The following is a 72,089-nucleotide window of genomic DNA, read 5'->3' on the forward strand; positions in this document are numbered from 1 at the left end:
AATGATGCATAAAGAAGAAAAAAAACTTCAACCCAAGAAAGCTGTCCATAAAACTATGAATTTTCGCTCAACAAATTGGCAAAAATGATGTGTGTTTTACTTAAAATGATGCATAAAGAAAAAAAAAATCAACCCAAGAAGACTGTATATAAAACAGTAAATTTTGGCTCAACAAAAATTGACTAAAAAAAAATTTCTAGAAACACAAAGAATGGCACAACATTTTCATAATACCTTTATAACTTTGTTATATTTTACTTTGACTAGTAACAAATTGACATCTTAATAGTTGTGAAAATATTGTGACAATACTGTGACAACAACAAGATATCTTAATATTTTCATAAAAAAATACTATGTTTATAACATTTTCATTACAAATCATAAGTAGTATGTTGTTACAAGTTGTTATTGGTTGACAAAAAAAAATGTCATTGGAAGGTTTAAATTAGAATAACAATTTACTACTTAAGGTTTGTTATGAAAATGTTGTAGATGCAACACTTTTTTTTCATAATACTTTTATTATACCTTTAGTTTTAGTTGTGATTAGTTCCAGTATGATTTTTTATTATTTTATTTTGACATATAAGGAATTAATACATCAACAATTATGAAAATATTGTAACAATTTATTGTATTATTATTTTGGGAGTGTTTGATACATGTATTTTATTATTTAAAAATATATGTAAAAATATATGTAGATAAAAAAAAATATAAAAATATGTATAATATTATTTAAAAATTAAAAATATGCATTTGAATGAGTGTATCAAACACCTCTTTATTATTGTTATATAGTCAAGTGCAGTGCAAGTACAGCAGCGCAAGTAGCGTAAAAAAAAAAAAAAAATAGAGGAAGGCAAAAGTAAGTGTGAGTCTGTGAGACAAACCATTCAATGAGATACCTCAGTGTGAACAGTGGAGAAAGTGGGAATTGAATAAACCAAGGAACTGTAGCGTAATTATTGTAGAGCCGTACCAATTGGCTCTTTTTATATATAGATAATTAATAAGTAAAACTTTGAGGCAGTTCAATGTGTATAAATTCAATCGGTGATCATATCATAATTGTCAACTTAAATTTGTGTTATATATCCACCAAAGTGTTTTAATTTTTTATACCAAACGAATTAATGAGTGCAAAATATTAAGAATCTAATATTAATGAACTATAAAATAAAAAACAAAAAAAAACCAATCACATACACTTAGAGCATGTTTGGTACATTGTAATGATTATTACATAGAAATAGGAATAAGTACTACAAAGAATACATTAAATTGAAGTGTAATAAGTATTACTATTCATTAATTTGGTGACCATTTAGGAATAAAATCCTAAATATGCATCCACAATTTAGTAGAGCATAAAAAGAAGGTGTAATTAAATCATTGTTAAGTCAAATTTTCGGGTTCAAAATAGAGCTAATAATTAACAATAAGGAAAATTTATTTTCTTTCCTTTTGAAGATGTGGCAACTAATGGTTTTTTAGGAAATTTTTTAGAAAAGTTATTACATAAATAAGGTGAAGGAATAGATATTCAGTATTTTTGATAAGGAATAGTTATTCCTCATTTTAAAGAATAGCTATTCATAAGAAATAACTATTCATAAGAAATAACTATTTATAAGAAATAACTATTCATTGTAATAAAAACATAATCAAACAACCATATAGTTATGCCATAAGAATATCTATTACATTACAATGTCTATTACAGTCTACCAAATGTGTTCTTAATAAAAATTATCACACAATAAAGATTATTACATGTTCTACCTTATTAAAAATTAGAAAATAATTATCATAATTAGTATTAAATTTATGTAAGAATTTTAATATGTAATTAATTATGTTTACTTAAAAAAATTTGACTAATTATTTATATTTTTATGATAAAATTTGTGTTTAATTTTAAATTTATCTATACGTATGTGTAGGGATAAAAGGCCCAAGAGTATATATTGGGTCGTGGGCTTTGTCCAAGAACGCTTAGTGGTCTAAGGACAGATAGATGATAAGGAAGACGTAAGAGTCAGAACATCACGAACAAACTATGACTGCGAAGGTTTGGGAAGGTAAGCAAAGCAGAGGTCAGAATGATTGGTCTGCTCTCAAGGGCAACACTTCAAAAGGTTCTACAAATAAGGATAAATATCAGGGAAACATAGGATAAAGGGAAGCTGAAAAATATTTAAGGGAAAGTTGCTACCACTACATTGAATGCTCTGCAGCTAACCCTCTAGCCGCATTAATGTGGAAGTGATACTTGAATAGTGGCCAGCAACCTTATAACTACTCCCAAAGATTTCAAGAAGGTGCTGATGGGATAAGGATCAAAACCGATAACTTGACCTACACGTGGATGGTGGAGATAAAGAAGAGAGGGACATATAATAGAGAAAGAAGCCCCTTAGAGGGGGTGATTTGAGAATAGAGAGAAAAATATTGTAGCACCAAGAACTAGACTTGTAACCAAATTCAAAAGAAACATATATAAAAACTAGTCTCCTCGGACTGTGCCGAAGACGATTTTCTTTAGGCAAAACCAATTTATTTTTGTTTACTTGTCATCTAGGCTCACTATAATTATTATCTAACTCATTAGAACCTAGTTTTCTAGTCCATTCTCTACAAATTCATTGTATTAGGCTCTTTGGGCCTAGATTTTTTTACCTTTTGGTTTTAGGAACCAAATTGCATCCTTACAGTATGCATGTATTACATGCTATTTTTTTAATAAATAATTTGACTAATTATTTATATTTTTATAATAAAAGTTGTGTTTAATTTTAAATGCATCCATGCGTTTGCATGGATTACATGCTAGTTTTACTTAAAACTCAATACATTATACCACACATAATAACATTAATAAAATTTTGAATTTTCAAATGTATATTAGAATTAATTGATCTTCTCAAAAAAAAATTTAATTGAATGTAATTGTGCTCGTTCTTTAATATGTAATATGATGATGTAACATGTTGACACTAGAAGGGTAAAACTTGGATTTTACAAAACATTTTTATAGAATTTAATCTCTATTTTAAAATACTTTTTGGAAATGCAATAATTTTTTTCTTATTCTTCTAAATATAATAGAAAATATATAATTTTTGGCAATTTTTATATGATAAAAAATTAAAATTTAATTTATTTAAAAAAGTAAAGAGAGCTAGTTTTATTAGTTTAGAAAAATTAAAATGAAAACTGAAATTAAAAACAAGAAGCTTTTTGTTAAACAAAAATATCATTTGCACTTAGAATTTTATTTGGACAAAACTCTGCATTTCACGTAACCAAACTTTAATTTTCGAGTACTAAAAATTCATTTGTACTTTATCACTCTAAGCAAAATCTTCTCTCTCTAAATGTAGCGTTCTCTTTCTATCCTCTTTATTCAATGAATGCTAACTTTTTTATTTTTTTGAGAGAGTTTCAACCTATGGCGTCCATTCTTGATGAACGCCTTTTGTCATCAGACCAAGACACCAATTAGTTTTTGGTGTAGGCGAGGATTGAATCCCAAATCTCTTATTCAATCATCAGAGACTTTACCAGTTGAGTTAACTGAAATCCACTAATGGATGCTAACTTAATTTATGAATAAGCCATAGGTGATTCATAGAGTTTTATCAACATTTTAATGCTTTTCTCTGCACCATTATTGCCCAAAATAACAAATAAATGATGGGATGGGCAAAAGCATCAAAACAACATACGTTCAAATCTCTTATTCCACCAATCAGTTTTTGGTGTAGGCGAGGATTAAACCCCAGATCTCTTATTCCACCATCAGAGACTTTACCAATTGAGTTAACTGGAATCCACTAATGGATGCTAACTTAATTTATGAATAAGCCATAGGTGATTCATAGAGTTTTATCAACATTTTAATGCTTTTCTCTGCACCATTATTGCCCAAAATAACAAATAAATGATGGGATGGGCAAAAGCATCAAAACAACATACGTTCAAATCTCAAAAAAACAAAAAAAAAATTCATGTCTAAGATTCAAACTTAATTAGATCACAAAATCCAAATCTCCAAGGTTTGTAAAGCTCTTTCAGACATTTGGAAGTGATAATGTACATTATTAAACTATAAGAGTCAGAGTTGAAAAATATTGGCATGAATACATTGTTGGAGCCTAAAGTTAAGCCAAGAGCAATTTTAGTCCCTTAAATTTAAAGTGATTGGTTTAAGTTCTTCAGATAACATGACCAAACTAAAAATCGATACGTCATCACTCCATAGATACTAAAAGAGATTGTTTTAAGTTTGCTAAGGACTAAAATCAATCACTTTAATTTCGTTGGAGACTAAAAAGCAATTACTTTAAATTTGTTGAGAACTAAAGATAATCACTGTGGGGAGTAAAAGGACCCCCCAAGTGGGCATATGAGCCTTTGGACTGTAGCATGGAGGGCCAACCTGCTCCAGAGTTAAGAATTTGTTAACTCTGCGAATTGGCCCATACGCCGAGGGTCCGAGGATACAGCTGAGGGCGAGCTTCTCCTCGGACAGATCCAAGAGAACTCAGAGCTTCATTATGAAGGTCAAGGCACAACTCCGGAAAGACTAATGGTTAAAGGGGGAAACTCTGAATCTTCGAGGTACACCGGTGTTAGAAAAATACCAAAAGAAAAGGCTGCCACCACCACATTGAAGACTCTGCACCTACCTCCCTGGCCGCCTTAATGGGGAAGTGACCCCTGGACAGTAGAACTGAAACTTCTGGTCACTATTCAAAGGCACTAAGAAAATAAATATCTAGGGGGAGGGGGTTGGAGTAACACGTGGATAAAGCATCAGAAAAAGAAGTATTTAAGGGGGATAAATGCCAGAGAAAGGGGGGTCGGTCGGTAACAAAGAAAGAGGGTTGGAGTAACACGTGGATAAAGCATCAGAAAAAGAAGTATTTAAGGGGGATAAATGCCAGAGAAAGGGGGGTCGGTCGGTAACAAAGAAAGAAATTAAGAATTATAACTTTTAAGAGAGAAAGAGAAATAATACAGAAGTAGTCCTCGGCTTACGTCCAAAAAAGTCTATTTGCAATTATCATTTGTTATTTACAAGTGTTTGTAACTTTTAGCCTGTTATCAAGTTCTCAGTACCTCTAACCTAGATTTCAAGCCCACACTGTACAAATTTTATTGTTTAAGGCTCATTGGGCCTGAGCCCGTAATTGTCTTTGAGTCCAGGTGCAATTGTGCACTAACAATCACTTTAAAATTTCAGGAACGAATATTGTTTACTAATTATATTGGGGACCAACAATATATTTTTTACCAAAAATATTTCCATTGCCGGGATCAAACCTAGATGGGAGAAATTCAAACTCCCAAACTTGTACCAATTACTATAGTTGGGACAAACCCATGATTTCAAGTTAGGGGGGCTGGAGTATAAGTAAACAAGAAAAAAAAGTTAAAAAATTTCAAATAAACATTCATACAGTATTAAAATGGCTTGGGTTGGATTGGGTGGGCTAATGGGGGCTAAGTTTTGGAAGAGAGGTGGCCCAACAAAGAAAAAAGACAAAATATAGTTTTTTTTTATTTTTTTATTTTTTTGGGCTAGGGGGGGTCAAGGCCCTTTCCTGGGCCCATCCTTGACTAAGCCTGACATGGTTAATGCTTAATCAATCAATCACTTTAATTTTTTTGGGGACTAAAAAAGAATTACTTTAAGTTTGTTAGGAACCAAAGATAATCACTTTAAAATTTTAGGAACTAATATTGTTGACCGGTTAAATTAGGGACCAACAATATATTTTTGACCAAAAATATTTCCATGGCCAGGATTAAACCTATATGGGAGAAATTCAAGTCCCAAGATTTGTACAAATTACTATAGTTGGGACAAACATATGATTTCAAGTTAGGGGGCTGGAGTATAAGTAAAAAAATAAAAATAAAAAAAGTTAAAAAATTTCAAATAAACATTTTTATAGTATTAAAATGGCTTGGGTTGGACTGGGCGGGCTAATGGGGGCTAAGTTTTGGAAGAGTGGTGGCCCAACAAGAAAAAAGACAAAATATAGTTAATTTTTTGGGGGCTAAGGTGGTCGGGACCCTCTCTCAGGGTGGTCGATACCGTACCGGTACCGGCCGTACCGGCCGGTACGTACCGTACCGGTCAGTGCACCGGTACCGGTACACTTCTATTTTGTACCGGAAAAAATACCGGCCGTACCGGTCGCGTACCGGCCATACCGGCCAATTTCGGGCAATACCGGCCAATACCGGGCGTACCGGCCGGTACAGAAAAAAACCCTTTTTTTTTTTTTTTAGTTTTGTAATTTTTGAATTTTTGTAAGGACATAATAATAACTTATTTACACTAACTTATTAGTATTATTTGTTTTCTTAGTATGCAATAAACAACTAAGCTTTCTATTTTTTATATTGTGTTTTTTTTTTCCTTTTAATTAATACTAAAGTTCAAAACTATGAATAATTTGTTCTGAATTGAGGTCATATTTTATGATAAACTTTTATATTTACTATAATATAAGTGAAATATTATATGCTTATAACCATGGTTTTAGAGATTTTAGTGTGTGTATAATATATATATATATATATATATATATATATATAAAATAGCGGTAAACCCGAAACGGTACACCGGTATTGACCGGTATCCGAAATATATCGTACCGGTGGCCAAACCGGTACAGCCTCCGGTACGGTATTGACTTCCTTGCCCTCTCTTGGGTCCATCCTTGACTATAATTGACATTGTTAATGCTTAATCATTATTAAAGTTGAAACATTGAGGTATATTCTTAAAATCCAATTATCTTAAACTCTGCTAGAAGGTAAACTCATGTGAACTCTAAACTTGGATGGGAAATTCTCTTGCAAGTATGTATACAGTGCAAATCAGAAAAATAGATTCGATGAGAATGGACTTCTGACCAAGGCAGAGTAAGGAAAGTTATGGAGGCTTAAGATTCATAAGAGGCTCAAGACCCTTTTGTAGAAAATCACATGGGAATTCATTCCAACAAAGATAACTCTAAATTTTGAGATTTCTCATTCAAGACCTTAACTACATAGTTTGTAATGCATTCAACGAATCAATGGAGCATATATTCATTGAGTCCCCTATAGAGTAAATTATATGGGCTATGATGGGCACAATAATCATGACATGTCACTTTAGGAAGAGCAATCTTGGTCATGTTAACATGGCAGCTCACCACCAAAGACTTGGCAGCTTGGTAGAGACGTAAGGAGCTCGTTTCAATCGAGCTCTCTTAATTGGGAAACAACAAAGCCAACTAGCTCTCCACGTGGAAAGGTATTCAAATCCACTTATAACTATTGGGATCCAAAGGCATAGGAAGCAAAGGTTTTAGCACACAGCCTATTTCCACTAGTCCCTTCTTTTGATAAAATAAACTTTGATACAGCTCTAAAAACAATAGTCTAGCAGTGTTTAGTTGAGATTAATAGACTGAAATCATATCCATATGAAATGATCTAGTGTGGATAGATAATCCCGTCATGGCAAAAATCAGCGCAATTTTTCTTGTGAGCTCATAGGAGATTGAGCTTGGCTTCAACCGTTTTTTGTTAAAAGGAGAGCCTCAAATGCATGCCTTCCTATCTAAACATCCACTCGTCCAAACAGAGCTTTGGGAGACTCACAAAAGTAGGACACACTATACAAGTAACACAAAATTTTAGAACTTGTTTGGATAGTTCAAAAACTGAGTGATATCATTCAATTTTCATGATCTATCATTCAAAATTTGTGGGTCTTACAAATGATGTAGTGTTTAGCTTGATTTTGGATATTTGTTTCCATCACTCAAAAACTCGAAAGTTTGAGTTTGGATGATGGAAATCGAAAACACAATTTTGATGTTTTCAGATTATGGATGATGAGTGATAGTGGCAAAATGGTAAAAAAATTAAATTTGTCGGACCTATTCTCCTAACTTGTTACTGTCAAGTAATAGTGCCATACATCTTTCCCTTTTTCTTTCTTTCTTTCTTTCTTCTTCTACTAAGTTCCACCGGCTTCCTCTTTTTTTTTTTTTTTTTTATTATTTTTTTTTTAGCTTTTTCTCTATTTCTTTCTTTCTTCTTCATACCCATTCCACCACCAACAACATTTTTTTTCTTCATTCTTTCTTTCTTCTTCTACTGAGTTCCACCGACTTCCTCTTTGTTAGTGGAGCAAATATCATTAGCCCCTTTAGCAAAGCAGGACACACTATACATAGTGGAGCAAATATAATTATCCCCTTTAGCAAATATCACATGGAAATTCATTCCAACAAAGATAACTCTAACTTTTAGTATAAACTTCTCCAATACTTAAATTAGAATTACTAAACCTAATAACCAAAAAATGATAAAATATTTTAGGGTTTTTCTATCAGTATACCTCAAAGTAGTTATGATTCCTTGTTTATATAGGAGGTGTCTGATCATTATCCCCTTGGTTTACTCCATTTTCCATGGTAGTGGCATGATGGGTGCAGTGGCACATTGAAGGAAGACGAAAATCTCAGGATCTATGCCCACAATAAAAGATTGTTAGTTAGAGCATCCACAACAGTGGAGCTATAATTTTAGCAATTTAACTCCACAAAAAGTTACTTTATCTATTTTACCTACTCACTTTACAAAACATATTGCAGCAGTGGATCTATTTTAGCTTTTAACACAATAAAATAATATAAACATCACAATAAAATAATATTTCTATTACAATAAAATAATATTTCTACTACAATAAAATAATATTTCTACTACAATAAAATAATACATCCCACATAACAAAAAAACACCACAAACCGATCCACCACCACTGCCAACCAACCAAGATCAACCGCCTACAACCATCCAACAACAACTAGCAAGCCAACAACCACCCACAACCACTGCCAAAAATCCAAATTAGCCAAAAACCACCACACAAATCACAGAGAAACCCACACCAACAACCCACACAAATCACAGAGAAAAACCACCATAAACCACCACACCAACACGGCCACAAAGAAACCCACGAAATCCAGCCACGGCCACGCCACGAAATCCGCGGCGCTCTTGAGTTCGATGAAGGCGGTGCCGGTGGAGCTTGGATCGGCAATGAAGCTTGGATTGGCGGTGAGATGGAGGACTGGGCGAGATGGGTTGGCGGCAGGGGACGGTGACGTGGGTGATGAAGATGAGGATCGGCGGTGAAATGGAGGATTGGGTGAGATGGATTGGCGATGAAGATCGACGATCCAGAACAGGTTGGCAGTGAAGATCGACGATCTAGAACAGATCGGCGATGAAGATCGACGATCCAAAACAGATCGGCGGCGAAGCAGAGAGTAGATGAGGGAGAGAAAAAAAAATGAGAAGGAAAAATGAAGAAAGAAGAAAAGCCGGAGAGAGCGAAAAAGAAAGGAAGAGAAAATATTTTTAAATGATAGAAGAGAGAGAAATTTAATAAAATAATATATTTTCTTTTACCTTTGAGCTACAGTGCACATCTAAAGATAGATGTGTACTGTAGCTGGAAGCAAATTTTTTTTTGCTATAGCTCCACTGCTAGAGCATACTTTTTGGTGGTTGAAAAGCTAAAATATACCAATATACCAATATAGCACCACTGCTGTGAGTGCTCTTAGTGGAGCAAATATCATGCACTTTAATTTTAGAAACCATGTCTTTCCATATATAGGTTTTGCATTTGTACCCCTTAAACCTAAGAACCAGAAAGCGATAAAATGTTTTAGGGTTCTTCTATTATACCTTAAAGTGGCTATGGCTCTTGTGTTTCTAATCATTATCCCCTTTATTTACTCCAATTTTCATAGTAGTGACATGACGAGTGCAATGGTATTGAAGGAAGGTGAAAATCTCAGAATTTGTGCCCATAATTAAAGATCGTGGTTTGGTAGAGCGAATGTCATGCACTTCAATTTTAGAAGCCATGTCTTTCCATATATGGGTTTTGCACTTGTACCCTTAAACCCAATAACCAAAAAGCGATAAGATATTTAGGGTTTTACTATCAAATCTTAGAGTGGTTGTGGTTCCCTGTCTATATAAGAGAAGTGTCTAATTATTATACCTTTGATTTAGTCCATTGTCCATAGTAGTGGTATGATGGGTGTAGTGGCATTGAAGGAAGGCAAAAATCTTGGCATATATGCCCACAATAAGAGATTGTTAGTTGGTAAAGCGAATATCATGCACTTCAATTTTAGAAACCATGTATTTCCATGCATGGGGTCTCGCACTTGTACCCTTATTCACTTTACAATGTAAAATGATATCTCCACAAGCTTAAGTTTTCTTTAAACAAGAATGTTTGGACTTTGGACTCATTATTATGACACTATTTTTCACAACTTTGATATAATACGTTACGATTAGAGTACCCACACTTTCATTTAGATTCATCGTTGACATTATTTATTATGTATTAATCATAGATTCTTAATAGGTCATTTTAATAACTATTTAATGATACGACGCTAGCCTTATTGCTATTTTATAAAGTTGTATTGGTTTAATCATCTATACCTTGTGCGTGCCGAGCAAGCTAATCAAGTATTAATCATAGATTCATAATAGGTCATTTATAACTATTTAATGATACGACGCTAGTCTTATTCCTATTTTATAGAGTTGTATTGGTTTAATTATCTATACTCTGTGCGTGCCGAGCAAGCTAATCATGTTCTTAGAAGCTCTAAGAATGTATTAGCCCACTTAAGCCTTACTTTTTTATTCAAATAATAATAATAATAATCGCCCACTTAAGCCTTGGTCTTCGTCCTCCCTCGTTTTAATCTGTAACATGTGTTTGAGACTTGCACGCCAATCCATCCATTGGTCTTCCTCTCCTCTCATTTTCAAATCACCCCTGCTTCCTTGGTCTTATAAATACCCTAATAACCACTCTCTGTCTCTGCCATTGTCACAACACACAACAATGGGTAAGCGAAGTGCAATCCATTCTCAGTCAAACCCAAAGCTTCCTCCTGAAGAACCCACTCCTCAACCTGAAAACCCATCTTCCTCCTCCAAAATCCCCACTCCACCCCGAAAAATCAGAAAACTATCCCCCAAAAACAACAATTCTCAACAGCCAGAGCCAGAGCCAGAGCCACAGGTCCCTAATTCAGAAGACTCTTCCATTACCAAACCTAGCGACCCAACCCCATCTGAGGCTCCTAATACCCTTTTGCCCATTACATCTGTAAACCCATTAACACTCGATGGCGAAATCGATCTTGCCCTGAACCATTTGCGCAGCTCCGACCCACTCCTCACCTCCCTAATCGATTCGTATCGTCGTCCTTCTTTCGAATCTGACCCCTCACCACCATTCTTATCCCTCACCAAAAGCATTCTCTACCAGCAACTCGCTCCCAATGCTGCTAAAGCAATCTACAAACGCTTCGTCTCTCTCTGCGGCAGCGAGTCCGAGGTTGTCCCCGACACTGTGCTGGCACTCGACGCCGCCGAGCTCCGAAAACTCGGAATCTCCGGTCGGAAAGCGACTTACCTTCATGACTTAGCGAACAAGTACAAAGATGGGGTTTTGTCGGACTCTTCGATTCTCGAAATGGACGATGAATCGCTGGTTACAAAGCTAACGTTGGTGAAGGGAATTGGGGTTTGGTCGGTGCACATGTTTATGATTTTCTCGTTGCATAAACCGGATGTTTTACCGGTTGGAGATCTTGGAGTGAGGAAAGGCGTGCAGCGTTTGTATGGGCTAAAAGAGTTGCCATTGCCTTTGCAGATGGAGGAGATTTGTGAGAAGTGGAAGCCTTATAGGTCTGTTGGGTCTTGGTATATGTGGAGGCTTATGGAAGCCAAAGGGGTTGTTGATTCTGCGTAATGTACCTTTCTTCTTGTACTATCTTAGTTTCTTTTGTTCTTGTACCATCTGATCAGTTTCTTTTTACTCTTTCTTGTTTATGAAAAAACCAAAAAGAAGTTAGTTTTTCTTGTTTTTTTGGTTGTACATATTGGGCGCTTCACATGTTTGTACAAGGCATACTCTTTGCTAGTTGCTAATAACATAGGTAAGGCTTGGTAGTTAGTAGTATTGTTGTTGGGTTTCTATCGTGTAGTTAGATTGTTAGAAACTGTCTTGCTTTTACCAAATACGTGCTAGAAGGGTTGGTGGCATGTGGATTGTGGAATGCCTAATGGATTCACATAATTGGTATCTCTATCTCTTATAACGTGGCTAGGAGTTGTAAAATTTGGGTTTGAACATGTAGTTCTGTAATTAAACAAATTGATTGTTAGTACTTGGTCAATCTTCGGCCAAAGCATGAATAAGGACTCTAGAGCTTTAACAATAGCAATAATTACTTATGCAACAGATATTTGCGTCCTCCATTTCATAGCGTGAGTCCTGTAACTATGGCTGTCTGGAACCTATGTTCTGTGAAAGGGAGGATAGCCATATCTGCATGATGAGATACCTTCTCGATTGAAAGTAAGATTCCAAGCTGAAACAAACAACGTAGTTAACTAAGTCAGTCTCTGTGTGCAGTATTTGGGCTTAATCCTTCTACAGTTCTACCGCATTATTACACTGATGATCCAATATATATATAGATGGAGGGCATCATTAACCTTTACCTATAGCTATCGTTCAATTTAGCGATCGGGGGGGTTTGGTGGAGGTGGTGTTCTTGTTCCGGTATATTGAGCTCTGTTTGGAGTTGATTTTGAGCCCTTCGTGAAAACCATCTAACATAAAATTATGGGAAAATATTCTTTTACATTCTAATGGTAGACACAAAAAGTGGCAAATGTTGTATATATTTGCAAAAAGTGTACAATATAATCATATAAAGGTCCTAAAATTATATCAAATTATGACAACTAATTTTTGAATATCTAATTGTGCATCTACCTATCAAAAAAAAAAAAATCTAATTGTGCATCAATCAGAAGCCACATCCTGTAAACGCTGCATAAGCAAGAGAAAGTAACTGACATGCATTCAGTTCAGTGGGCAGAGCAAGCATACAATTGACATCAAAGTGATCCCATTGTGCGTTCTATAATGCAAGAGAAAATAGATTAGCATTGTATCTCATTGAAAGAATGGCACTCATAATTATACTAAACAATTTCACCACACTGTAATGTGTTCTGCTATTACTTACCGAGGGGGAAAATAAACAAAAGGTTTTAACAACAAATTAGTTTCTGTTTTCTATTTAGAAAGTGAATGATGCTTGATATCACTTGGGGGTAATCTTTTCCTTACCTCTCTCTCTCTCTCTCTCTCTCTCTCTCTCTCTCTCTCTTTTGAGTTAATCGAAGAAACTGAAACATGTAAATTGTTGGCTTACTTCCTCCATTTCTTATTTTTGTTGGTCCTCTTTTCAACCATAGTAGTACTCCTTAAAAAGTTAATGGACATAATCTTAAAGTTTTTAAGATTGTGGGATTTGCTAGATCATTGGGCATAATTTCTGGAGTCTTGGCAAAGTTTTGGGCTCTAAAGGATGGTCTCATCCTAGCTTGTCAACTTCGGATTTCCTCCATATGTGTAGAGCTTGATGCCAAGTTTATTGTTTTACTTCTTACTAATTACTCGATAAATAATCTTATGTTGAAGCCTCTACCTGATTATTGCAGGACCCTATTGAAGAAATTCCATAGATCATTTATCCAACACATTTTCAAGGAGGCGAACCAATGTGTTGATCCATTAGCTAAGTTTGGAGCCACCCTATCTTCTGACTATATTAATTTTGTTAACCCACTGCTTGTGGTGGAGGACTTGTTGGCTTTTAACAAAGCCGAATGCTTTTTTTTTTGTAATAGACTTATGGGTCTGGTTAATGTGTGCCCTAAGGGCACATATTAAGCTATTCATTTTTAGAAAAATTTTATGGGTAAAACTTTTTCAATTCCTGATAAAACATTTTTCAAAAATAGTATACTATTGTGTGCCCTTAAAACACACGTTAGTAAAATTCTAGACTTATTAGTAGTTAATTTATATCAGCGTCGGTTTACCCAAAAAATAAAAAAAAATACATTAGGTTCATTTGATCAATGTTAAAAACTTTTTTTAAATGGGAAAATTATTTTATTTAAAAAGGTGAAGTATCCCCTTTTATTTCCTTCGGTTCATATGATCAATATTAAAACCTCAGGAAGGCTGGACCCAGCCGTAGTTAATTTGGTCCCAGCCCATTCCCCAGATGTAGGTCACTCAAGCCCAGTACACAGCCTATTGCCTCGGCCCAAGTCACACAATCTGCAAATGTTCGTACAGAAAACAAAGGCAACCTGTTTATCCTGCACATTCTTCTTCTTCCCCTCCTTTTAAAAAAAAAAAAAAAAAATCTTGGAAGATTTTCACCTGATAATCATTACCCATGTGTGAAGAATTGTGAAGCTTTTGGTATATTTTTCATTAATCATGTGATTTGAATATATATATATATACACACAAGGAGGTGGTACAATCGAAGTCTCATGATTACTGGGGGGTTAGGAATGATATACAGGTCAAACAATTACCAGGAAAGGAATTGTGTTGGAGATATGGTGAAGTAATTTGCCAGTTTGGAAAGCCTTAATACCCGGGTCAACCAACAAAGAAGGAAATAAGGAAGTGCACTAGTGACTTACAATTATGGAAGGCAGCTAGCCCTATCTGTATTGTAAGGTAAAGCTAGCTAGCCTAATTCACTGTTCAGCTATGTAAGTGATAATGAGAATATATATATATATAGCTTGTGTGAATGTGAGTATTTAAATTCTTGTTTTCTGCGTTTCATTTGTAACATGCACATGCTAATACAGTAAGTAATGCATGCATCGAATACAGGGACTTTGTACCCATTTTATGATTTGTCATCAAAAGTAAAGAACCCTAACATGTAGGCTTGGAACCCCAGTGGTGGTAAATGAAAAATAAAAGACTGAAGCTAGGGAAATGTCTCGTACGTCCCAATTGATGCATTTTTTCCCACGTGAGTTTTCTGTGTCCCTGGTGAGATATTTCAGATTTTTTTTTTTTGGTAATTTGAATAAACTTATTTTTATTTATTTTTTTAGAGAAAATATTTTTATTAATTTTCATTTTTTTATTATAAAAACTATTAAAATAAAAACTATGTCATTTCGGTATAACTAACAATACAATTTTAACGAAGCCTAATATGAGGACTAAACTAAATAAGGTTTAAGCTTACATGACTAAATTGCACGAAAGTGAAGTTGCATAAGTAAATTTGAATTTTAAAAAAAAGTTGAAAGAGTAAAAAGTGAACGAAAGTTTTGGGGTCACTAACAACACAATTTTGATATAGGCTAATAAGAGTATCCACATTGGTGGAAGCAAAAATTTGGCTATTTAGCACCTACAAAAGTCACTTTACTATTTTACCTCTTCACTTTATAATTCACCCAATGTCAATGAATCTATATTTTTAGCTATTTAATTAAAATAATACAAAAAACTCATTAGAATAATAATAAAAACATTAACCACAAACTTCACAAACCAACCACAACCACCTCCACTACCAACTACAACCACACCCACACCTAGACATGGCAACACGGGTCAGAATTTTCTGACCCGACCCAAAAAATACCTGACTCGAACTCGATTTTTTTTTACCCGAAGCAAAAATGAGTTTACCCGTGACCCGATCCAATTTTTTTGTAGGTCAACCCGACCCGACCTAGATAACCCGTGACCTGACCCGTTAAAAAAAATTCACTAAAAAAATATTTAGACTATGTCCTGATACTAGGTGCATAAAGCACAAAACACTAGAACCAAACCAATAGTCAATAAATTATAGATATAGACTAAGACAACAGCTTCACATTCAATTTGACTATTTGAGCTTCACAACCAATAAAGCTTCAAGAACATAAGAGAATGAGACAAGACAACCATTAAAAAAAGAAAAAGAAAAAAATCTCATTCAATTGACTAACTGGCTAGCTTAGCTGTAGTCCAAAGTCAAAGGCACAAACGTGAAAGTGTGAAACGTGACAACCACAAGGGCCAAAGCAGCAAAGCTTCCTCAATGAGTCAGTTCCTCTACTCTAGAGACTAAGCGCACGAATTGTGCTTTTGATGAGTTCACATTAGCACCGTAGTGTCCTTTGGTAAGGAGCAAGGGAAATCCCAATTCTTTAATATTAGTGTACAATGCATGTGGATGTTATACGTGTTGGTAAATTATTAAATTGGATGTATACATCAGCTGGTTGTACTCCATTATAGTTAGTCATTCTTTACTTGCCACCTTCATTTTCTCTTCCTAATTTGAACAGATCCAAGATTATACCAAGATTAGCTTCTAGAAAGCTGGAACAAGAGTTGCACCAAATTTGAGTATCAAGTGTTTAGTGGTAATTGGTAACAATATCACCAGTGAGAATTTAATCACAGTTGAGGAACTCATAAACGATTAACAGATTGCATCTATTTCAAAAAAAAAAGCTTGTTTGAAAAATATGGATCGACCTGACTCGACCTGAGACCTAACCCGACTCGTGACCCGTAAACCCGAATGACCCGACCCGCCCTGCCCCGCCCCGCCTATTTTTCGACGTCTACCCACGCCCACACCCACAACCACCATCACCATTGTAGTAACCATAGCCCACAGGAGGAAAAAAAAAAAAATTATCAACGAACCATCCCGATCTATCCACGCAACAACCATCACCACCACCACAGCCCACAGTAGGGGAAAAAAAATCAACCAAGCAGACAAACCAATGCCACCACGACCACACCCACAACTACCCCCATGAATTGACGCTGAAGAACCCACCGACACCGATCAACCCACAAACCCACCCTCACAGACGAACCCAGCCACCCATGACTGAAACAAATCCAGCCACCCACCAACTCATTGACGACAACGAACCCAACCACCCACCCTCAAGCTTGATCTACTCACCACCACAATCCCACCCATGAGAGGGAGATGTGGGAGGCACTGGAAAGGAAAAAAAAAAAGGAGAGAGAGAGAGAGAGAACATTTTTTTTAATGAGAGAAGAGAGAGAAAAGAATAAACAATCAATTTTTTTAATATCTTCTTGCTATAGTAAACAACTACTCTTGGCTATTTACTGTAGAAAGAAGGCAAAAAATTTTACCTTTGGCTCCCCCAACGTTGGGCATTAATTGGAGTTAGTGGTGATAAAAATAGCAATTTAGCTTTTTAGCACCACCAATACTAATGCTCTAAGAAGGCTAAATTTAGTAAAGTTGAACTTGAAACTTAGAGGATGAATTGAATTTTAGGAAAAGGTTAAAATAAGCAATTTGTACTTTAGCCTATAAGTTATATTTTTATACATATATTATTATTATTTCCTGAAACAGGTCTCTCTCTCTCTCTCTCTCTCTCTCTCTCTCTCTCTCTCTCTCTCTCTCTCACACACACACACACACACACACACACACACACACACACACACACACACACACACACACACACACACACACCAGTGCTAGAGCAGTGAAAATATTTTTAACTTGCCTTGCCCTTAACCTACACGACTTCCGTCCCATGCAAGTTTCCTCCTCCTTGAAGAGGGACAAGACAACAATAAAGCACCCATAATTTGAATTTTGAACCCACATCTAACACCACCTCATCATCATCCTTAATTGAAGCTATAGGTTCTCTCTCTCCATGGGGAAGGGGGGGGGGGTGTAAAATAAGGACTTCCATAATAGGTTCCTCACTTAGCAAGCATCTCAACACATTTAACTTCACAGAAATCATGCTTTACTCAAGCTTGATTAAATTTGCTCAACAATACCCTATGATATAATCATTCAAAAAACTTGGATTGATTTGTTAGAGGAGGGTTATAACTTATAAGGTAATAAGATCGGCTTTAACTTTGAGCTTTTCCCATTTCATTATCACTAAGAACATGTGCATGCATAAGAAGCTTACTTTGTAGAAACATATTAAGTTGTTACTTATATAAGTCCTGTTTCTACCTTTTAGATCGTATAATTTATATTCTTTTAATAAATATAACAATAAAATTTTAATATATAGTGTCTATATCATGATAATTATTTTTTATTATTAATTTAGTCAATACATCAATAAATTTTATTTATTGTAAACAAAGTTAAAATATAGATCCCTTTGAAGATGCTGATGCTACTCTTATCAGTCATGATAAATAATGTCCATATATATGTATCCAAACCTAGCAAAGAAAGAAAAGTAACTACTATACGTAAAATTTATGACCTTATTCGAGTTGTCATTTCAACTATTTTCCATTCTTCTTCTTCCACTCGATTTTCCATTCTCTTGAGATCTTTTCTCATCCAACGAAAATGTTTACAAAGAATTGGCTGCACACTCACGAAATGTTAGCCACAGAGAAAACGTGCTATGATTTTAGTCCCACATGGGGATATAGGACAAACGAATGAAGAATATGACAACGCAAATAGACAGTAATCAATCATGTATTCGGTTTGAATTAAAGTTCATTCTTTTGGTAAATAGTATATAAACGCAATGATGCTTTACTCCCTTGTCGTCATTCTAATAGGCAGTCCATAAAGTTACTTATTTGGGAACAAGAAAATCAGGAATTCCATGGAATAATCGCAATTGAAATCATGAGTATGATACTATATTAATGCTATACTTGTGGTGAGGTGAAATACATTTTTTTTATAAAAGAGCTTGAAAGTTGAAATCATGTAATTAAACCCAAAAGGGAAAAATAGGGGTTAAAGCTCGGAGTTTATTTTACAAATGATATGATTTTTAAATTCTGAGATATAAATACAACGTCATATGGAAGTAGAAAACTTTAAAGATTTAGCAAAACTTTAAAATGAGAAACAAATAATAGAAAATGAAGATCTGTTTAGTAATATTGTTTTACTAATATTGTTTATATTTGATAAAAATACATGTGTATAAAAAATATATAATATTATTCAAAAAAAGGAACCCAAAACATTTGGGCAGTTTGCACATGTTGACCTTAAAGGCTAAATTGTTTCAAATGTGTAGCCAACAGGCGTAAAAAGAAATAGCAATAATTGTACGAAGCCGTTAAAAAATTGGGGGCATGTGGCACTGTGGCAGCTACATTTTTTGGATGTGAAAGTTCATGAATAATATCTTAGGATAGGGACAGTGGGGCCCATCTCTTCTCCAGCATTTTTTTTCCTCCAATAATGTCCAGTCAAAAGCTTAAAAACGAGTCTAGCTCCAATCACGTCTTATCCACGTTTAAGCACTATTGTCACTCGGAGAAAATACTTCACAGCAAAGCCATTCTTAATTTCGCAATTTATTGAGTTGTCATTTTTTATGGGTAAATTATAAATTACATCCATAAAGTTAGAGAGTGATTAAATTTTACACCTTAAAATTTTAAAATTTAAATTTTACTTCTTAAAATTTGAAGTGTTTGGATTTTACATTCTGACGTTTCAAAATTTGAATTTTACCCCCTAAAGTTTTGAGTTGTTTGGATTTTATACCCACAAATTCTGAAACTTTAGAGTATAAAATTCAAACACTAACAAATTTTAGACAATAAAATTCAAACACTTCTAAAATATAAGTGGTAAAATTCAAATTTTAAAATGTTAGGATATAAAATCCAAGCATCACCAAACTTTAAAGGGTAAAATCTAAATTCTGAAAGTTCAAGGTGTAAAATCCAATCACCCTCAAATTTTAAGAATGTAATTTACAATTTATCCTATTTTATAATGAAACTAATGTTACTTTTATATGGATTTATTACAAACACTAAAAATAAAAATATTTATTATGCATTAATTATAACTTAACGCATCAATTAGGTATAAACTTAAGTGTGATCCCACAAAGAGATTGCTCAATTTTAGTACTTGTAAGTGCACAATTGCACCTGGACCCAAAGACAATTACGGGCTCAGGCCCAATGAGCCTTAAACAATAAAATTTGTAGAGTGTGGGCTTAAAATTTAGGTTAGAGGTACTGAGAACTTGATAACAGGCTAAAAGTTACAAATACTTGTAGATAACAAATGATAATTGCAAATAGACCTCCTCGGACGTAAGCCGAGGACTACTTCTGTATTATTTCTCTTTCTTTCTTAAAAGTTACAATTCTTAATTTCTTTCTTTGTTACCGACCGACCTCTTTTTCTCTGGCATTCATCCCCCTTAAATACTTCTTTTTCTGATACTTTATCCACGTGTTGCTCCAACCCCCTCCCCTAGATATTTCTTTTCTTAGTGCCTTTGAATAGTGACCAGAAGTTTCAGTTCTATTGTTCAGGGGTCATTTCCCTATTAAGGCGGCCAGGGAGATAGGTGCAAAGTCTTTAATGTGGTGGTGGCAGCCTTTTCTTTTGGTATTTTTCTAACACCGGTGTATCTCGAAGATTCAGGGTTTCCCCCTTTAACCATTAGTCTTTCCAGAGTTGTGCCTTGACCTTCATAATGAAGCTCTGAGTTCTCTTGGATCTGTCCGAGGAGAAGCTCGCCCTCGGCTGTATCCTCGGACCCTCGGCGTATGGGCCAATTCGCAAAGTTAACAAATTCTTAACTCTGGAGCAGGTCGGCCCTCCATACTACAGTCCAAAGGCCCATATGCCCACTTGGGTCCTTTTACTCCCCACAGTACTTGAAGGACCGAGAGAAAGATTTTCTCAAAAAAAGAAAAAGGGACCAAGAAAAAGAAGAAAAATGACAAATTTGATGTTTAAAATAGGGAACAATGGAGTGCGTTTGAAATAAAAAAGAGATCCAATTCTCAAAAAAAAAAAAAAAGAGATCCCTTATTTATTAATAAAAGCCATACAATACAATCACACAACCGAAAATTAGAAAATTTAGATGTTATGTATTTATCTCATAAATTATATGAGTAAAGTGCAAACTACATTTCTAAAATTTGAGGGTCTTTATTTTTTATGTCCTAAAATTTCAGAATTTAAATTTTATTATTTGAAATCATATTTCTTTAAAATTAGCATCCATTAAATCTATATTTTTCATTAAATGTCATACAAGCTTACTTAGCGTATTTAGTTCGTCAAATAAAAAAAATACTATGTTATTTTCATTATATCATGTCATTTTTATAGTTTCAATTTGAAAATAATGTAACATTGTTTTATTAAAAAAATTAAATACATAAAAAAATTAGGCAAAATTTTATAAAAATTATAAAAAGTGAAATATAAATTCTGAAATTTTATAATTAAAAAATTTTAAGATTCCAAAACTTTTTAATCGTTATTAATTGAAACTTTGACCCAGATCATAATAGGTGGTGTAGGTGTAGCTGCGACGAGTGCATTAGCTTTGTCTTAGATTTACTCATGTTCCTCAAAAACGAAAAAAAAGCTTTGTCTTAGATTCCCAGTTGCATTGATAATAATAATGGGGACTCCACCCATCCATTCCATCACACGTACCGCGTGCAGTTTGTGATGTGACTGACGACTGACGGGGCCCATAATCGAAATAAGATTTGCTTGTCTTGATTCTAATGACAAAGCCCATCTCTCCTTGGTAATCCGTACAACTAATCGCATGTTAATTGTGGCATGCTTTCTATGTTTTAATTGTAACTTTGTATCACACCCTAAAAACAAATTTGTAAATTTGTAGGGACCCACATCAAGCACTCTAGTTTTATTTTATTTTTATTTTGTTTTTCTAAATCTATGCAAGGTAAATTAAATTTTTTTAAAGAAAAACTAAACACCAATAACAAATGCTATGCAATTAATTTTTATTATTTGAATATCTCTCTCTCTCTCTCTCTCATAATGTTAATGCTCTGGCCATTAGCAATCCAACCACTAATCTCTCACCACATACCACCACCAACCACCGCACAAAAATAAATTCATGTGGTGACAACCCCAAACAACTCTCTGAAGACCCTCTGCATGCTGGCGAACCCATTATAGCCTTAAAGAATAGTAATCAGACCTTGGATTCAGATCCTCTAGAGTTCTTAGGGTACTCTACCAGTAGAGTTCATTAAATCCTAACCACTCTTTAATGATTTAATGGTTTAGATTCTGCTATGTCAGCATTTCATTAATAATATTCTTAAAATAATAAAATAATGTTGTAAACAAAACAATTAAGATGATTGTTAATGAAATGCTGACATGGCAGAATCTAGACCATTAAATCATTAAAGAGTGGTTAAGATTTAATAAACTCTACTTGGTAGAGTACCCTAGGAACTCTAGAGGATCTGAATCCGTCAGACCCTTGGGTATACTAATGCGGTTTTCTTTTTTTGTGCTGTCTTTCTTGATGTTTCTTGGTTCATTCTCTTCACTAATGAGATTTGGTCACTCTTTTTTTTTGTTTGGGAAAAGTTAACGAGTTTTCTAAGAGCATTGATTAGTAAATTATTTTAGTAATATTTTTATAAGGAAAAAAAAATTAATATTTTGATAGTTTTTTCAATTTTCTCATGAAAGTGGTATAAAAATTTTCTAAAATAGTTTATTACCAATTATTTTAAGGGCACCTATTAATATAACTCTTTTTATTTAATTCAATCATATATATTTATTTACATATATAGCATGCCAACAATCCTAGTTGATTCTCTTAAGACCAAAGACCCATTTTGCTTCGCTAGGTTTGATACAGGTTGAATGAGTTATGCTAGGTGGGGATGAAAGATTTTAACTCTAATTCTCTTTACAAAATAAGCCATGTAATGCCACTGTGTTAAAAGATTTTTATACAAACTCTCTTATCTAAACTTGTAGCATCTCTTCATTTGGACCCACCGTAACACAAACACAAGAAAGAATTTGGGAGATTTTATATAAATTTTATGTAAAAATTTTCCCACTAATATTTTAGGCAAATGTTTGGTGAACGAAAACAATAACCGTCAAACTTGTCGTTGGTGTTCAAATTTCTAAACCTAAAAAGCCTAACTTTGGAGCTACAATGATAAGCTTTTATTTATTTATTTTCTGATTCCATTCCATTGATACTATTGTTAAGCTATTGCGTAGATATTTAGTAAGCCGCATGATAGGCTTAAGGATATATAGGTTTTATGCAATTTACCCTTTAAATGTTTGAGCTTTCTCTATCTTTGGTTTTCAAAGATGTGACACCCGACGTGGTACCCATATATTGATTTTGATCCTTAACTTTGTTTGATATTACGCATTCCTTGCAGTTCATCGAGTAGTGTGAATTTTAAAAGATCCCTTGTCATAGAAAAGAGAAGTCGCAAAATCAAAAAAGATTAGCTCTTTTTGCTGATAATAATAGTGAAAATACCCAACGGGGCATCTCTCTTTTAACTTGAAGTGGTTAAAGTGGGAAAAATGCTTCTGTATAAAGATTTAAATGTGCGGTCCTACACTCCTACAGTCACATGAGATGAGAGCACCAATTCGGATTTTTGTTACTTCCTTGTCGATTTGTTCAGAGGAAAAATATTCAGAAAAAAAATTATTGTGTATATAACTTTAAGACCTTCACATGTTCACACTGGTCTAGCTAAAGGTTAAATTCTTGGTCAATATCAAAATATAAAAATGGTCAAAATTCAACAACTCTCTTAAGTGCAAAGTCCAAAGTCCAGATTGGCCATTGGCCAAAGCGTATCATAATTTTATAATCCATTTAGCTGTATCAACGATAATACAAAATTCTTTAAAAAAAAAAAAACGATAATACAAAATTTAATAAAGTAATAATTAAGTACATCTTAATTTATTTTGAGCATTTAATACCATATATCAAATAATATTTTTGAACATTCCTCTGACAAAATAAGTCAAATTATGTACACGCATAATGAAGAACACAACCATAGTTTTGATTTGAAAGAAAAAATTTGCATCACAACTCATAATAAATCATTTATTACTTATTCACTTGTTCGTTAATATGACTAAAACAATCGTTAACAAAAAAAAATAAGATTATAAATTTATAATCAAATGAGGATGAGACTCCAAGATAGTTTCTTTAAACCCTTCTTGTGAGCATGTAAATGATTTTCCATCATAATAAATTATGCTCACCAATTAGAAGAGGGCATAACTTAGATCTAGTGCTTTTGTACATTAGAGCAACCACATCAGCTTGTTCATTTTACACATTCACTTTTACAAAATACCCACATTAGTTCATCTATTTTATCAGTTCTTTTAATTAAATAATCAATTTTCTCACATTTTTTTATTATTTCTCTCAACTACCCCTTAGCCTACCTGCACTATCTCTCTCTCTACCTTTTTTTTTTTTTTCCTGATTTATTGCTCTCTCTCTACCCATCACTCCTTTATTTATTTTATCACCGCTTTTTCTAATTTATTGCTCTCTGATTTTTTTTTTTTTCTGAAACTCCTCATCCTCATCCTCCTCTTTCCTCTTTCCTCTTTCCTCACCTGCTTCGACCACCGCTTCCCTTTCCCTCTCCCCACACTTTCACTCCCCAACAAACCCTTCTTCTTATCCACCTCCAGCTCCTTTATTCCCATCGGAGTCGCAAACTTCTTCGCCTTCCTGAAATCATTATACCCATCTCCCTCTTGGTCTAATCCACAGCATCTCAATCACAAGCACTGATCCACAACTCCGATCAGGCAAGACCCGATCAAGCACCGACCCACAAGCACTGATCTCCCTAGCTTCGACCCACAAGCACCGATCAAATCCGACCAGATTTGACCGAGATCTCCCTAGCTCCGATTCACAAGCACCGATCAAATTTGAGATCTCCAGCTCTGATCAGGCAAGACCCATCTTGGTCAGATCTCCCGAGCTCCGATCAAGCAAGCCATAAACACCGATCGTTCCAAAGACCCACAAACACTGATCGTTCCAGTCAGGCACCAATTGTGTATCTCTGTGTGTGTGCGTTTTTTTTTGAGTAAGTGTATTTTTGTTGTTTTGTCTATGTGTGGATGTGTTTGTGTGGGGGGTGTTTGTGCGCATCTGAGAAAAAGAAGAAGATGAGGAGAGGAGAAGTAGTTTGTGAGCATGGAGAAGAGAGAGAAAAAAACTAGCGAACGTGAAATAATAAAATAAGGGATAAACGAGCTACAGTAACTGTGTAAATATACACGGTTACTGTAGCTCGTTTAAGAATTTGCACATCTTTACCTAACTTTGCACCCACTAATGTGAGTGTTTTTTTTGCCAAAATGTGTAAAATGAATGAATTTTTGTATTATATAAGATTATCTACCAACTAATGTGGATGTTATTAGACTCAATAAAATATGGACATGTATAATCATTGTATCCGGTCCAATTAAAAAAAAAAATTGCACAAAGCCTCAACGGCTATATTTAATTTATTTTTTAAAATCCCCAACGGCACTAGGTTGGGTTTTCGCCACGTCTCTAGAATCCCAGCAATTACTTGTGCATGCATTTATTACAATATGAGGCAGTATCCAAATAATTTAATCATTAATCTTTGTCCCCAACTCCTATAATTTAATGATTTAATTACTTGGAAATTGTTCGGTCAAAACACAGAAAAGACGGTACGGTTTTGGCTTAGATAACATTAAAAATTCCTAGGGAAAGATTAAGTAGCTCGCGAGATATTCTTCTAGTCTCAAATATAGTAATTAAACAAAATAATGCCTGCCTTTTGTAGACAAATTGTTTCCTAATGTCATACAAATAAAAAGTCTTGTCAGAACTCGGAAGAAAGAGGCCAAGGTGCATGCAACTGGCTACACATGCATACTTAAAAAAGACATGGTTGAATTTTTTTAAGTATAATTTAGATACTTGAAGAATAATTTCTTTAAATTAGATGTTTATTTTATAAGGTGCACTTAAGTGATAGCTATTGCACCACATATTATTCTAATGATCAACATTATACTATATATCATATTATTGCTTGGAAATCTATTCTTTTTAATGATGTTCTTAATAACTAATATATATAGGTTGAATATGAATATAGGTGTGAATTTGATACAGGAAAAATTGAAGAATTTATCTGTATGTGTTAATTGTGGTGGGCTTAGGGTTAGGAAAACTTGTAAATCAAGGTTTATAATTGTTTAAGAAGAGTTATGGGATTGTGATAAGAATTAAAAGATGATATGGTGAGTTTTTTTAATTTTATTTTATTTATAACTATTTGGTAAAAGAAAGTATGGAAAAATTTAGGGCTTTGATAGGTAAAAGAAATTGCTTGATTTTGGGTTGTAAAGAAGAAGAATAACTGAGAAATTTAGAGTGTTTAGAGATTGTATGAATAGTACTCATGAACAAGAACTAAGAGAAAGAACGGAAGAATAAGAAGAGGAGAAAGAAAGAAGAGAAAATGAGGAAGAAAGAACCCACAAAGGCCAAAGTGCATCCATACTCAAAGCATTCAATAACTTTATTAATCAACTCTCATCTTCGTTGAATACATTAGTATAATTTATATGAAGACATTTTCTTACTAGTACTATATATAGGACTCCTACTAGTATTGAAACTCCTAATTTGATATCACCGCGCACCCTTGGTGCAGTGGTCACTCCACAAGTATAAATGCTTGTGGAGTGTAGAGGGCAAGGGTCAAGGTTCAAGTCTTTGGGAGGAAGATTCACACATATATACACTTAGATTAAGTTAGAGTAGAAATTCTATCTTGTATAAAAAAAATAAAAAAACTCCTAATTTGATTAATAAATTAAAACATAATAAATACTAACTTGGACACAAAGAAAATAAAACCTAAGATACTTATGATATGCTAGGAGATCCAAGACTCAAGCAAAGTACCAAAATACCCTTAATTCAAAAGAATTGTAGAAATTATAGATTTGTCTTAAATATAAAATTAAGGATAACTACTAAAATAAAATTTCAAATAAAAAATAATTTTGATCTTAAAGGACTCATATATTGATGGCCAAAATGCATGACTTTTACTTTAATTGGACTTCATATGAGGACCTCATAAAATAATTCTTGAATAAATGAATTTGCAAAGTAATGACAAATTAATCTTCCATGGTTGCATTAGGATTGGACTCAGTTCTTATACAAACATTTAAATTCAATATTTTTTTTTGATAGATCAATATTATTATTACTTATAAATTAATAAAAACTCTATTGATGTTGGAGTGTTTTTTTTTTTAATATTTATTTTAACAAAGAACTCATTAATCTATGAAAACTTTCATTTTTTTCCCATTCAATCAACCAAATTAAAATTATGATAAATATTTTATTAATTCATTTATTAGTTTTAATATTTAAATAGACTAACAAGATGACCTTAATGTATTCAAAATAATCCCTAAAAAGTGTATTAACAAAAAAAAAAAACCTAATTTGACTAAAGATTAACGATTTTGATAATGGTCAAGCTTTAAATAAGTGAACGAAATGGTTGTATAATTGCGAGATATTGTAAAAAGAATTAAAGATTGTGTACCTAAAGCAATAATCCCTAAAAAATTCCAATTAGTAAACCCAAGCAAGTGTGCAACCTGCCGGACTTGATCTAATAAGAAGATATGGGTGGACTAAAAAAAATGGCAATTTATTTTTGGTTGATATTTACAACAAAAAAATGAGGGCGATTTGAATCCTAGATGTCTCTCTTAGAAACACTAGGACATGCTAGTAGATAAAGGCTCTTGGTATAAAATTGGCAATTTCAAATTCTTTAGTTACTAAAAAAATGGAAAATGCTAGAGTTGCAATTTTTTTTTTTACAACTGCTGATGTGGAAATTGGTAATCAATGAGTGAAAAAGTGATGGCAGTAGTGGGTCCAAATGATAAACAAAAAACAATTACCACAACGATAGTCTACAAAAATATTGTAAAATAGTTTGTAATTGTAGCATTACTAAAAAAAATACAGATTGTAGCATTACTCCAACTAAACTTGATACATTATCTTGCTAATATTATCTTGATGAGAAATCTTACGTCAACAACTTAAATTACTTTTTTGTTCACTTGTAACAGTAAAAAAAAATCTCACTTAAAATTTGTTATAAACGTATTGTGAAAATATTATAAACATCACATTTCTCTTATCTTGATAATAATAAATATTAAATTTCATAAATCTTTCTTTTTTTTTCAAATATTACAAAATCTTTACTTAATTATAAAACCTCTTATCTCCATACTCAAATATTTTTCAAGATTGTCTAGCAGGATCTAGTTTTTTTTTTTTTTTTTAAATAATTAATTTCATAGAAGAAATGCAAAGCGTATTATTGAGGAAAACTATTTAAATCAGCCTAAAGTTCATGTTTAACGTCTAGTGATATATCATCCATCCAGACTAAGAAATGTGGACTAAGAACTACTCTTCTCACAAGCGAGTTACAGAATTACAATACCTACGAACATGAGAGAAACATATATAGTTTTGAAAAAGAGAAGGCAAGACACTGTATGTCCTGTGCAATGTGGCCATAATGAGACAGAGAGCTGCTGCTTGACTTGAGAACTTTGATGAGAATTTCAGAATCACCTTCTATAATGACTTGGTCCACCCATATTTCTTTTGCAAACTTCAGAGCTCATCTTGCCGCCAAAGCCTCAACTTCAATGGTCTAGCCCGATCTAGTGGTTCCTCGAATTCATGATTTTTTTAAAAATCCAAATTGGTTGATCTAGCATACAATATTTCTTTAATATTTCATGCAATTTTAATAGTTTTAGATTTTAGGTTATTATTTCCTTAATTTAAGGAGTTTTAATCCTTTCCTCATCAAATAAAGGTCCAAATGTAGTAAGTATCCATTAGGATCTCTTCTACAATACTTTTTACTAGGCAATCACGTTTCTGGTGCCTCCCTTTATACAGGCCTAAAATTTGTAAAACAAAAATGAAATACTTTGTTGGATTTTAAAAGTTTGAGGGGATACTCTCTTTTTCCTTGTTCACCTCCCTGTTATGTTCTTTTAGAACTAGGTTCGTAAAAGAATTATGAGTTCCTACATGCCTACGCTACAACAATTGGTATTAGAGTGAGACTAGGTTCCAACATGACGCAAAGAGGAAAACATGGGGGGAAGACATGCTGCCGTAGATTATGTGTATGAGTGTGATGTGCAACTAGAGGTGCATTATCAAAGCATCTCACTGCCTTAGCCATTGGGATTTGGATTACTTGGAGGGGAAGAAGGATTTCAAGGTTGAAGAGAAGGATGAACACATAAACAGAGTCATCCATTGATTCTGAATTGCCATTAATCTATGATGAGTACTCGGATGATGATGAAGATATGTTGGAGGTAATATCTTTGTGTAATCTAGGAACCATACAATTGGGATATGTATACCAAGTGTTCAACGAAAGTCCTAACAATGTTCATTTAGACATGAACAATTCACAAACATATATTGACTTAAATAACCTCATATTGTTCGTTGAAGTTTCAAAGAGAACAATTGTGGTGAAGGTGGATGATTTCACTTGGAAAGATGTGATTTTTAATAGTTCATCAATCGACATAACATTTGTTGGAGCATTTTAATATTAAATAATTAAAATGAATAAATGTTATAACATAAATGTGAAGATGTGAGAGTGAATGTGGAAGATGAGGAGTTAGTGAAAATGTTTAATCCCACATTAAAAAGGAGAGAAACTATTTTGTTTTTTTTAATTGTGGTAATTAATGGGCTAACATGAATTGTTTCAAATATTGGGTCAGATACACGCGCAAGGGGGAGGTGAAGGGTGCAGGTTTCAAATTTGGAAATGAATTAACACCTTGGATCCTCCTTCTTGACAGTCCATTCAGAGTAATTACCATATCCGTTGGTGCGTAAATGACCCGAATTAATATTCTATTTTTATTATGGAAAATAATGAGTCATTAACCCACTTAATGGACTATCCGTTTGAGCCTTTTCATTATTCAGAAACTCCTTATTTCATCATTAATTGTGTAACTCCAGTTCATCATGATAATATCCAACAATTAATCTAGTAACACCCACTATATCAGAATAATGGACCTAATTAAATCAAATTAATTTGGGTAGTAATTTCGTGAGGCCCATTGAGCTTATAAATAGACCCATTCAGTCACAATCCAAGTTACTGCAATATACACTAAAAAAAAAATAGAGATTCTTGGCAAGGAAAGGTGTTCATTCTGGTGGAGTTTTGGGCTTAAACACTTTGTGCAAAGGTTATTCTAGTCATATGACACTTGTTGGACTGTTGTATCCTAGGGAAGACAAGTTAGAGACGGTTTGCACCGGTTACAAAGTTTAGCCAACCAAGAGCTTGAATCTCCTTAAAGAGAGCGAGTGCCGCGCATCAGTCCAAATAGTGTTGTGTAATCTCTTTCTATAAATTAATAAAAAATTCAGAAGTATTATTCAGTTTCTCTTCGTGTTATTTCCATTATCATTGTGTTTGCACCAACAACATTGAATCATGCTGGTTTATATTTTTGTGAGAATGGTAGTCAAGATTTGAATGCGTTTGTGATTATGGAGCTAACATTGAATCATGCTGGTTTAATGAATTGAGTCTTGCTCCATAATCATGCTGGTTTATGAGTCTTGCTCCATAATTCGCAAGGCAACATCCGCTACAGCAATGGGGGAAAAGGCCTCTACACATTAAAGGAAGGTCAAGGTCACTCCTTATAAGGACATCTCCATGTGCTTTCCTAGGCAATATGAGATTGGGGGTCACTACAATACACCCCCTTACTGGCACATGCATCGTCGCGTGTGGGACCCACACTTCCGGCTAGGGCATGACTCTGATACCATCTGTAATGGCCCTACCCTAATTGTGTAGATATTGTCCGCTTTGGGGCCCATGCCCCCTCACGGTTTTGTTCTCCCTCAAGGTAACCCCCAATCCCACATTGCCTAGGAAAGCACATGGAGATGTCCTTATAAGGAGTGACCTTGATCTTCCTTTAATATGTAGAGGCCTTTTCCCCCACTGCTGTGTGCCTTGAGGGAGAACAAAACCGTGAGGGGCATGGGCCCCAAAACGGACAATAGAGGCGAGGCCATTACATATGGTATCAAAGTCAGCCCGATAACTCCGTGTGGGTTCAGAGACACTACCTCACAAAGTGGGCCCTAACAAAACGTAAGAGATTTAAGTGGAGAAGATTATGATATCCCAATTTGATTGATTATGTGATGTGTGTAGATATGTGATGAGTCCTACATCGGGTATTTACTGGGTAGATCTAGGATTTATTAACAACTACAATGAGTCTCAATTGTGACTAGTCCTTTTGAGTATAGCGTAGATGTGGCTAGCACTTTTTCTTGGGTCGTTACACCCAAGCCCTTCTAGTCCGACTTTGCTGACCTCCCGACTTGGAACCTTTCTCCAAATGGCCAATTCAACTCTAGCTCAGCCTACGCCCTCTCCAAGAACTCCTAGACCGATCCCCTTGCCCCAACCTAGAGATGGATTTGGAGAAACCCCACCATCCCTAGAATCCAAACCTCCCTTTGGCTGGCATGCGAAGAAAAAATTCCCACCAAAGTTCTCGTCAACACAAGACAGGTAATTAAGGACGATACCTGCCCCCTTTGCCACTTCGAAGCTGAAACAACTCTTCACATCCTCAGATTGTCCTCACATACAGCCCATCTGGACCAACCTCACCAACCCCGCCTTACCCAATAGCTTTTTCTGCAGCCACACCTTCGGCTGGTTAAAGAAGATGGTCACCCACAATCACCCTGCACCCCTTTCCAACATTACCTGGTGTGTCATCTTCCTTGTGGCTGTCTGGTCCGCGAGAAATAAATTGGTCATGGACGGCACTTGCATTGACAGCAATAGCATCTTCAAAAAGATTGCCTCCACCTCCACCGATCTCTTTTACACCCTTCCCACCAATATGCGTAGGGGTGTCAATTTGGGTTAGCGTGTCGGGTTCGTGTCGTGTCGAGGTAGGGGTATTCGATTAAATGGCTCAACCTTAAGCTGACCTATTTAATAATCATATCATGATCCTTCAACCCTAACCCGACCTGTTAATAAAGCGGGTTGACCTAACTTAATCCATTTGACACGCTTAATAAACGAGTCATGTTGGGTTGACACGAATGTAACACAACCCATTTCAACATGCATAATATTAAATATAACATCCATCTAGAAAGAATTTTTTTTTACATCCCAAAAAGTAGTGCATACACTTCAAGTCTTCAACCCACATTTAAAATAATATAGATCAACAAAAATATAACATTCATCTAGAAATAAGTTCTTTACACTCCAAAAGAAGTGCATACACTTCGACCCAAATTCAAAATAACAAAGTTTAACAAAAATAAAATAACATAGTTCAACAAAAATATAATATCTTTGGAACTCGCCAAATGCTAAGTATCAATATTGAAATGATTTGAGCAAATAATAAACTAATCTTGACTATGACCACGATTATCATCCCTAAATTCTTTGTTTATGTCCAAATTCATAACATCTTTCATAAGCTCATCTAATTTCATTTGTGCAAGTTCTATGCCCAAATATATATATATATATATATATATATATATATATATATATATATATATATATATATATTAGTAGTTCTAGGGCTTCTAAAGTTTCAATTTCCAATCATATCCCTTGTAAATTTTTGTAATTACTCACTTTTCTTTTAAAATTTAAAATACATGTTGGATATAAAAGGTATTTGAAAAATCTAAAATAAAATAAATATTTTTTGTTATACGAATTAAACAGGTTGTGTTAAGTGGGTCATTTCGGGTTGACACAAATAAATTGGCGTGTCAAACGTGTCTATTGTGGATTACTCAGGTTGATCCGCTTATGACACGTTTCTTATCGTGTCGTTTTCAGGTTGACCTGTTTATGACCCAAACCCATTAAGGCCCAACCCTAACTCGAAAAAACCTGTGTTGGGTTCGTGTTTTATTCGGGGGTTGGGTCGAACATTGACACCCCTAAACATGCGTAACTCTCCCAAAACCACGCATCTCCTTGGCTAGAAACCTCCACCCATAGGTTTCTTCAAATTAAACACAGATGGTTCGGCTCGAGGTAACTCGGGTGGTGCTAGTGCAGCTGGTATTATTAGAGACGCAAGTGGTTCCTGGATTAGTAGCTGTTGAGGTCCAAAATATATCTATATAGGAAAAAGGATAAAAGGCCCAAGGGAACGATATATTAGGCCTAATCCATGGGAAATAAAAGAATTGGAAAGGAAGAGAAAGATTGAAGCCACGAAGAAAGGGAGAACTATGGACCTGAGGCCCAATAGAGGGTAAAGAGTCCATATAAAAAAAGAGAGAAGAACAGAGAAGCATTCAGCCCACTAAGACCTGAGGACACCGGGGATTTCCTGGGACCTCTGGATATACGACACGGCTAAAGAAGGACTAAGACAGCTCAGAAGGTCCCGAGAAACAAGAAACGGATGGGCCTTCTTCTCGAAGCAGTAATATGACGCGAAGCCTGAAGATTTGTACAGCAATAGCTCAGAAATAAAGAGTCTGTGTCTTGGAAACCTAAAAAAAAAAAAAAAAGAGGAAAACCCACAAAAGGAAATGGCTGGGAAAACCTTCGGTTTCCCCAGAAAAAGACCTCACTTACTAGGAAAAATGACAAAATGAAGGAGCGTCAAAGAGGGGTTGAGCTCGAAAAAGGAAGACAGACAAAAAAGGGACTTGAAAGGCAAAAAGATCTCAGAGTAGAAGGTCAGTGAGGCACTTTCAAAGAAAGGAACATCAAAAGGAGGAAGCTATGAAAAATGAGGAAGGTAGTAGTCAGAGGAGCTGAGAAGAATAGAGGTGGACGAGGGCTCTGGTACCTAGGGGGGCCAAGGGGAAAGAATCAACGGTACCCCGAAACCCTAATATGATACTATAAAAAGGGAGAAAGCAGCCAACGTTAAGGGCATCTTGGAAAAACTAGAGAACAGATAGAATCAGCAACAAGCTCTGTAAAACTCAAAGAAAATAGGGGAATACCTCCCGGTATCCCAGAAACAACCACTATAGCATATGCTCGGATTCAAAATGATTCAAACTTTGTAAGTCTTGGAGACTTAAAAAGGGTCATCTAAATCTGCAATTTTTGAGCTTATTTGAACCTTGCATTAATCCTTGGTGAGCTCGTTGTAATCCATAACCAAAAAAGAAATTTATTAATGAAACATTTTCCACGGATTTAAGGATCCTGAGCAAATACTTTGTTATTTCCTTCATTATATTTGTCTACCCTGTTGTTTTCTTATTGATTAATTCATATATTCTCGATTGTGAGTGTGTGTGATTTGCAGGAGTCTCGCCCTGTGTATAACTTGGTCTTTAAACAGCTCACTTAGCTGCGGTAGACCAAACCCAATCACCTTAAACAATACTCAGGGAGTCCGGGATCCTCTTCTAATACTTGGGCCCGGGTATTGTTCAAATTTGAACCCCCACAGTAGCTGCTCACGCATGCTATGGCAGTGGAATTGTAGGGCCTCTAGGATGGCCTCATGCTTGCAAAAAATCAAAACATCAAAAAGCTCATTGTCGAAGTGGATGCCCTTACAGTAGCGAACCTCTTTTTCCCTCTGAAAATGTTGAGTTTGACTCTACCCATCCTTACAATGCTATTATTATTGATTGCAGGTCCCTTCTCCGTCATTTTAAGGAAGCTCAAGTCAAGCACGTCCATCGCAAGGCAAACCATTGTGCGGACCTTTTGGCAAAAGAGGGTTTTACCGCCCCCGGGGTCTTTTTGTTCACCACCCCCCCCCCTCCCCCCTCTTGCATTATGTACCAGCTATTAGTTGATCCTTGGGGTGTAGTTTATCCCAGACTTTGTAATTTGCCTTAATTTTAATGAAATTTCCGGTTTACCAAAAAAAAAAAAATCACACGTTAAATAATATTTTCAGAAGTGGAGTTAATATAATTGAGTCCAAACCATAAGCTTAAACATTTGGGTAAGGTGGGGCTCTATATGTGTGATATTTTCTCACTTGGGAGTCTTTCCAAATTGTTCTCTCCAACAGGCGTGTGCTATCTTTTTATTGGAACAAGACGTCGTGTGAACTGATCACATATAAAAACAAATTTCTCTTGTTAGTCTCATTGATTCATGATCAGATTAGGTTTTGCTCCTCAAGATGGAGGAAGAAAATAATAGAGCAATTAAAATTGGAGACAAAAGTTGAATATTCTCTTTTATTGTTTCCAATGACTTCGTTGACCACTTGATGCAAGGAGAATTATTATTATTATTATTATTATTTTTTTCTATACTCTCCGAGGTTCAATCAAGTTTGACAAAGGTAATAGCTAATAAGATTGGCCTGGAATGGCCTGTGGACCATATATGGAACATAGAATTGCTCCACGGAGAAATTAGTGGAAAGACGAAAAAGATAAAGAGTGTCAATATCATCAGGCTCTCTCTCTTTCCTTAGTGGCTAAAGTAACAATGTCATTGTAGCACAGCAAGAGATAAAAGGTTGAGAGAAAAGAAGATGCAATTCTTGGTAAAGTCATTAGCTAAGGAAAGAGTGGAATTGCAGAAATTGCAGAGGCGCATAAACAAACAACAAATAGCCTCGAGGTGAGAGAGAGAAAGAGAATGTGACACACACTAAGAAGACAAGCACTGTGCTGTGGACCAGCATTCTCTTAACTTTAATTGCCTCAACCTTCCAAGCTAAAAAAAAACAAACAAATAAGAAACCCAAAAAAAAAAAAGAAGAAGAAGAGGGTCTTCCTCTCATTGTCTTAGTCTGACACAGGCATGAACAAACTCTCTCTATGATTACTTTCCCTAAACCCTTCTAAGAGACTCTCTAATTGGCTTAATCTAGGAATTAGAGAGGTTGCAGGAAGATTCCAGACAAGCAACAACTCAGACACACACACAAAACAGAAAACACTCTCTCTTGCTGTCCTATACTACACATAAAAAACAACATTCATTTTGGGGTTTGATTTTAGGGTTTCAACTTTCAAGAGAGAGTGCACAGGACTGAAGGGCAAGAGCAATTATTAGAAACTGGACCAGTGTGCAGGCTGTGGGAGAGGACTAACATGACCTTGTCGGTTGTTCTGCCAGGACACACTAGGCTCCAAGTGTAGTCATCACTCGTTTTGAGTACAAACCAACCTACCTGTTCATTTTGATTTTATTGGGTCGGATGGGTGGTAGGAAGCACAATCTTCTTCTCACTTTTAACGTTGTATACATCCCTCCTTCTAAACTTTTCGGATGATTTATGATTAAAAAGGTTGGAGGTTTATAATATTTCATCAAATTAATGTTAAAAGCTTTAAAACCAGTTTTCATATATTTGCTTTCAGGGTACACTGATGGTGCAATTACAGCTTTCTTTCTACGATTCTTCTACATTTGATTTTAAGGGTAACTGTAGTGTTATTATTATTATTATTTTTAGCTCTTGTTGGGGCCCCATCTGAGTTTCATCTGGATAAAAAAAAAATTTCCCTCTCTTTTATTTTTATTTTTTACTTCCTTCTTTTATTTCTTGGTTAATCTGAGATTCTCTCTTTTTTGAATCATCTATTCCATCAGTCAATTTACTGCTCAATCACTTTGCTTACGTCTTTGGAAATAGGATTGAAATTAGTGAAATGGGTTGGTGGGTTTGGCACCCAAAACGTCAAGATCAGAACAAGAAAGAAAAGGAATAATTTTGGGTTTGCTAGTGATTATCTCTCTGATTAAGTTTTGTTCTTGGATTAAATGGGATGATTTAGGGTTAGAGAAGAATACAAGAAGATCCCATAAACTAACAGAAAATCAACATGGTTTAAGAAGTCATTTATTTATTATTTTTATTTTTAAAAAATAAAAAGGGAGGCTGAGATCAAGGCAAAACATAGATCAAGGCTTGACATCAGAAATCAGATTTGATGGAACTGAGAGGCCAAGAAAAGGAAATAAGGATGCCACTGCCAAGCACCTTGGGCTATAATCCTACCCATAAAGGCTCTTCAACCAAGCTGTCTTCTCCAACTGTAGCTTCAACTGTGGGAGAAAGAAGAAGAGATCAAACTGTTCAGGGTAACACAATCTTCAACCCAGCTCAAACCCTAGAGCTCCAACACCACCACCATCCTCTTCCACAGCAACCAAATCCAAATTCACACAACAACACACACAAACCAGGAAGAGATCCAGACGCAAACCCAGATCAAATCTCAGCTCCAATTGCAACCCCATCAGGTGCAACAACCACACCAATCACTAGTGCATCAAAAAAATCACCGACCCCACGACCACAACCACAACCGCAACAAAACAGTTCTACTATTAGGGCTGCACCACCAAAGGTTATTAGATATAAAGAATGTTTGAAGAATCACGCTGCCAGTATGGGCGGCCATGTTGTAGATGGCTGCGGAGAATTCATGCCAAGTGGAGATGAAGGCACCCTAGAGGCCTTAAAGTGTGCAGCTTGTGAGTGCCACCGCAATTTTCATAGAAAAGAAACTGAGGGTGAGTCACAATATGTCTCCGACTCTTACTACATCTACAATCCCAATACAAACAATGATAGAAGAGAAATAGTACTACCTCAACATCATCGTCCTCCTCCACTTACTCCACCGCCTCATCATCATCTTCTTCATCATCATCATCGGCCTCATCCGGTGCCTATTGCTCCGATGATGATGGCCTTTGGAGCCGGTGGTGGAACGCCAGCTGAGTCCTCAAGTGAAGATCTTGGAATGTTTAGGTCTGATCATCATGTCGGTGTGCAAGGTTTGTCACAAGCACGGCAATCCAAGAAGAGGTTTCGGACCAAATTTAGTCAAGAGCAGAAAGATAAGATGATGGAATTTGCTGAGAAGTTGGGGTGGAAGATTCAGAAGCATGATGAGCAAGATGTCCAGAACTTCTGTTTAGAAGTGGGTATAAAGAGGCAGGTTTTCAAGGTATGGATGCACAACAATAAACAAGCTATGAAGAAGAAGCAAATGTAAGGCAAATCAAATTCTTCAAACCCTTGAGATTACTATTAATTGTGAAAAAGAAATGCCTATATTCAATGAATGATTTTAGATTAGATGTGCACAGTGATATAGAATGGAGAAGATCATAGATTTGTCACTCACTTTAGTCTTTTTTTTTTGGGGTAATTTTTAAGTGGCTTTGTAAACCTAAATCTGTAATCTTCTTCTTTGGTGGTTCTGAGTAACCATAATTAATCTCTCAGAAAACTATGTATGGTCATTCTACTGAAACCATATTGGATTCTCAGTCTCACCTTTTCTGATTTTTCAAAATTAGCTCATTTTTTACAAGGGAAAATAAGGCAAATAGAGAAAAGAAAACGAAAGATGATCCAGCTTTGGTGGACTTAATAAACATGAAAGGTGAGTTTATGGTCCAAATTTTCTGTTTCATTCAAAGAAATGGTTTTGTTTCAGTGTTTGTGTCTCTTCTTGTAAAATACAATTTTTTTCCCTACTTTTTATATGCAACCTCTTTCAATTTCACTTCCTTATCTAACCCTTTAGTTAATTACGAAAACTTTGGCTCCATGAAACCCTATAGTGGTGTTTTTCTATTTTCTCATGAATCAAACGGGACTGAAGAAGTCTCATTCTTGTAAAAGCTATTCGGACATTCATAAATTACGGCATTTTCCTCTCTTTACCTTGTATGAGTTTACATCTATCATCCAACTCTTGTGGGTTATAATTCAGAATGAAACCCGACAGATTTTCTTTTGTCAGTATTCCTACTGTAGCAGTGTAGCACATGGAGACAAAGAGATAACGTCTGCCATAAATACCAAGGTCCATATATACGGCAAATAATTTTGCGTGCTGGCCAGGCCGGAGAATACATTAAAGGAGTCATATGAGGAATTTTGCTAGAACATAGTCCAAGGTAGATTCTAGGTAAAATTACTAATTCACATTTTTATATATATATATATATATATATTAGAAAGTTTTAATTTATAATGTTCACTCTTGATGATAACTTTTTATCATCAAATTAAGATACTAATCTATTTTTGGTGTAGACAGGAATTGAACTTTATATCTCTTGTGCAATCATCAAAAATTTTACTAGTTGAGTTAATTAAAACCCACACATAGGGGTGTCAAAATTTGATACGACTCGTGAACCTAACACGACACGACACGACATGACACGAAATTAACAGGTTATGGGTTGAAGCATAATGGGTTAGTGTCATATTCGAGTTGACATGATTGACCCGTTTAATAAATGGGTTGAGTTAGTGTCCAATACATGGAATCCGTTTGACTTTCTGGCCTATTTAATTAAATGAAAATTTACCAATATACCCTTCAAATCCTAGGTATATATAAACTTATTAGTTGTTGTGGTTTATTTTCTTTAGCATATTATGATTGATTATTTGTGATATTTGAGATATACTTTAATTTTGAATGATTATTTGTAATGCACTTACTCGTTAGTTCTGAATTTTATGCTAAAAATATTTATTTTTTTGGTTTTTTCATAACTCAGTTTGGTTAATACTATTTTTTTTTCATTTTGATAAAATCTGATAAATATGTTGACATGATTGACCCGTTTAATAAATGATTCATGTTAAGGTTAAAGATCCTTAACCCGTTTAATAAACATGTTGGGTTAGTGTTGACCTATATAGTCAGATACTCATGAATCGACACGACATGAACCCAACATGTGAACACGAATTGTCACCCCTACCCATACACATTTAAATTGGTTGATCACAACAAGTAATTTGTAATAAATTTATTCCAAAGTTTAGATTAAATATTACATATTTACATTTTTAGTTCAATGTTACACTATTTATAATTTTTATGTCATGTCATTGTGTATAGACTCTAGATATAATAAACTCTATAATTAATAAAAAGAGTAGAGTTTAATTTTTATATAAATATGTGAATAGGCTAGATGCCCCTTGAGAAAGATACAAGAAATTTTTTCTGAGTTAAGCTCATGATTTATCTTTCCCATTTAGGGTCTGTTTGGGTGGAATTGTGAAAAAATGGGAAGATAGAAAATTGTGGGAGATAAAATAGTGAGATGATAGAAAAGATTTTAATTTCTCTCATTTTTGTTTGGTTGAGAGTGAAAAAGTGGAGAGATGGAAAAAGTGAGTTTATATAAATTTATACATATACCCTTGTTAAAAAATGATGTCCAATTTAAACAAAAAAAAAAGTCACAAGCAACCAAAAAAAAATCACCCAATTTATTAAAAAATAAAAATCATGTCCCAAAAAAATCATGTCTAGTTAAAAAAAAAAAAAACAACTATCACACCCACAGTCCAAAAGAAAAAGAAAAAGAAAAAAAAGAGGCAACATCCAAGAAAGAAAAGAAAAGGAAAAAAAAAGAAAAAAAAAGAGAGGCAACATGCCACCCGTTGCCCCCAAAAAGAAAAGCAACGTGCAGAGGGAAAAAAAAAAAAAAGAAAAAAAAAAAAAAAAGAGGAGGCTACGTGCCCAGCACAAGAAAAAAGAAAAAAGAAAAAAAAAAAAAAAAAGGTATAAAAGGGATAGGGACTGAAGATAGGCATTTTCTATACTATTATTTAAAGAGTTTTTTCTATTTAGATTTTTCATTTTTTAGTTCAAAAATACCATTATACCCCTATGTTTAAATAGAGATAAAACTAAAAAAAAAATCTGGTAAAAATGAAACTCTAACTCCCACTAAATATATTGCCTAAAAAATAGAACAATTTTCCTGTAAATTTTCCAATTACTTTATCCGCTAATAAATTATATTTTCAAAATAAAGATTATATATATAAAATAAAATAAAAACACAGTTTTTTTTTCCCTACAAAATAGGACCACTAAAAAAAAAAAAACCCTCATTACACGCACTTTGTGCATGTGATGAAGCTAGTTGTCTAGTAAGCAGTTTTATTTTCTCCTTTCAATTTTCACTCCATTTTAGAGAGAATTATTTGGTGTGCCCGAGAAGAAAACACCTGGACCCCACCATTTATTTTTCTTCCTCCCCACCCAACTAAACATACTCTCCAAAGTTTTCCTTCCTATTTTCTCTTTAAATTTTTCCATCTATCCTATTTCACCTCCAAACAAACACACCGGTGTAAAAAAATAGATAGCATTCTTGTGAGATACTGGGACAATGTTTCTCACCCACATATAGAGTTATGGAATTGAGTTATTTATGCATGCAAGTACAAGACTTGAGCAATGCACCACTATAGTGTGTTCCTGCTTTAAACACACAGACATAGCCACAAAGGGAGAGAGCGTATTAGATGAAATTGGAAAGGGTCCAAAATGTGCACTGTACAATAAATACACAGCAGCAGAACCTTGTGTGAAACATCAATGAGGTGAGGAACTATGCTCGAAACAATACAAAGAGATTTGAAAATTTATCTTTTAAAAAGGTAAACTTGTATGAAAGACAATGTCTAATAAGTTCACGCTAGATGAAGTTCCTCAAAAGATGGAAGGTCACACTTTATGTAAATTAAGAAGACGATCTTAGCTGCAACAAACTGAAGAATCATGTACTGTACACACAACTCATAACCAAGGATAGAGGACTTCACTTGCATATGGATCAAAGGGCGTAATTATTTTGGTTATTTCTAATGAAACACTTGATATGTAATAAAAACAAAAGATAACAAAGAGATAAAGTTTGGATTTGACTAAGGAAATCCTTACCTTTGTGAACCTTTTGAATTTGATTGAGAAAATTCTGACCTCTAGAAACCAATTAGGATTCAATTTGATTAAACTTATCTGATATCTTTATTCAATCATACTTGGCTGGTTTTATACCAGTTGCTACAACTTAACAATTGAAAAATAAGAACTCCACTACGTTTACAATCTAAAAACAAGGAACTGCCCACAATGTGAGCTACAATGACTCAAATACCTAAACTATTAGGACTCTGACAACTGAAAACAAACTCCAACATTACAATAAATAAAAGATAACAACAATACCAAATACCAAATTCTATCGTTAATAAAAAAATAGTAAATAAACTAAATTACTAATGGCAGCTCTTATTTCTCACATCACTTAGTTGTTGGCTCCTACTATTTCTCAACATCCCAACTCTTCCAGTGTTACCCGTATAGACACCGAGTACACAAACACACATCTCCTTCATAGAAAACCACACTCCTACAATTACTCTAATGGACCCATAATTCCAAATACATGTACTCATCATAAACATTACAGTTATATAGCAAAAATGCAAAGAACCAAAGGACAATAACATATTGAGAAGGAAGAGTCATAGACAAACGGTGGAGAACCATGGACATAAAAGATAAATGAACTTTATGATTGAGAGGGAACCAGTTCACCAATCTATATATTAATAGCATTTTAATTTCTAAAGAAAATTGAGACAAGTGATATGTCAAACCTTGTTGAAAACCTAGCTTGATGTCTTTGATTTGATGTATATCTTTAATGAGGTACCCAATGTCCACCTAAATTTATAAGAATTTACAAGCTATTGTCCTTTTCAGTAATTTTCTCCTTAAATACATTCAAAACCCCTGAGTTGGCACGATGATCTATCACTTCATCAACGTCCAGGCAGAAATAAATGATTAATTAGGGCATCTCCTACAACTATTAAATCTTCATTAATGTCCATGCAGAACTATATGATTAATTATGGCAACGCCTACAACATTTAATCTCTATCGATTTTAACTACACTTAATAGCACCATGGACAACAAAATAAGGTTCTACTTGTACCCTTCAAAAATTATGATTAAATTCTCTAGTTAGATTCCAGTTTTGCCTTTATTTCTAAAATTACATCATAAAAGTCGCACAGCAATAAAATTTCTATGCTGGATTTGTAACATTTTCATATAGTAGAATCTACTCATAACTTAAATTCATATTCCTGAAATGTAACCTAGCCCAAGTTATTTAGTACTTTGGACGCAATGTACATAATAGTGGATTCCGTTAATTCCACACCCAAATTAAGAACAACCAAGAGCATGCCCAAAATGAGAACCACAAAGTATCTCCGAACAGTTTTGGCATTTGAATTCGTAATTCATACCAAAAATAAAAAGAAGAAACAGGAAGAACAATTAATTCCTTGGATACAAATTTCATTATCCTAAATATGTTTCAAAGAACATATTATCAGAAAAGAAGAAAATATAGCAATAAACGTAAACTCACAGTCACAGATGGCTTCAGCAAGATAACATTGCTAAAAGCAGTTTGTCCACTTCATAGCTCTGCTTTATTCTTCCTCATCTTATCCCCAAGATTGCCTGTGGCTTCCGAAGTCTTCTCCTTAGCAGCCTCATATTTAGGCTTGGCTTGTTCAGTCATGGTGTCCTTGGATGACATGTAAGTATCCTCCACTTGTTGCTTAGTTTTGTCATAGGCATTAGCTGCTTTATCTTGTCCATATCCCACTGCTCCTGCCACGGTCTCTTTGGCATCATAGGCCTTATCTGAGGCCACATTTGAAGCCACATTTATTTTCTCCTTAGCTTCATCATATGCATTGCCTACTTTATCTGCCATTGTATCTTTGGCATCAGCAGCCTTCTCTGAAGCCATGTTCATTTTATGCTTAGCTTCATCATAGGCATCACTTGCTTTCTCTTTTCCATACTCAACTGCCCCAGACATCATCTCTTTAGCATCATTGGCTCTATCATAGGCCACATCTGTAGCCATGTTTGAGACCGTGTTAATTTTCTCTTTAGCTCCATCATACATATTGCCTGCTTCATGTTTTCCATACCTCATTGCTCCTTCCATCATCTCTTCAGCATCACCAGCCTTATCATAGGCGGTTTCTGTAGCCATGTTTACTGTCTCACTAGCATCATTGTAAGCATCACCTCCTTTGTCTTTTCCGTGTGACACTGCTTCTGCCATTGTGTCCTTGGCATCACCAGCCTTATCTGAAACCATTCTTATAGTTTGACCCACTTTCTCAGATGTAAAGTCCTTCATACCACCCGCCTTTTCATAAGCGGTGTTAGCTGCATCCCCAACCTTCTGAGAAGCATAATTTGATGAATCTGGAAAACTCAAAGAAAAAAAATATACAATAAAAGATTTTTTTTATAAAAAATTACTTGTTAATGCAAAAAGTCATTATTAGCACAAACGAATACCAGATGCGGCAGAATTCATTGTATCTGTGGCCTTCCACGCAGCATCCCCAGCTTTATCCATCATGTCTTGGGCTCCTTCTCTTGCATTTTCTTGTCTAAATCCAAATCCCCTAATAAAACATTGCAGCATAATGATCAATTACCTTCCAAAGCATAAAAGATAATCATAGTTGCCAAAAAGACATTCGGCTTATATCTTTCGTACGGACAAAAAAGTATCTTATGTAACGAATATAAGCAATACTCATTTTATCTAGATGTCTCACATACATATCCAAATGATGTTACATATATAACGGATATAAGCGATACTCATTTTACCTAAATGTCTCACATACATATCAAAGTGATATTACATATATTCGTTACTTAAATATCACCCCTTTCTGACAATAAAGTTTCATATGCAACTAGTACATGTAACGCTTCTTTCGCATGTGAATGTGACGCACAACCCACGCATAAAAATCTCACCTACATGTAAAAGTGATATATATTTATGCTCACCTACATGTGAAAGTGATACATATATTTGTCACATAAGATTCCACCTTATCAAGGAAACCTAAATATATTAAAGTTTGTCATGATGCAAGAAAAATATGAATTTAGAGCATTAAGTCATAATATCAAGGGCTAGAGCAATGGGTTGCCTTGGATCAAGCTTGAGATAAAAGGTGATTCATTCTCATCCCAAACAGTTCATTGACTCATTACAGTATGCAATTAGGGCACCAATATGTTCCTATCCCCACTTAATGTCTCTTGTGGGACTCACTTAACCTTTATCTCTCTCTCCTAGAAGAACAGTTATGAAAGTTTGCTAATCATGTCATTTTGTTTTATATCACACTGTATATGTAATTTCAATACCCTAAAAAAAGAACTGAAAGCATGACATATTGGGACACATAAAAGATTTAAATATTGATCTTATCAGGGTTAGAAATTAGCCGCAGGAGAGGTCAAAAATAAGTTAGATATCATGATCAATGCTAAAAAAAAATTTCACTTAAAAAAAAAAAGTGTGAAGAGAGTAATGGGTGAATACTCAGCAAACTTTTCATAAGCCCAATCGGCCCAGGAATCAGTTGTGTCCTTGGCATCTTGCGTTGCTTCGGCAGTGCTTTGTTTGATCTCCTCTGCTTTCTCCTTGGCATTCCCTGCTGCTTCATTCATCGTTTCCTTCGTGTCCATGTCCAAACACCAACACATACCCACCCACATGATCACTACCCATAACACCAATATCAAAGTCTTTCTCTTTGCCATATCTCCGTCTCAGTCTCAATAAATAGTATGTTCAAATATTAAGTGGTAACCAAAATTAGAGATTGATTCAAGTGAGTTTTCAAGATAGTCATATTAGTGGGGTAGTGCCTTTTTGTTTATAAATATCAGTGAGAGATGGTTGGTGTTCATGTCGGCCCTCACGTGGCAACACTTGGGGATAACGTGGCGGCTACTTAGGATGGTTATGAGAAAGAACAATGCTATTGCGCCACTTGTTGCTTAACCAAGCCTAGTTTGCCCGTGTCCCGTCTACTTTTGTCTCTTTCTCTCTCGCGTCAGCGAGTCTTGCTCCACAGAAAAAGCAGGGCTCAAAGTGCTCATTTCATTGGCCATTACAAAAAGAAAAAGTCTCCTGGTCCAGACGGAGACACGAGGCCCACAGAAGCTGGGGCCTGTAAAAAGAGGAGTAAAAATTTGAGTTTCCAAGAAATGAAAAATCGCTATAAATTTAAAATCAAGTCTTTTTTTCTTGTCTTTTTTTGAAAAAATCAAGTCTTAACTATTTTTGACTGGTTGCATAGTAAATGATACATTCTTTCTTCTATTTTTTGGACAAGGCGCGTTTGATCACTATTCATTAAAAAGTAAAAGAAAACAGACAAAAAATTACAGGGTCCAAGAAAAGAAAAGGAAAGGGTCTGCTTCCGGATTATTTGCTAAAAGCTTCCACCACTGTCTGATGTTCTTGATTGTAAAGCTCTAAAAATCCTAGGTAGACTGGACCACAGTTACCAGGTGAGTGCACAGTTTGGACCTTAGCAATTGCAGCCCATTCCCTCACACACTCAAAGAATCTAATCTGATTTCAAATCAAGAATTATCTGAAGTGCAGCGGCCAGCGGGTGTCTCACAGTGTATGATCCAAATTGATATCTTCTCATTCCAATACACTGAGCAGACAGAGAGTGGGAGAGAGAGGAAGGAAAGGAAGATCAATTTATCAAACACCCCCCCCCCCCACCCCCCCCCCTCTTAAAAAAGAATGACAATCACTCCAATAAATATAAGGTAAAACATGATTAAAACACAGCAAAATTTTCCAATATTTGGGCTTTATAAAAAAGAAGCCTGCTTTTCTACTCTCCAAATGTAGTCTCAGATGCATGTTCCCTAGCTAAAAGCTGGTAGACCACCCTCAGTAGCTAGTTTTATTCGTTGGTGATGCTCCACAACCTTGTAATCTACAACTTCCTTAAACAGCTGGGTATCCAACACACAATCTGGGCGTGCATAAACAGCTGCTTGGACACTGGCAATTAGTTTTGCTATCTCACGGCCGGAGAACCCTTCAGTCTGTCGCGCAGCCTCTCGGATCACATCATCAGATACATCTTTGATAGTTATCTTTTGCGTCTTTTTCTTAAACAAAACACCCCACTTAGCTGTGCTGTCACCCTCATCAGAAAGGTACTTGTGCAAGTAGAGTTTCAGCAGTTTAAAACGTTCCTCCTCCCCTGGAATTGGAAACTCAATCACTTCATCAATACGGTCAGTAACAGCACTGTCAAGATCACCAGGCCTGTTTGTGGCAAGAACAAGCACTATGTCTCGAGACTGATCTCCAGTTCGGAAAAGCAATGCATTTAGAGCACTTCGTTGTGCTTCACTCATATGTGTACTGTTGCGCCTGCATTGGATCAATAGTACAATTACGAAACTGATTGCCAGAAGAAACTCCTTAGTCATAATCATGATTCACCAAAGAACTCTGGCAATATAAACATGACATGAGCACATAAATTGTTCTAAACTATTTAACTTATTGCCACTAAACATTAGGTGGGGGGTGGGGGGACAAAAAAAGCAGTAACAGTTTTGGTTTTCAGTTTTATATTGAGGAATGAGGGTAAAGTCTTAAACAGAGTGCATTTCACACTATTCTTACAGGAGAACTTTTTGAAACAAATACCATGAAAATAGAAGCCAACAAAAGATCTTTATGAAGAAAAAATTAGAGTAAACTGGAATTTTTAATTAAATGCATAAATGAGAGAATGTGTAATCGAGGTACTGAGCTTTGTTACATATGAAGCCACATACAAGTCAATGAGGATATATTTAGGTGCTGCTATGTATGCAAAGTTTACAACAGTGAGACTCTTGGGATACCACCAACTTATCCAGAGTGCATTATAAGCAATGGTAACTTCATGAGAAGTAATTAAGATTTCAAAACCATATCAGCATCATATAAATGATAAAATAATGGACCAAGAAACTTGATAAAATAATAACAGGCAGAGAGAAGTTTAACCTTCAAAAAATGAAAAAGAAAGAAAGAAAATCTTACTCGCATAAGAAAGCATCTGCCTCATCAATAAAAAGCAGTAAACCTTTATTTGATTTTTTAGCCCAATCAAATATCTGGTGAATTTTGGTAACGGCCTGTGCACCCAGTGGCACAACATCTCCTCCTGTCATCATGGCATAATCCAAACCCTGTATGAGAAGACTCAAGGGTCAACGATAGCAAGCCATTGAAGCCATTCCCCTCATAAAAAGTAAAAGGGCTGTAAACACCACAAATATATTGGATAGGTCTTGAAAGTTAAATTGTATCAAATATTTACCATATCAATGCCTCTTATCTGAGAAGATGTCACCAAATCTATTTAATTTTAATGTCATTGTGAACTATAACATATCTATATCACAAATATATCTGGAATTCGTTTGTAAATCACTAATTGTTTTGACCAAGTATTTCCTTCTTCTTTTTTTCCTTTTTTTCTTTTTTATCACAAGTTTTTCAATTTCTAAATCAGTACAAAAGAAGGAAAAAAGAGAGAATAATAATCAATGAAATTAACACCTTCATTTATACAATGGTAACTTTTTTTTAAGGCTCCTATTTGTTAATCCAGGTTCTTCTGTTCATATCCTCTTTATATATCTTACACTTTGAGACATACTTCTATTAAGTAAAAGACCAATAAAAGCCAACAAGGAACATACAAGTTAGGCAGCAGGTATCAAATATTAGTACAATGAAGTCGTAAGTTAACAGCATACCGATTTCCGAGCTATCTCCCTCGCAACCATAGTTTTGCCAGTGCCAGGAGGTCCATAAAACATCATATTACGAAAGGGTGCCTGATGAGTTTTAGTGTTTGCTGTAGCACGAGAAAGTTGGTCTATTCTCCTTTGCAACGAAGGATGCAGAACAATATTTCCAAGACCTTTTTTACTTCCCACAGGCCCTGCTGCTCCAGCTGTTGTACTAGATTTCAAAATTTTATTTTTTGCTTGAGAAATTAGTTCTGACCCTGGAAATCTTGCAATGGATGATTCCCGAATAAGTGATGGCTGCCCCAGAATCCGATTAACATAACCCCACATAACCCTCGCTCCTTCTCTGTAAACATGGGGGAAGATCATCAGAGAAAATCAAACGACTTATCCAATTTCAAGTATAAACATCATGATCATATCATCTACAAGTACTTGACAACAATTAAGTTATTCAGTTTGATTTTCTGGATAATTGTAATTTTAATGCACTGTAATCTGTTGTTCTGCTGTCTCCTTACACTGCTTGTGTGCTTTGGTTTCTTGTAAAGTTCAGTTTTCTTTCAATAAAGCATTACTTACTTATCAAAAAAAAAAAACAATTAAGTTATTCAGTTTTCTTGTAAAGTTCTTTCTTTTTTTTTTGCACATGCCTTCTCAATGTTCTCATAAACATATGTTGTTGTGGTAAGTCCAAGTTGTATCCCCATCCAACATCTCTTCAAGTCAAATTATGCCACTTGTCCATGCATCATGATTAGAATTATTGCAAGATCTATTTATTTATTTAATTTGATAACTAGGATTCTTGCATGATTTCTAACCAGGTCTCTGATCATGGATGGACCAAGCAACAGCCACAAATCCCATTTTCACACTTGTTAAGTTGATATTTGCTGAGAAAAAGATAAAAATGAGCAAAATATGGCCTGCATGAAAAAAACTGCAACCAAAAAAGTATGTTTTTTACTGAAGTGACCGAAAAAGAATACACTGAGAAGACCAGCAAACAAACCTAGTTGTATAAACTCCTGCAGCTAATGCAGTGGCTCCTCCAACAGTCATAATCAACTTATTCCTATCAGTCAGTAAGACCCTAAAACCCCCTGCAGATTAGAGTTCAGCAATGGTCAAGTCATTAGTTACTGCATACCACCTTAACGGCAATTATTAATATCAATAACAATTTGAAGTCCAATCAATAATTAGATAAACCATACAGGAGTGTAGAAGCTTAGATCAAAATCTTTTATAAAATGGAATAAACAGCTTCCAATGTTTCAATTCATGCAACATTATGTGAGTATTAATTTCTGTAATTTTGCTATCACGTTCTACAATGCATCTCATGTCCTAAATGTAATATTTTTTTTAAGAATAAAGAGAGAATTAGAAATATACGGAGAAAAGGTTCCAATAGTTAATAAATATAAAAGGGTAAATTTCACTAACCCTGAGGTTTGGACTAATACCAACCAGGTCCAACACATTTTAAAATTGACCCATTTGGTCCCTAAAACCAATTTGGTCCTAATTAAACACCGTTAGGCCCATCTCAATCCATTAGTCACTTAAGCTCAGATCTATTCTCTTACTCCTCTCTCTGATTCTCTCGTCTACCCATCTTCTCTCTTCTTTCCCTAACCCTAAACTCAGATACTCCAAAACCTCATGGCGACCACATCAAGCCACAGTCACTGCTAGCCTTTACCGCAGTGGCTCTCTCTCTCTCTCTCTCAGCCATGGCCGAACACCACGAAGCCCACGCCACCACAAATGGCAGCTGAGCTCAACAGCACACCACAACTGCCGGCCACTGCCTCTAACTCTTTATTTCTCTCTTATTCTCTTCTCTCTTCTTCTTTTTTTCTCATAAACAAACCCCCTTTTGTGTTTGGTTTTGCGATTGGTTTTTGGTTTGGTTAATTTAGGGATTGAGTTTTCTGTTGGCTGTAGGGAATTAGTGATTTCGATTTGGATTTGCAAAATGGAGTACTAGGTGTTTTGAGCTTTGGCTATTAGGGTTTCGAAAATGGGATTTGGGGGTTGATTTCAAAATGGGTTTGAATGTACTGTGTATATGTGCCTGAATCAGTAATGGGTAAGATGGGGAGGCAGTGATTTTGTTGGTTTTGTACAGGAGAACAATTTGATGGATTCATTAGTCAACGTTTGTCTATATGTTTTCTGTGTATATGTCTCACCAATTTGGTATTGGTTTGGCTGGGTTTGGCGTACAAACTGAGAGAAAAGAGAGGGGTAAGGGTTTGGCTTGGATTGGTGTACAAACAAGGAGAGAAGAGAGGGACAAAAGAGAAAATAGAGGGACGAGTTAGAATCAAAGAGAGGAGAGAGGGACTAATGTCATTAACGGTGTTTAGGGACTAGTGGACTACATTGGTTTAAGGGACCAAATTGGTCAATTTTAAAATGTCTTGGACCTAGTTAGCATTAGCCCAAACCTCAAGGTAGGTTAGTGAAATTTACCCAATATAAAATAATCACAAAATTTCCAAGACAAATTAAGTGTTTTGTGTAAAAACTTAATTTATTAAGTTCAGGTTAAAAAACATCTTCAAATTTGGCATTTCAGTGCATTGACTCTGTAATCTCATAAAGTTACAACGCTTTGTTGTATTGAGAGGAGAAAAATATAGCTGCACAAGTTACACTATATAGTTGCAAGATATATAAGACATAAGACAGCAATAAGGTTCTAACTCTAAAATTGCACATTCCAAGTTTATGAAACTTCCCTTTAAATAGAAAATTATCTACGAGAAGACAAATAACATCATATTGGAAAAGCTTAAAGATGTTCTTTATCTCCATCTTATTGCATCATGTGTGTAACTTTGTAAGGAAATAAATCCTCAAGCTGTATACGGTACAGTTACACAGTTAACTTAAAAAGCATGACACAAAATGGCCAGGAGAGCCAATCCAGTGAGAAGTAAAGGACAAAGGAAAAAGATGCAAACCAGCCAGAGCACATGGCTGAACAAAGATCCAAGAAACCACTTATTTTTGGATCAAATTGTCACCCTTGCAACTTAGCAACATGAATACATATACAAGCTTGTCAGTTGTGTATACCTTCAATGTGACTAAAAGTTGTATTGATTGCAGCAAGCCATTTCTCTCTTTCACCATTAATCCGTTCTATAAGCATTCTCCTGTTATGTTCCTCAGTTAGTTTTGCTTCATGGGCTCGACCCTCAGCCTCCGCCATGGCCTTAACTCTTATGGTTTCCCTTTCTATTTCAGCTCTCTCTTTCTCAGTTTGGCGCCGCTGAGCTTGAACCTGTTCCTCAGTAGCTCGTTTTGCTTGTTCTTTCCGTATTGAGGACTCCTCTTGCATCCTAACCAACTCAACATTATTTTTCCTCTGAACTTCATGATCTGTCTGCAAAAAATGAGGGAAAAAAATTGTAACTTGACTGTTTAAAAGTAAAAGTCTTACCATTTGATTTTTTTAACATAAATAGGTTAGGTCCAGAGAGAGAGCAGCAAAGAACATTCCTTTCTCCTCACTTGCAATACATAAGGATTGTGAACATAAGTTTCAAGCAGAAAATAACATTCTGCTCCCAAAAGGGGAAGGGCAAAAAGGAAGGCATAAGGTATAATGGCCAATGACAGACTCAATATTGCACCTATATAAATAGAAAGTGGTTCCACCACTGCCACAGCTATTACTGATTCCTTTTAGCGGGAGGAAACTTTTTTCAAATACCAATTAACTGGTTAGAATGCTATAGTTTACCCAGTTTATGTCCTATAGATTAAAAAAGATACATAAAGAAAAATTTATTTCGCTGTTTGCACCTGCATTCTTTTCTTAGCCAGGTCATTCTCATATCGCATCACTTGTGCCTTTGCCTGCGCTTGTTGCTGTATTAGCTCTCTTTGCTCTTCATGCATTTTCCTCTGCTTATCCTGCCAGTGCAAAAAAATATAGTGTATACAGTGAATTGGAAGAATACCACAATGATTCCCTAACAAAATTGATCAGACTGCTTTTTACAATTCAACTAAACATTACAACTGAAAAATTCAAAGCTAAAAAGGTACAAGTTCGATGACATCTACTTCTGCATGTATAAAAAACTTAGCTTAGACACAAAGTGTAATGTGTACAAGCCCGTATAATGAAAAACAACTGTGCCTATTACCACCCGGAACCACTAAAGCACAATTGATCAAGGAGAGAGAATATACACAAAAGAACCCGTATAAGCAGAAACGGGCTATGAATTGATTGCCAGACACGGAAACTATAAACTTAGAAGAGAAATTTTAACATAGATTCCGAGCAAATTTTGGAGGCTCATGTTAGCACTTTAAAACAATAAGTATTATTGCATTCAGTTTAAGAAAAACATAAACAAACACTACCATTTGGCCTACTTCAAACATATATATACCCAAACAAATTTCCATGTATGCATTATATAATTCAGTGAGAACAACATCCTATTATATAACTAAAGCTAGTGGATAGTGTGAACGAAATGGAGAATCGCTCACGATAGCACGTTGAGCTTCAATTGCTTCGTGATGAAGCTTCTCTGCGGCCAACTCCTCAAGGCGAACCTCTTCTTGCTTTCTCATCAGTTGAAAAACCTGCCCAAAGCCATATTAATAAGAAAAATTCTCTTAGTCCATATTAACTTTAAATAAGCCATTTTGATAGATCGAATTGTGAAAAAAAAAAAAATCGAAGCGAAAAAAGAAATGATTAATATCTTATTGCTACATTTCGTTGGGCATATACATATACACATGGTCTCTCAATTGATCAAAATTTCGTTTCATTTTCCCATGTTTTCTCGGCAACCAAACAAAGCATAAAAAATTAAAAAAAAAAAAAAAAACCTGTTTAGAGTAGGGGGAGCTGTTGATTTCACGAAGAGCTTTGGCGCCTCGTTCCAGTGATTCGGGATCGAAACCGGCGCTTCTGGAGGAGTCTTCGGCCTGGGCTTTCTTATCTGACTTGGATTTCGAGGTTTGGTCTCCCTCGGGAGACGGAGACGGAGACGAAGACGAAGACGAAGACGAAGAGAAAGGATAGAAATTGAAGGGACCGTCGGCGTAGGCGCGGTTGGAGAGGGTGGACACGGACGCCGCCGCCGCAGCCATTGCTATACACGACGATACTCTCGAAGCAGCCATAGCTTCTTTTTTTTAGAGATTTTCGAGCTCTGAATCTGATCTGGTTTTTAATTTTATTAATTATTAAAATAAATTGAATGGAATTTTAGGCCATTGGGGAAAAGGGTCTAGTCATTAGTGTACTCTGGCTCGAGCATAACCCCATAAACCCTCTTTCTGCTAAGTTTTAGGGTTTAAACGGAACTAAAGGAAAAAAAAAATTGAATATTTGGGGGGTTTTTTTTGTGTTGCGCTTCTCTAGAAACTAGAAAGGGCTTGCGTGGAGAGCAATCTAACTGGGCCCCAAGGGTTGGACCGTGATAAAACTCTCTAGATTTTTGTGGGATAATTTTATTGCAGAATTCTTGAAACGTATTAAAATCTACTTATTTTTTAAATGGATATTTAATATTTTTTTAAAGCCACCTCTGTGATAAATCAAGTTTTAAGATTTTAATAATTTTATTTAGAGTGAATTAAAAATAATAATAGTAATAAAATGGTATTATTTTAAATATGGGTTTGACCAATATTAAAAACTTAAAATCACTTTTTATTTCATTTTCAAAAAAATAAGTTGATGTCAAATAAATTAGTTAAATGGACGCTAAGGGCTCTAAAATGTGCAACAGTGCACGTCATTACATGGATCAACACCCGACATTCTCAAGAGTGATGGCTAAATTCAATATCAATATGCCAATCTTTAAAGAATAGCATCTGAGGACACAAAACCAAAGTGTTATAACATGACAGAATATGAGTATGAGCAAAGCTTGAGTCCTTGTTGCAATAAGGATGCACAGCCAAAAGTTGACTCATGGCACCATTACAATAAGTTCAGTGCATTAGAGCATTGGATGCAAGCTAAGTCCTAAGAATATTATTAATTAGTGAAGGATCAATCTCGAACATGAATTATTATAAAACCCATGAGCCATGTATTGGAAACACGTAATTGTGATCTCATTTGAGACAACATGTGTGGAGGCAGTGGAGCTAGCATGCCTTTTTTGTACACAAAACAGAACTGGAATAGTCAAACAAAAATGAGGTCCGTTGTTTGCGAGGTGCCGACATTCCCTTATTCTTCATTTTCAATCTCCTTAAATTAGTCCTTCTCAAAAAAAAAAATCTCCTTAAATTAGTCTTATTCTTCCAAATCTTTTTTGGTTCATATTCTCTCCTTACTAGACATCCATTTCAACCTTTTTTTAGTTTGCCTCTGTTTTTTTAGATACTTATATTCGTTCCTCATCTGCTCAACTTGCTCTACTGCAATATTATTATTACCAAATTCAGATTCTCAACCTATCTATCTCAAATGCTTTGAGAGAATCTAGAGGCTATGAGGTCAGCCATTAGATCTCAACGCCACTTTTTTACATTACACTCACTCACTAAGCTTTTTTTTTTTTTTTTCTAATAAGACCATCAATAGTAATTCTCATCTTCAATTATAAAAGTCATTTTACCAGCATTAAGGTGTATAAATTCTCCACTTTTGTTAAAGATAATGGCTCATATTCTGAATGGAAAAGTAAAATTGGTTTCTAGCTAATATGCTGCACCATGCATGTGGAACGTATCGGATTGGAGTTTCTTGGGTGGTATAAATTCATTGATTATCCTTATTTTGACGTACTGTCGAATCACGTAAATCAATTTTGCTGTTCTCTATATATTCTCTTTTTTATCTTGCATTGCTAATATTGGAAATCTTCAACAATTTTATTTCGAGGATGAATTTGCACATGAACAGTTATGGTAATTAGTTTCAAAAGAAACAATTAACATTTTACACCGAACAGTGGAAACTTACTCACATGCTTAATAATACTTGCTTCATACAGAGAATTCTTAACACCAGACTACTAACACAATTAAACAAGACAAGCGCACGCGCACGCGCACACATGCGTGTATATATGGAAAGGAACACAACAAAAGAAGAACTTGATCTAGTTCGATACTTTTTGCAGTATGCTATTGTTTAGAGTCTGCTTATGATAGTATGATAACCACTGAGATCGTCTTGAACTTCATTGGAACTTTGGAACCTTAGTTACTTCAAGACCTGCCAGGCAAGAAGTAATGAAAATAGTTTTAGTCCAAAGAATAAACAATATTATTTGAAATGGTTACGGATCAACATGACAAGGTTGAAAAGGTCCAAATTATAGAAAAGCTATCATTTAAATCATTAAAAAACTAGTTCTGAATGAAGACAAAGGGAAATTTTTTTAAAAAAGTAATAATAAAAATCGGTTGCTTAGGAGTGAAAAGAGAGAATAAATATTGAGTAGGGTCTAAAAGAGGATCATTTTAGAAATAAGAAAACAGAAGCTAAAGTAGTGTATCTCACATGGCAATTGTTTAAACTAATAAGCATAGGACCATTGACGAGAGTTATCCAGAAGTGGTAGGATTAGATCTCATGTGGGCTTTGTTTGGCTTAGGGACAGGATAAGAAATTGCATGTGTGGTCAGGCATTGGCTTTTTTCATTAAATAAAAGTGATAATAAGCAGTCAGGTAAAAAAGATGTTGGCCTTATGATGAATTGGAGAAATTGATGGACCACGTAGAACTATCACATCAGAGTTCACAACCTTCACTTTCAAGAATAATTGCCTGGCCCACAGCAGGAATCACTTCTAAGGTGATGATGGTGCAGAAATTAACTGGGATTTCCTATGGTTTGTAACTTATATAAGGACCTGGAAGGAACTAAAAGTGCATTGCAGATATACCATTTGGAACAGTGTTGCCATCACTTTCTGTTTATATATTGAACAACTAATTAGCATTCTGTCATTGATTTAGATGGGTCATGGCACCATAATTCAAAGTGAGGAATTAGGTGAAATAGCATTATCCTTTCATTACAGCCACCAATATGCAGTGTATATGTATTAATTGTGCAGGTACTGACTGAATGGAAAAATGGATGCATGTGGAAAGTTGTATGCAAAGCAATTATTTGGCTCTCCTACTTAGTAGAAGGCTAAATGCTGTTACACACTATTTTACACATCCGTGCACACGCACAAAATGAAATCACTATTTCAGTGCATTTTGTGTGCGTGTGTACGAATATGTAAAACAGTGTGTATAACAAACACTGCTCTTAGTAGAAAGTAACTAGTTATTAGTTATTACCTCTACTGGTCATACACAATGTCTTAACCATTGTTACCACTTGACCTGTAATTAGGGAATGGGACTCTGCCAGACTCAATGTGCCTGACATCCTCTATAAGGATCTCATAGTGCCTCTTCACCTCCTCAGCAGATTTTCCTCCTACAGCTTTGGCAACCTTCTGCCAGCGGTCAGGGGTGTCCTTATCATACACAGCCAGGGCCTTTTCAAATTGTTTGTTCTCCTTAGTAGTCCAAGAGGAGCTAGAGCTACGTGAAGAACTGAGAGAGTTGGATGCCATTGGTGGATATTTATTTAAATGCACTACGAGAACAACTGGCAAGAGGTACTTTGACAGGCTTTGGAGGATGAAAATTCAGGAAGTAGGTTGGAATCTAAATGTGAATGAAAGAGTGTGACAAAAGTGAATCGCACAAAAGGGAAGGGAGAACAAAAAAGAATGGTTGTTGCAGTCAAGGAAGATGACTCAAAGTCAAGGGATGGTATGGGAAAGAGATGACCAAGGAGCTCCTTATATGCAGGAGGAAAAGCAATGGTGGGGTTAAGCCAGTTGGGCGAATATATCTTAGGAAAGGGTGGAAATTAAAGTGACTCGTCCCCTTAGGAACCACAAGATGGAGCACCAGAAGGACAAGGAAGGAACAGCAAGTGCAAGAGGAGAATCAGTAATAAAGGATGGGCCCTATAAATTTTACCAGCAATATTCCTTGATTATATAGCACAATATCACAAGCAAGTTGGAGTGCTTTATTAGTAACTTGTCAGTGGACAAAGGATCAGATGTATCATGCTAATGGCTGGAGTAGTCTGTGCAATCAAAGACTAAGCAGGATCAATTGTACCATGATAATTACTGTTTATTGCACTTCTTAGTTAATTGAAAGCAACTCATAACCTAACCATCTACCTTTTCTAGCGTTCAACGAGTTATTCATCTAAGGCAACTCAAATCAAAAGATATTTCTAGCTTGTGAGTTGTGACAGAATTTGTCCTTATTATCTCTCACATGTCAATTGGACAGATATGCCTTGGCTATCTTTTAGCTTTATATTTTACCCACCCTTGCATTCAATTTCTGAAATTGTAAAGTAGTTGTAGGCCTTGTTTGCTACCTCCATGATTTTAACTAGCTCAATGGAATATTGGGCCTATGTAACATCGTTTGATTGCATAATCAGCATTTGCAAACAAACAAATTTTGCTCTTTTTGTAGGGCACTGCATGCATATGCGGGTGTGGGGAAGACTTTACTTCCTCAAGTTACATGGCACCAAGGCCTCTTATGCATTTCCTCTCTTACTTTGCGGTGCTAAAATTGTTTACGTATGATGATAAGTGATAGCTTTCTTGGATAAAAGGCCTAGTGGTCTTACCTCCTTATCATTGATTCTCCTCTCTCTCTCTCTCTCTCTCTCTCTCACGTTGAGGGGGAGGGGTAACTCTATTAAAGGGAAATAATGTTTCAAGTTTCAACTCCTTTTTAAGAGGGGTGGAGTTGAAGAACAAATTCTGCAGTTAATAGGCTCTCCTTTGTTAAATATCATGTCTTCTTGATCGAAAGTTCAAATTTTGGTACAAGAACAAGCTATAATTGATTAGTGATTTGGAAAGACAATAATTTTTACGTGGCTTAATCAGACTAGTATGTGTGTGTCAATGAAATCAATATGGTACCATCTTGGGGAATCTCTTTGTGAAGGGCTTGCTACAATATGTTAGGACATCACCTTAACCTGTAAAACTAAGAGTCTTGTAATTCAATACCCACCTACTTATGTTTTTAACGGAAATATCTCGGATTCAAATCCCCCTCCTTCCCAACTATCGAATTATCCACACCAAACCAAAATAAAACTATGTTAAATTACAATTTACCCGCTTGTGGTTTGACCAAAATTTAAATTGCCTACTTGTGTTTTGAAATTTAATAATTTATTCACCTGAGGTTAGCTTAATTAAATTTCTATAACTCACCTCTATTAAAAACAAAGCTAAATATGTAATTTTACTCCATTTTTTTCTCTTTCCTCCAAAAACACAAAAAACGTAAAAATACAAGATCAAAAACTATCAATCAAAATGCTTGCATCATGGAATTTCAAACCATAGGTAGACAACTTAAATTTTGGTCAAACTTCACATGGGTAAAGTGTCAAATTTTAAATCACACGCAAACAGCTTAAATTTCAGTCAAACCAAAAGTGAGTAAATTGTAATTTGTCCATAAAACTATGTTATCAACCAGTCCGCTCGCTCTTGCCACTGCAATTCAGTGCAGGACCAATCTCTTAGCCAACCGTACATTGTTACTTGTCAAAATTCCAACAATTCTACTAATCATTGAAAACCTAGGCAAGGTTGGTGAGGGCTCCCTCTAGTCTATGAGTAGTAGGTTAAGAAGTGACTTCTTTGATGCATGGTGAATGTAATTATTGATCATCCTCGTGCAACTTACATCTACTTTTCTTAACTTCATGCTCTTTGAACCATCACATTACTTGGCAAGATCACGAGAGTCTGACAGCAATCAGACAGTAGGATAACATAGTGGCTCTCGATTATAGTCAAAATTAGAAACCTGGAACTGGAATACTGTGTGGATCTTCTGAGAGAGGGGAGGAAGATGAATGACAATGTGTTGGGCGATTCAATCAATGATCTTTCCTAGTTCAGAGTTATTCCTGGGCCACCTGAGGGTACCTACAACTTGAGAACTGGTAACCTTACCCGGCAGATAAATCCAGGAGAACAGCCATTTTAATTGGTACTTTTTCTTGTACTCTCAAAGTCCATATAGCAGAGTACCAGCTTAAAGTTAAAAACCAGCAGAAGTTCTTGGTCTGGATCTCCCCTGTAAAAGAGTATTGTATGTTAGAATAATGGTTAAATGATAATTAAATTCACTCTTTCCTAACAACTTAAGCACTCAAGAAAAGCGATAAATTATATGATATTAGAGCAAAAATTCCTTAGTTTGCACCATATTTCTACTCCACCTCCCATTTGAAAAGGTTAGGAGATGTTTGGTACATGTGTTTTGTTGTTTGAAAACATATGTGAAAATTCGTGTGAATAAAAAAGTGTATGAAAATGCGTATAATAATGTTTAAAAACTAAAAATGTGTATTTAAGTAGGTGTACCAAACACCCCATAAATATCCCACATGTTAAGGCCCCTTATTAAGAATGAATTTGGATTAAATTCACTATTTTTTAACAGTTTAAAATTTTGGAATAATCAGTGCATTGGTATCAAAAATAATACTCCCCTTCTTTGGCTGCTGATCAAATGACAGTGACTATATAATTGATCTGGTACATTTCATGTACAAGTTAAGGGTATGTTTGGTTGAGTGGATTTTAGGGAAGATGAAAAAAAAAATAGTGGAAAATAGGAAAAAAAAATGAGTGAAAAGGGTGTTTGGTTGAGAGGAGGAGGGAGAGAGAAAAGTGGTGAGGCTTAGCTATTTTCTCTCTGGACCCACCAAAATTCAATCTCTCCAAAATAGAGAGAAAACGAAGAAGATGTGTGTTGGACAAAATTGCCCTTCTCCATCCAATAGCCAACTTTTTGTCTTTCCTTTTTTTTGTTTTTTTGCCTAAATAAATTTTCTTCTGGTTTGCACAATACGTTCACGTTGGTTTGGTTTTGGTTTTGGTTTTTTTTTTTGGATAAAATTTTGCACAATACACGTTGGTTCTTTTTGTTTGTTTTTATCTATTTTTGTTTTTTTTAACATCCTTTTAACATTTGCTTATTTTATAAATAAATAAATAAAATTAAAGTGTCCATACAATTTTTTTTTAATAATAAATGTGTTACTTTTTGTTTATATATTTAGTAAGGACAATATGGCAAAATTTATTTCAGCTTTATTTTCCATTCTCTCATTTTTTATCTTGACCAAATAAAAACTTTTTCATCCCTCTACTTTTTCATCCCTCCAACCAAACACAAATGAAGAAAAACTAAATATTTTTTATCCTCCCACTTTTCCATCTTTCACAACCCACCCTAAATGGCAATAACGTTCAAGGTAAAACTCAGCATCCAACTTTAACCTTCTAAATCTTGGCTCTAATTTTTAATATGAATTTTCTTTGTTACTCACATTGTGGCTTTTGATTCCTCCACTTGCTATTATTCCAACCAAGATATGGACCAAATTTTCTTGCTGAAGTATAGCTTCCGTGAGGTATATTCTCAACCAGAGATAAATTAGATAATATCTCGGTAGATACCCAAAACTTCATTCGCCGACAAAGCAATCAATTGGTTGCTGGGGCTGACCTTCAGCAATGTTAGACTGCTAGAATCAAGAAATTGCTTTCTGGAGTAAAGGAAGAATGCAGGTCCGGGAAAAGGAAAACCCCTTTAAGCCTAGTTGCTGAGTGCTGCATTAGCTTTGGATTATTCGGTTGGTTTTGGCTTGACACAATTTAAGTCTAGCCTAATCTAACTTACAAAGTTAAAATCTTTTTATTATATTGCACAAAGCTGGATGCTAAGTTAATCCACTATGAAGCACGGACACTTCATTCAAGGTGTTGTACCTGTGTCATATTTGTATTGTAACATTTTATACCGATGTCATACTGACTGTTTAATTTTTCAAAAATTACTCGTGTCACCTTGTTGTACTCGTGTCGTGTCCGTACTTCCTAGTTAATCAATTCTTTCTACTATAACAGCATCATTGAACAATTATAACATTTTCTAAATCCTCCCACTCTCATACTTTGAGGAGTATAGAAAATTATAGTTGACTCTATTAATTGTGAAATGAGTTGTTTAATCTGGCTGAGGAGCAAAGGTATAATATTGAAAATACTCACTGAATGGGAAAATATATATATATATATATATATATATATATATATATATATATATATATATATATATAAAAGAGGTGACTGTTGGCATTCCAAACTTTCTTTTTTTCGGGACCTATCAGAAAGAAAGAGAATCTAATACTTCCTAGTCGTGAATATCTGCTTAGGATAGTTGGGTGGGGAAGGCTCATATTGTTGGTTGAGAGGGACATTTGGAAAAAGAGCTGGAATCTGTAGTAGTGGTCCTTGCTGTACATAATCTTGCTGATCTTTGGAATCCTTATCACCTCATATGATCATATCCATCCTTTTTGAAAGGATTCCAATTCTTTCCTCCTCTTCGAGGTATCACCCAAATAAACACCAGAAGTTTCTAAGTGAGGCCTTACTGCAACATCAATTAACTCATAAACTTAAACCTATTGGTTTAGGTCTAATTAATAATTATATTATATCATAGGACAAATTACAATTTACCCACACATGATTTGGCTGAAATTTAAGTTGCCTATATGTAGTTTGGAATTTAACACTTTACCAACTTGAGATTAACTCAGTCAGAATTATGTAACCCAAATATGTTAATAACAGGGTTAAATATGTAATTTGGCTCCACTTTTATGTCTCTCTCCTCCAAAAACATAAAAATACAAGTTTAAATAAAATAAAAAAGAATCTAACGAAATACTTGCATCATGGGATTTCAAACCACTGGTAGGTAATTTAAATTTCGGTCAAACTTCAGGTGGGTAAAGTGTCAAATTTCAAAGCCGTAATTTGCCCAATATCATATTAATCACTCACTTGATCTCTTCACTTTCACCCATAGTGAGACATAATACTCATAATTACACATATATACTCAACAATAGAAACTATTTTACTTCTATCTTCTTTACTTCATATAATTTTACGGAGATTGTGTTGGTGTTTGTCAATGGAAGATGCCTAGGTAGATCCTATTTTTGAATTCCAAACTCTAAATATTTTTTTTTTCATGTATCTTCTATTTGTTTAAGGGTAAGCACTAAGCAGACCAGGGAACTTCAACGTATTCAGGATTTGCAAAAAGCCCACTACTTTAATCAGGTCCACTTCTACCGGCATAAGCATGAGAATCACTTTTTGTGGGCACCTTTGAAAACACAATTGATGATGCTGAAGAAATCACCAGTAAGCTGCGAGCACTCTCCAGATCGAAGCAACACCTGCGAAGAAAAAATAGAAGATCGAACAGAGAGCACCGGTGTGGTGCCGGCCAAAAACCCTCCAACGATCAAGTTAGAGTTTTTTTAAACAACCCTAGAGTGCCAGAGCTGAGATAACTGTGTGTACCTTTTTGTCATGAGGGTTTCTGGGGTTTATATAGTGGTATGGAATCGAAATAAACACCTTGGTGAGGAAGTACTTTCCTTTTAGAAGAGTAATTTGTGGATCTTTGCATATTGTATAAAGCCCTTTTCCTTATAGGGATCTTCTTGACTAAGGTCAAACGTGTAGTGAAAGAACTTTCCTTATATTCACGTATGTAGAAGTCAAGATAGACTAAGAATGAAGGTTGGATTACTCCTTCAACTTTTACCTGCCAAGGTCGTCAGCCAACGTGCGCCTCCTACACTGTCGTCAGCCTATGTACGTCTCCAAAAAGAACGTCAGCTAAGGACCTTCACAATCAAGGTCGTCAGCCTTGACTTCGCCAGCTTGATCCTTTAGCCTAACGTCGCCACGTAAAGGGTGTGGCCTCAAACGTCAAAAGAAGGCGTCAATGACAATGGTTGACGGATTGCATATTCCCGTCAGCCTTCTTAATATACCGATATCTTGTAAAAAACGTTACTATCAGCTGCCCCCCACTCTATTACCCCGTCAGCTATGGGTGACGGGTCATGGAGTTGTCGTTACCGGGGAAATGGTTCTTGCATGGTGATTCGCGCCATGTTCATTAAATGGTAGGACACATGGCGTAGGCTGATTGGCTCTGTGTCTGGACGGGTGTGTCGCTTCGTCTTTCGCGCCTCCTCTCTCCTATATATACTTCATTTTCTACCTTTTTTTCACTTTTTACATCCTGTTCATTTTCGAGAGAAAGAATACGTCACTGCTGATCTTATCACGCCGTCAATCGTTCAGCCGTCAGCTTCTTGAGACCGTCCTCCTACTCGTAAGTTCTCCTTACTCTACCTTTTTACTTTTTCTAGTAATGCCCTTTAGTGAAGTCGTCTGCCTAGGATCTTAGAATAAAAACCCGTCGTTTGTAGGTAGTTAGATGTCTAGGGAGACGCCGAGTGATCAATCGTCGATCCGCGATAGAGTGGGTTACGACGACGTTTTCCAATCAGGTCGTGAGCTCGCGGAGGGCCTATCCTGGTCGTCAGAAAGAGAATCGTCAACTCCTTCTGACGGGGAAGTAGGGAGTTCTAGAGGAAGTGAGGTGAGTAGTGACGGTGGCGAAGAAAGGGTAGATGATGAAGACCAGGGGATTAATGAAAAGGCGAGTATCAGTGATGGGGGTGAGAGTGACGGCGATGAGGAGACCTTAGAGAGTACCTCAGGAACCTCTGGTGACGATCGTCCCTTCATTTTACCCTCAGAGTGGTCCGTCAACAAGTTTCTCCCGACGATGTCGGAGAATGTTTTCAAGAGTTTGCGGTCCCGCTACCAAATACCAGACGACATTCCCATCCATCTTCCTGAGGAAGGTGAGAGGTGTTACTCGGGACGAACCGCAGACGTTGGCATGTATGATGCCATGTTCGCGGCCGGGCTGAGGCTACCGCTGACGGCGTTGCATCGTCAGTTGGCTAATTTCCTTGGGATATCCGTCAGCCAGATTGCCCCCAACGCTTGGCGAACCTTTATTGGTGCCGAGATCTTGTGGGGTCGTTTGAGTGGTGGGAACCGTCAACTGACCTTGGACGAGTTCTTTTGGTGTTATCGCCCTCAACACATTTCCTCGTCAAAAGGAGTGTATCATTTTGCAGTGAGGGAAAAGGAGTTGAAATTGGTGTCAGACATGCCTGATTCCAATAGGAAGTGGAAGGGCAGATACTTCTTTATAGAAGGAACAAATTGGGTATGCCGTCAGGAGGAATGGGAGTCAATGCCCAATGGTTTTGATAACACATGGGCATATGTTAGAAATTCAGGTTAATCCCGTCGACCTTCTCACTTCGTCTACCTATTTGATATCCTAACCCGTCACCTTTCATTGCAGCTAACCATCGTCCACGCATTACCGCGGAGTAAGAGGATTTTATTCGTCGAGTGACAGCCATTCCTTTGGACGAGAGAAAGTGTCGGGACTTAATCACACTAGATACTCTTCATTTATATTGTGGTGGTCCCGAACCGACGGAGGAAGCTTGCAAATTAAACACTTATTCCCGTCGTCGTGAGTATCCTTCAACTTCTTGTCTCTATCCTGACGCTGTCTCTTTCTAACCTTTATTTTTTGCAGAAATGGAATCAGCTAAGCAAAGGGTCCGAGCTGCCGCTGCGGCCAAGAAAAAACAGCAAGAGAAGGCTGGGGGCGAGTCGACCCCTCTATTTGCCCCAAAGCCCATCGGGAGGGCCGTGGCCAAGAGGAAACCTAACGGCAGGGAAGACCGTCCAAGGAAGAAGGTTGCCCCAACTCCTGGGGACAAGTCTTCTCAGAGGCCGTCACCTCCCAGGTCCGTCCACGGGGCAGGTAAGGGGCCAATGACCTCGTCAGGCCCCATCTCCCAAGGATTCGTACGCCGCCTGCTGACCCATAAAAACTACGCCGTAGAGGTGACGGGGTCCATCTTGAAAGATGAAGAAATGGACCCCTGTGCTGAGCAGGCTACTGACGAGATAAGGGCGTCAGGCCTTTTCGACCTTACCAGGGTGAGCCTCGCTCTCTACTTTGGTGCCCTACCAATCTTTATACCCTGACGTTGTTTTGTCCCTTGTTTTTTTTGTAGGCTATGGTTCGCATGAAGGCTCTGTCAGACAGGTGCTCTGCCAAGGAAGGGGTAATTACCCGTCTGCACGAGCGCGTCAAGTACCTGGCTGATGGTCAGGCGCAGTACAAGGACGCGAATCGCATTTTGGGTACGGAGCTGAAGGATCTTAAGGAGAAGCTAGCAAAGGAAACCCGCCAACGGGAGCTGGAGGAGGAGGCCAAGTTGACGGTGGAAAAGGAGCTGAGGTCCATCCTAGTCCAGGTGGAGACAGCGAGGAATGATGCTGTGATGGAGTTTAAGGATTCGTCATCCTTCATAGACGCTTGTGCTGCCTACTACGGTGACGGGTTCGAGGACTGCTTAAAACAAGTAAAATCCGTCTATCCTGACTTGGATTTGTCAAGGATTTCTATGGATGAGTCCATCCCGTCAACCCCTGCAGGAGACGCTATCAATGAGGAAGCTGACGACAACAGTCAGAGGGACAACAGCGTCGTTCTAGCTCAGCCAACCACGGATCAATCCGTCACCCTGACTCCAGCAAACCCTCACAGTGACGATCCAAATGCCGTCAGCCCTACTCTCTCCTGCGCCCAGCCTTTTACTGCAGAAGACGATGGAAGACCCTAAGGCCCCCTTATTTCATGAACTTAAAAAAAAAAAATTTATTTTCTTTTCTTCTTTTTTTTTTTTTTAAAGGAAAAGTGTAGACGAACTGTAGTACTTGACGCCCGTTTTTCTGGGCTTTTGTAAAGACATTGCCTATGTTAATCTTAATATGTCATTTTATGCTTGAAGTATTTGTGTTTTTTTTTATTCTAAGTCAGAATCATATGCTCATGGCGTGCTCCTCAGCTTATGGGTGACGAGGTTTTTCTCATTTTCAATTCAAAAATGTTGAGCTGGTGATGGCGTCAGCTCCTTTGAGTTGTTTTTATCATTCCGTCAGTTTCATGGGCGGCGTCGTTAGGTCAAACTTAGTTGTATGCTTGTCAATTTCTTAATGGCGTAAGCTTTTTAGCTGATTTAGCTGGATGTATCTATTTTGCCATACGGCCATTATTTTTACGAACAGTACCGTCGGTTTAGTCAACTTATTTTAAGATGATTGCGGTATATCCGTCACTTTGAATATAACACCGTCACTTAGTTACATCATGGCAAGGCGACGGGTTCAATCAAAAGGAATAAATCTTGTTGCGCTTGTACCTCTTATGCACTTGGTAATAAGGCCCTCTATTTAGCAAGGAGGTTGTTCACCTCTGTTGGCTAAGAAACAGGGTCGTCCACCTTTCGGATTTTAGGTGTAGGTCCGTCCACTTTGTGGATTTAGTCATGGGGCCGTCCACTTTGTGGACTTAGCCACGGGATCGTCCACTTTGTGGACTTTATTCATGGGGCCGTCCACTTTGTGGACTTAGGAGTAGGTCGTCCACTTTGTGGACTTGGCCATAGGGCCGTCCACTTTGTGGACTTTGTTCATGGGGCCGTCCACTTTATGGACTTAGCCATGGGATTGTCCACTTTGTGGACTTATTAGTAGGTCGTCCACTTTGTGGACTTAGAAGTAGGCCGTCCACTTTGTGGACTTGGCCATAGGGTTGTCCACTTTGTGGACTTATCAGTAGGTCATCCACTTTGTGGATTTAGAAGTAGGCCATCCACTTTGTGGACTTAGAAGTAGGCCGTCCACTTTGTGGACTTAGAAGTAGGCCGTCCACTTTGTGGACTTGGCCATAGGGTTGTCCACTTTGTGGACTTATCAGTAGGTCGTCCACTTTGTGGACTTAGAAGTAGGCCGTCCACTTTGTGGACTTGGCCATAGAGTTGTCCACTTTGTGGACTTATCAGTAGGTCGTCCACTTTGTAGATTTAGAAGTAGGTCGTCCACGTTGTGGACTTAGAAGTAGGACGTCCACTTTGTGGACTTGGTCGTCCAATTTTTGGACTTAGTTGTGAGGTCGTCCAACTTGTGGACTTAGTTGTAGAGGATTTGCTGTTTTCTTCAAGACATAAAAAACTTACTGGTCGTTTCTGAATGAACCTCCTCTTATTATGATGAATGCATAAGTAAACTTTTGTTCAAAAAGGAAAGATAAAGTTTCAGCCCTTTGGACTTAAAATATACTGTAGACAGGAATAAGCTAAGACAAATAATTAAAGAACATAAACTAGTAATGAGGAGTAGTGTTCTGCTTGCTATCTTCTACTGGTAGTACTTTCTGAGATGCTCGGCGTTCCATGGGTGTCGTAGCTTCTGCCCGTCAAGAGTTTCTAGGTGATAGGTGCCCTTTCTTAGCCATGATATAATCTTGTAGGGTCCTTCCCAGTTTGGGCCAAGCTTTCCTTGTGCGGGATCTCTGGCTGCGCCCATTACTTTCCTTAAAACAAGATCTCTGACTTTGAAGTATCGGTGCTTGACTCGGGAGTTGTAGTGCTTGGCCACGAGGTCCTGGTATCGTGCGAGTCTCTGCTTAGCCACCGCCCTTACCTCGTCAATTAGATCCAGTTGTAAACGAAGCTCTTGATCATTTCTTCCCTCGTCGTGATTGTCCACCCTATAACTCGTGAGTCCTATCTCGGCTGGAATGACCGCTTCACTTTCGTATGTCAGCTGGAAAGGGGTTTCTCCTGTAGGGGTTCGTACTGTCGTTCTGTATGTCCATAACACGCTGGGTAGCATCTCAGGCCATACGCCCTTTGCCCCCTCAAGCCGAGTCTTGATGATTCGAAGCAAGGATCGGTAGGTGACTTCCACTTGTCCGTTTGCTTGAGGATGGGCTGGGGAGGAATAATGGTTCTTGATTCCTAACTCTGAACAGAAGGCTCGGAAGGAGTCGTTGTCAAATTGTTTACCGTTGTCCGAAATTAAGACTCTTGGAATTCCGTACCTACAAACAATGTTTCTCCATACAAAACTCCTTATATTCTTTTCAGTGATTGTGGCTAGGGCTTCAGCTTCAACCCATTTGGTGAAGTAATCGATGCCGACGACGAGGAACTTCAGCTGCCTTGCTGCCATTGGGAATGGTCCCATGATATCCAACCCCCATTGGGCGAATGGCCATGGGGCGGTTGTGGGGGTCAATTCTTCCGCCGGTTGCCGAATGATGTTGTTGAACCTTTGACACTTGTCGCAAGCTCTCACATAAACCTGGGCATCATTTTGCATTGTCGACCAGTAGTATCCGGCCCGAATCAACTTATGTACCAATGACCGTGATCCAGAGTGGTTGCCGCATATCCCCTCGTGTACTTCTTTCATAACATAGCTTGCTTCTTCGAGGTCTACACATCTTAAGTACGGTCGAGAAAAGCCCCTCTTGTAAAGGACGTCCTTTATCAAGACAAATCGTGCTGACCGGACCTTCAGCTTCCTTGCGGCCTCTTTCCCCTCAGGTAGCGTGCCATCTTTTAAGTAGGTGATCAGGGGGTGGTCCAATTGTTTTCGGAACCAATTTCCTGTATGTTGACAATGTCTATTAACGATGAGGGCTGAGTAAAAGAAAGTACCTTGTCAATGGTGATCATAGGCTCCGCAGATGCGGCTTTGGAAAGACGGTCGGCATGTTCGTTTTCTCCTCTTGGAATTTGGACTATTTTGGCTTGCAGCCCATCTATTCTCTTTTTCGCTTGCTCCCAGTACTTCTTCATTCTTTCACCCTTGCACTCGTACTCGCCGTTTACCTAGCTTGTGACGACCTGGGAGTCGTAGTGAACAACTACGTTCGCGGCCCCTACAACTTGGGCAAGGTCTAAACCTGCTATCAGGGCTTCGTACTCAGCTTCATTGTTAGTTGTAGGAAAATCGAGGCGAATCATACATTTGAGCTCGTCGCCTTCCGGAGATTTAAGTACGACCCCTACCCCTCCAGCCTTCTTGTTGGACGACCCGTCAGTGAAAATGCTCCATTGGGGATTCTTTTCCTCTTCGCCTTCCGCGCTGGTGAACTCCGCAATGAAGTCGGCAACCGCTTGTCCCTTGATGGCAATGCGGGGGCGATATTGTATGTCAAATTCGCTTAATTCTATCGACCACAATGTCATTCGTCCGGCAGCCGCAGGGCTGCCCATTGCTCGTCGCAAAGGTTTGTCAGTTAGGACGACTATCATATGGGCTTGGAAATATGGCTTGAGTTTACGGGCCGCTGTAACCAAAGCGAAGGCAAGTTTTTCCATGGGGGGATATCTCTCTTCTGCACCATGCAATGCCTTGCTCGCGTAGTACACGGGTCGTTGAACCTTGTCGTCTTCTCTGATTAAGGCCGCACTGACAGCTGCCGGGGAAACGGCCAGATAGAGGAACAGTTCTTCTCCTGGTTGTGAGGGGCTTAGCAACGGCGGTGAAGAAAGGTAGACCTTCAGATCTTCGAACGCTTGTTGACATTCGGCCGTCCATTCAAAGGATTTTTTCAATGTTCGGAAAAAAGGTAGACATCTATCTGCCGCCTTCGACACGAATCTACTAAGCGCAGCGACCCTGCCATTGAGGCTTTGTACTTCCTTCATATTTTTAGGAGGGGCCATCCCCATAATGGCCTGAATCTTGTCTGGGTTGGCCTCGATACCTCTTTGGGATACCATGTACCCCAAGAACTTTCCCGCCGTCACTCCAAAGGCACACTTGCTTGGATTGAGCTTCATGTTGTAGGAGCGAAGAGTATCAAACGTTTCCTTAAGATCCTCCAGATGAGCTTCTTCCCTTTGACTTTTGACCAGCATGTCGTCGACATATACTTGGACGTTTCTTCCAATCTGTCGTGCAAACATCTTGTTCATGAGCCTCTGATAGGTTGCGCCAGCGTTTTTCAGGCCAAAGGGCATGACCTTGTAGCAAAAGAGGCCTTGGCTCGTTACGAACGAAGTCTTCTCTTGATCAGCTTCATCCATTCGGATTTGGTTATACCCAGAAAATGCATCCATGAAGCTCAGCAGCTGATGTTTGGCCGTAGAATCCACCAGGATGTCGACCCGCGGGAGGGGGTAGCTATCTTTGGGGCATGCTTTGTTTAAGTCCGTGAAGTCGACGCACATCCTCCATTTTCCGTTGTTCTTTTTGACCATCACGACGTTTGCCAACCAATCGGGGTAGTACACTTCCCTGATAAATCCCGCCTCTTGCAGTTTGCGGACTTCTTCTGCTACTGCTTGATCTCTTTCTTGGGCAAAGGTTCTTTTCTTCTGTCGGACGGGCGGGAAAGATGGCGACACATTCAACCTGTGCACCATGACTGATGGGTCAATTCCTAGCATGTCTTCGTGGCTCCATGCGAATACGTCTTTGTTTTCTTTCAAGAAGGTCGCGAGTTTTTGACGTATCGCCGGGTCGGCTAGGGTGCCGATTTTGGTCGTTCGCTCCGGGTGGGCCTCGTCGAGAAGTACGTCTTCGAGTCTCTCGACGGGCTCTGTCGCCACCCGACGTTCCTCTATGTTCATGGCCTGAATGTGACTGTCCATCTCCATCATGGTCACGTAACATTCGCGTGCGGATACCTGATTTCCTCTCAATTCTCCAATTCCATGATCAGTAGGGAATTTTATCATCAAATGGTATGTCGAGGTTACGGCTTTCCATGAGTTGAGGGTTGGACGTCCTATGATGGCATTGTAAGCCGACGAGCAATCGACTACCAGGAATGTTACATTCCGGGTGACCTGCTGTGGGTAGTCTCCAATGGTTACCGCCAAAGTGACAACGCCAAGTGGAAGTACCCTCGCCCCTCCAAAGCCAACGAGCGGGGCGTTAGTCGGAACTAGTCGTTCCTTTCCAATTCCCATCTGTTGGAAAGCGGGATAGTAAAGGATGTCTGTTGAACTACCGTTGTCTACGAGAACTCGGTGTATGTTATAGTCTCCTGCCCGTATGGTGACGACCAAAGCGTCGTCATGGGGATGATGAAGGCGCCGGGCGTCTCCTTCTGAAAATTCAATGGGGGGATTGTCAATCTGTGACCTTTCAAGTGCGGGACTTGTCATCTGGATGTTTTGAACCATTCTGAGGTATGTCTTTCGAGCTTTCTTGGAAGACCCGGCGATCATGGTGCCTCCTACAATCATCCTTATGTCTCCTACATGTTGCCTGGGGCGATCATTGTCTCGCCGAGGGGCTTGATTTTGTGGCGGGTCCGCCCTCTCCTTATTGACGAACCTCTGCAGCCTTCCTCGCCTAATAAGAGCTTCTATTTGCTGTTTCAAGTCGTAGCAATCAGTGGTGTCATGGCCATGATCTTGATGAAAACGGCAGTATTTGTCCCTTGGTCTCCTGTTGGGATCTCCCTTCAGTTTGCCAGGAAAGGCCAAAGTTTCCTCATCTTTAATCTGCATTAGTACCTGGTCGATAGGCGTTTAGGGGAGTGAAGTTCGTGAATCTTCCTGTAGGCGGCTTGGGTCGTCGATCATCTCGTCGCTCTCTGGTTCTTGCCCTTTTTTGTCTTCTATCCGGTTGTGCATCTTCCTGTCTTTCCCTTTTTCTGGGCTTATCCTCTCGAGCTAGCAAGGCATCCTCCGCATTCATGTATTTCGTCGCCCTGTAAAATACATCAGACA

General features: G+C 36.8%; 5 protein-coding genes across 5 annotated transcripts; 2 read left to right on the forward strand and 3 right to left on the reverse strand.

Moving 5' to 3' along the window:
• The first annotated feature begins 10,817 nt into the window (after positions 1–10,817).
• On the forward strand, positions 10,818–12,155 carry LOC142623692 (DNA-3-methyladenine glycosylase 1-like). The gene has a single exon (XM_075797137.1). It carries the CDS (start codon positions 10,838–10,840, stop codon positions 11,885–11,887), a length of 1,050 nt encoding a protein of 349 aa, XP_075653252.1. The 5' UTR covers positions 10,818–10,837; the 3' UTR covers positions 11,888–12,155.
• A 23,798-nt stretch (positions 12,156–35,953) lies between these two features.
• On the forward strand, positions 35,954–38,266 carry LOC142623614 (zinc-finger homeodomain protein 6-like). The gene has a single exon (XM_075797052.1). It carries the CDS (start codon positions 36,910–36,912, stop codon positions 37,981–37,983), a length of 1,074 nt encoding a protein of 357 aa, XP_075653167.1. The 5' UTR covers positions 35,954–36,909; the 3' UTR covers positions 37,984–38,266.
• A 4,777-nt stretch (positions 38,267–43,043) lies between these two features.
• Positions 43,044–45,524, reverse strand: LOC142624391 (uncharacterized). The gene is made up of 3 exons (XM_075797957.1): positions 45,217–45,524; positions 44,166–44,275; positions 43,044–44,069 (listed from the first exon to the last, which is right to left on the reverse strand). The coding sequence occupies exons 1-3, from the start codon at positions 45,435–45,437 to the stop codon at positions 43,261–43,263; spliced, it is 1,140 nt and encodes a 379-aa protein (XP_075654072.1). The 5' UTR covers positions 45,438–45,524; the 3' UTR covers positions 43,044–43,260.
• Positions 45,525–45,905: 381 nt separating this feature from the next.
• LOC142624390 (uncharacterized) lies at positions 45,906–53,852 on the reverse strand. Its single transcript, XM_075797956.1, has 8 exons — positions 53,346–53,852; positions 52,998–53,093; positions 52,296–52,406; positions 51,564–51,873; positions 49,483–49,573; positions 48,471–48,813; positions 47,749–47,897; positions 45,906–47,085 (listed from the first exon to the last, which is right to left on the reverse strand). Exons 1-8 carry the CDS (start codon positions 53,640–53,642, stop codon positions 46,569–46,571), a joined length of 1,914 nt encoding a protein of 637 aa, XP_075654071.1. The 5' UTR covers positions 53,643–53,852; the 3' UTR covers positions 45,906–46,568.
• A 1,481-nt stretch (positions 53,853–55,333) lies between these two features.
• LOC142626043 (protein RADIALIS-like 3) lies at positions 55,334–57,194 on the reverse strand. The gene is made up of 2 exons (XM_075799813.1): positions 56,783–57,194; positions 55,334–55,698 (listed from the first exon to the last, which is right to left on the reverse strand). The coding sequence occupies exon 1, from the start codon at positions 57,061–57,063 to the stop codon at positions 56,806–56,808; it is 258 nt and encodes an 85-aa protein (XP_075655928.1). The 5' UTR covers positions 57,064–57,194; the 3' UTR covers positions 55,334–55,698; positions 56,783–56,805.
• Between the last annotated feature and the right edge of the window lie 14,895 nt (positions 57,195–72,089).

This window comes from Castanea sativa, chromosome 2 (assembly GCF_040712315.1).
Source record: "Castanea sativa cultivar Marrone di Chiusa Pesio chromosome 2, ASM4071231v1".
NCBI lineage: Eukaryota > Viridiplantae > Streptophyta > Magnoliopsida > Fagales > Fagaceae > Castanea > Castanea sativa.

Coding starts and splice junctions, on each gene's coding strand:
- LOC142624391 (XM_075797957.1), bottom strand. CDS start 45,437: ATGGCAAAGAGAAAGACTTTGATATTGGTGTTATGGGTAGTGATCATG. Junction 44,276..45,216: donor GCTTATGAAAAGTTTGCTGA/GTATTCACCCAT, acceptor ATGTTTTATTAG/GGGATTTGGATTTAGACAAG. Junction 44,070..44,165: donor AATGAATTCTGCCGCATCTG/GTATTCGTTTGT, acceptor TGAGTTTTCCAG/ATTCATCAAATTATGCTTCT.
- LOC142626043 (XM_075799813.1), bottom strand. CDS start 57,063: ATGGCATCCAACTCTCTCAGTTCTTCACGTAGCTCTAGCTCCTCTTGG.
- LOC142623692 (XM_075797137.1), top strand. CDS start 10,838: ATGTGTTTGAGACTTGCACGCCAATCCATCCATTGGTCTTCCTCTCCT.
- LOC142624390 (XM_075797956.1), bottom strand. CDS start 53,642: ATGGCTGCTTCGAGAGTATCGTCGTGTATAGCAATGGCTGCGGCGGCG. Junction 53,094..53,345: donor GCTCCCCCTACTCTAAACAG/GTTTTTTTTTTT, acceptor GGCTTTGGGCAG/GTTTTTCAACTGATGAGAAA. Junction 48,814..49,482: donor GCAGGAGTTTATACAACTAG/GTTTGTTTGCTG, acceptor CCATGTTTACAG/AGAAGGAGCGAGGGTTATGT.
- LOC142623614 (XM_075797052.1), top strand. CDS start 36,910: ATGGAACTGAGAGGCCAAGAAAAGGAAATAAGGATGCCACTGCCAAGC.